The following is a 72,089-nucleotide window of genomic DNA, read 5'->3' on the forward strand; positions in this document are numbered from 1 at the left end:
AAAAAGAAAAAAAGAGAAAAAGAGAAAAAGAAAAAGAAAAATGAAAGAAGTAACTTCCCCCTCATCCCAGCAAATGAAGACAATCCTAATAGTTTATCACTATCTCTAAATACAACATAATCTCTCTTCGCCCTGTATCTCATCTATTGAATAAAAAAGGAAAAACAAAATCCAAATGCTTCATCAGTCATTCTTTATCAGCAAAAGTCCAGTAAGAGCAACCAGATGTAACTATTTTTCTCCTTTAGTTGTGGTCACATAAGCCAACCTTGTATTCCTTCCCTGAGTTTTTAAAAATATCCTTTAACCTCTTCAAAAAGAATCTCAGAGCTAGTTTTCTGTTCATCTATGTTTCAAGCCAAAAATCTTTCAGAAGTTTAGCAAATTTCTTTTGTATATCCCATAAGTAAAGTTTGTCCTTTTGTTTGTCACTTCTAATAAAGTCCTTCAGAACCTTAACAGAGCTCTTTTGTATATCCAGTAAAAAAAAAATATCCAAGTCAGTTTCCTGGTTCAATATTTGTATATCTTCTTTTGGGAATAAGTCATCCATCAGTTCCATTTCTGTGCCCATATCTTTCTCCATATCCTTCTCATTACTTGTTATTTAAGTCCCCCTTCAAAGTAATTTCAAAATCATCCATTGCAACTTGTTCTTATTCTGTAATTTCATAACAACATGTTCTGTCAATCTTGTCAAGAAATTCATCTATTTTGTCAAGAAGCTTGGGCAGACAAATATTCCCAAGTTTGTATTATAAGATTTCTGCTCCATTTTCTTTATCCTCTAGCCCCCTCTAGTGTCCAACCTTCAAAGTCCCCTTATGAAAAAACTCAAAACAATTTCCATTTTTTCCATGGGAAAATTTCTTATAGTTAGTTCAAAGCTCTTTGTGGGCATTCAAATGTATAATTCCAAGTCCATCTGAGCCCTTAGTCTGTTGCTAAACTTTATAAAGTCATATTCTGATCACCCTATCCAAAAAGTAATATTTTTCAAAAGGTTATAAAAATTGTATTTAAAAGTTCTTTCTCTAAGGAGAAGGCGAGTCACCTAGCAAATACAATATAACTTGTCATTCCAAAGGGTCTTAATCCTTTTAAAACAGCAGAAAAACCAAACAAAAAAAAATCCAAAGTGATTAAGAAGTGAGGCTTGGTCGAGCTTAATGTCCTTTAAAAAGGCTGTGTTAATGACTGTGAGCCAAAGTGGTTCCTCCTTCAATTCCCAGCCACTTGACCTTGGGCTATCTCAACTATCTCTCCTTAATCCAGAGAGCATTGTGGTAGCCAGGATCCTGCATCCTGTGCCAGTCTCCATCATAATGTTGTCCTGTTGCAAAAACGGATGTTTAGCTCACCATGGCGCTCAGCCGGAAGTCTCACTGTCACTTTTCCTAGTACACATGCTCATGTAGCAAAATTCTGCTGTTCTTCCCAGTGACAGTGAACATGAGTAGTGAGTTCCAACAGGACACAAGCCAAAATGGAGCCAGTGAAAAGCAAGAGCATAGTGGCAGCTCTCCTAGGGAAACTCCAGATTTTGCAGAAATACAAAACAAGGTGGAAGGATTTCCTTTTCAACCCTCTGAGTGTGTAGTCACTTATAGTGCTGTTTAGCTAAGCACTGTATTTAGAACCAGGAAGATGTCGTTTCTTCAAGCAGGGGTCTGTGGGATATTAGTTCTCATTTGGACTTGGGTACAGGCATAAGTCTCATTTGGCTGAGCCAATGGAAGCTCTTTCAGTGACATTTCTACCCTCTGTTTATCCATACCAGGAAAGAAACCTCAACTAAGGAACCCCACTACAAATTAGATATTCCTTCCCTGTCTGTTTTATTCCAAACCCATTTAACATTGATTCAGACTGCATTGGATTTCTATTCCTATACTGGTGCTATGGCCCTTATCCCAATTTAGAATAGTAAGCACTTAGTTATTCTCCAACTATCACAGGTACTTTTTAATTTTATTTTTATGATTTATATCTCACTTTTCTGCCCATAAAGAAGACAATCAAGTTCTGGTTAAAGCTGATTTAACAGATTTGACAACTAAAGAACGTAATTGTTCTAGTTTATTTTAATTCCATCCACCAACCAGAGTCACTTGTTGAGAGGGTTGGCCATCTAAATTGAATTAAATAAATAAATAAATAAATAAATAAATAAATAAATAAATCTCAGACTTATTTTCTTGGTCTTATAAATGCTCTCTTGCCCAAACTGAGACTCCTTATACTAGTCAGCATAACAATGGCTAGACTTATCTTTTGTGAAGCCATGATTTGGTTTAATAATGGATTGTTGAATAAATCACAATAAGAACTGACCCAAATCTAAAAGTCAACAATGTCTTAGGGGGATGTGCTAATATTTTTATTTTTTTTAAAAAAAATAACTTTTTAGTTGGGAGACAACTCTAATCAGAGATTTCACAATCAATGAAAAAATGATTATTTATTCAATTTACTCAGTGGATCATTTAAGGGCCCCAGCTCCATATTGTACTTTTAAGCACTGTGTCCTATAAGTTGCAGGCCATAACATATGTATGGCTTTATTATTTGTTGTTTGTCAAATTTAAATATGCTGTAATCCCCAACAATGTCCATGAGTTTACAACAAGAACATGGAACAGTAAATAATACTTCCAAAAACCCAACCTGCAAGGTAATGACATATGACAGAGCAAAATAATTCAATTCAGTTTAAAACAGAGCAAGAGAAATAAGCATACATAATAACTTCAGCCAGATTCATTCCAACTTAGTGTTAATCCTTTGAGATAGGCCAGGTCAAGAAACAGACTCCATGAGTTTAACTGAAGCTTTTATTGTATTGAAAGAAGCTATAATGACATATTTTTGAAAGCCTGATTGTGTTTTCCCTTTCCTACTTCTTATACTATAATGCAGTGTTCCTCAACCCTGGCAACTTGAAGGTGTCTAGACTTCAACTCCCAGAATTCCCCAGGCAATGAATTAGGGTGGAGCTACTCTGAGGTTCTTTCTCATGCTTTCTCTGTTTCCTGGGCTTAAAACATGCCTTTGTTTGTGTAACTGTTTCTCTGCATTTTTTTCAGAGTCATCTCTGCAGCTCTCTACACTTAGACCCCAAATGTCTACTAGAAGAGCTTTATCTTCACCAACAGGATACAAAGTAGGGGGCTAATGTAGGTTCTAGTAAGAGGCTGTCCCACAGGACAGGTGCCATTACAGAAAAATGTTGCTGGACTTCAAGCCCTCTTAGCCCACAAAAGTGGGGAACCATCAGCAATTTCTCCAGGAAGAAATGCACTGGATGGGTTGATTGTGACTGGACAAAGCAGTCCTGCAAGTGCATAGCCCCATGCCATAGTGGGCTTTATAGGTTAAAACAGCACCATGAATTGCACTCAAAAACCTACTGTCAAGTCATGACATACTCCCTCAGGACTAGTAGGACCTCTCAGGAAACAACACCAACATTGATAGAGAGCCATGGTAAATGAAAACCAACTCAATCTTGCTTGTGCTCAATGCTGGTTTGTTTTGTCCCAACCAGATACCAACAGCATCTACACCAAAACAAGTTCATTGTGGAAGCTATGAACTCCAAAGCCTTCTCACCCACAGTCCCCAGGGCATAGAGATTGAAGTTACCCAACACCATAGAGACAAATGGACACCAAGACCAGGAGTTTAGGCAGGGGCCCTGAGCTAAGGTTGACTGCATCAACTATGTCACTGGAACTGAAATAGTTAATTGGGGGCAAGGGCAGTAGCAAACTTTCATCACCTTGAACAGCAGCATTTTATATTGCTGGGGCATGCTTTGTGCACTTCTCCTTTTTCATATTCAGATACTGTATATCTGTCACTTGAAGGGCATTATTCAATTCATCATCTGCTACCTCCATCGCCTGAAAGATACTTTAGGCAAAGGGTGTCCTTTTCTGCTGCTCTATTTGTCGTAAGAGCTTCACTGCGTCTTCTATGCAAAATCCATTGCTCTTAGCATAGAAATGAACAGTACAAATAAAAAAAGATTTGATGGAACGAAGCAAGATGTTCAGATTTTATCAGGTGCATCAAAGGTAGCCTTTAGTCACACACGAACACGTGCGCACGCACACGCAAGCATTCTGAATTCCATTGGCTAAAATATTGCACGGCAGCCGCTTAAAACCTTGATATTGTCACACAGCATTAAGTGATGAATCACATACACTGAGCAAAAGTAATGTTGATCTTGCATGTTGATATGCAAAGTAACAGCTAAGTTTCCATTAGCCATTTTGTCTAGATTATTTGACTTGACTGTACCCTCCTGAATAGCAAAATCATTCTTTTGACATAAATTGTCTTGTCTGCTATAAATATTTCAGGTCAAAATGATAATCCTCACACAGAATACATGCCCTGGTTCTAATTCAAATTGCATAATCACAATGGAAAAGTATAGCTGACGCATATGGCAACCTACGTGCTATACTGGCCAATTCAATTAAATTCTGCTTCAGTTAAGAAATGTATCCTGTACAAAAAGCAGAGGCAACCTCCCGTCCCCAAGAATAAGTTCATTGTCAGGATTGGAGAAAAGGAATACACTACTCATTTCCTTCCCAAAGTGGCTTAGCCCAGTTGTCATTTATTCCAGCAAAGCAATTCAGATGCAAAACCCTACCAGGAAATATTATTTTCATCAAGAAACCTAGCCATGCAAGCTCATTTCTGATCAAGATCCCATGTCTGTCATCCTCAGTGCTTATTTAGTGGAAAGAGGGAATATATATTATATTAATAATGTGATTTGATTGTTCCATATTCATGTTCATGTTCACATCATTTTATTTATTTATTGGCAAAATTAGAGCTACTGTTCCTGGGCTGCAAGAATATACATGACCGCTAGATGGCAGTGAAGGGACAGAGAATACTTGCAGCCACCTGGTGGTTGTCCAGCTTTTTCCACCCTAAATATGGTAATTATAGCTAAGTTGTACATTGTGCTTTACAGTACTTATTTCAGATAATGTATTTTATTTTAACAGTACTTAGTTATTAAATCAATTCCTCCTTCAGTGGAACATATAATTAAGCACACACACATATGTACGTATGTACATACACATATAATTTTAAATATGCACAAGTACAACCAACGCCAATGTAATTTCATGGCCTCATTCTATTTTACTGAATTAGATTAAGGAATTTAATGCTTGAATGCACTGAAGCAGAGTTCAAGGGAGCAACCTATCAGTGAATTTGCACTCTTTTGTGTACATTTGATAATTATCTATTGTAAACCCTGTGCCATTTTAATATGTGCTTTCTTTATAAGGAGTCTAAATATATGAATCATGTTCTAATGGTACATCAGAACATGTAACAGATGATCAGCCTATCGGATTTACTTATTTGTTCAGTTTTGTCAATCTTCACTATACCTTATACTTTTCTACAAATGCCCAAGAATGAACTCCTAGATCTGACTACAGCGTTATCTTGACAAAGTTTTGACTGAAGCACCCCCTCAAAATTTCTCATGGAACAACACACACCCCATTTACTGTATTCTGCACTCCTGCAATCTCTTCTGACACTTGCAATATTCATTCTCACAGGTGTCCCTCAGAGCTGCCACAGATAATATATTTTATAAGTCCACACTATAGTGGCTTTGATCCATCTCAACAAGGTTCTTTTCATTGGAAAGGTGAAGTGGTTCTCCTTGTCAAGGCAGACAGTGCCTCATGGAAGAAAATGGGGAGGGGAAGAGAAAGCAGTCAAGAATTCTACCAGGAAAAGAGGTTGTTGTGGTAGCAACACAACAGTGTTGCAACACAACACAACAGAGATAGTGAAGTCAAATTTATATTTTGCTCGCAGAGGGTTAGCAAAGGAATACATAATTAGATTATTTTACCAAAGCAAGTTGTTTTGTCAGAGGTGGAGTTCTAGATGGTAACAGACACTTTTTACGGGGATGCTGTAACTTCTAATCATATTCTTACTATGGGTTACGAAAGCTTTAGAGATGTTTATGTTACGTACTGATTTGGGTCCTGGCAAATAGAAGGGGTAGAAATGGAAGCAGTAACAGACTTCATTTATTTGGGCTCCAAGATCACCGCAGACGGAGACTGCAGCCATGAAATTAAAAGACGCTTGCTCCTTGGGAGGAAAGCTATGGCAAGCCTAGATAGCATATTAAAAAGCAGAGACGTCACCTTGCCGACAAAGATCCGCATAGTCAAAGCTATGGTTTTTCCAGTAGTAATGTATGGCTGTGAGAGCTGGACCATAAAGAAGGCCGAGCGCCGAAGAATTGATGCCTTTGAACTGTGGTGCTGGAGAAGACTCTTGAGAGTCCCCTGGACTGCTAGGAGGTCAAACCAGTCAATCTTAAAGGAAATCAACCCTGATTGCTCATTGGAAGGATCGATAATGAAGCTCAAGCTCAGATATTTTGGCCACCTAATGCGAAGAGAGATCTCTTTGGAGAAGACCCTGATGCTGGGAAAGATTGAAGGCAAAAGGAGAAGAGGACGGCAGAGGATGAGATGGTTAGATAGCATCACTGAAGCAATGAGCATGAAACTGAGCAAACTCAGGGAGGCAGTGAAGGACAGGAAGGCCTGGCGCAATATGGTTCATGGGGTCACGAAGAGTCGGACACGACTTAACGACTAAACAACAACAACTGATTTGGGATCCGCTTCTTAGAATTCTTCTGTCATTTTCATTGTGGTTTATAATAAGTAAAGTGGGCAAAAGTTTCAATGAGAAGAATGGGGGGTGGAGGGAGTACAGTATGAAAATGTAATGAAAGAATAAGAAAAAAGAGAGAGAATTCTCACCGGTTTTTTTTTAAATTTCCAGGATAGAATCATATTATATAACTATTACCAACATAAGATACTTGAGGTTTTCCTTAATTTTAAATCTTCTCACTGGCCAGTAGTTTAATGGATTGACTATACATTGTGTACTAAGAAATTAATTATGCAAAAAGGGTTAGGTGGAATTGTTCCAATTCTTTTGCCCAAGCACTCATTGCTGGTGCAAAAGAGGAGGAAGGAGAGCACTTGTAAGCAAAGCAATGGTATTTGTACTGAATCTGCAATAAAAATTACTTTCTCCTAATTTATAGCTAATTTATAGCTGCCCATTTGACATACAATTCAGGAAGTTTAATCAGAGGCAATTCAACAACCCAAAAGAATCAGTTGGGACAGGTTCACAAAACCTCCTGCGCCAATGCCTGGAGGAAAAAAGGTCTTCAGATCTTTCCAAATGCAGGAGGGCTGGGTCCTTTGGATGCCTGGGGAAATACTGTACTATGAGGCAGATTCGGCAACACAGAAACCATATCTCCTGGGTCCCACCAATGACACTGCTTAAATAACAGGACATGAAGCATGCCAACCCTAACAGATCTCATTGGACAAACAGAAATAAACAAAGACTGGCAGTCCCAAAATTAAACAGGTCCTGTGCCATGAAGGGCTTTACATTGTGATAAGCAGCACCTTGAATTGTGCCTGGAAATCCAGTGATAGGAAATAGTGTTACATGGCATACTGAAATGCACTTATAACTACCTGCACCATTGCATTCTGGACCAGCTGTATCTTCCAAGTGGTCTTCATGTAGAGAGCATTGCAATAATCCAGACAAGATGAGACCAAGACATGAGTGACCATGAATAGAGTTTCCCTAGTCAGGAGTGGGCATAACTGGAACACAAGATAGATTTGTGCAAAGGTCTTTCAAACCATGGCTACAACCTGCTTTTCTAGTAAGAATTGTGAGTCCAGAAGGACCACAAATTGCTGAGGGCTAGCTCTGAAGAACATATCAGATCAAGTATTGATAGCGTATTGTTCTCAAGAAAAGTCCTAGTAAAGATTTGGGGGGGGGGGGGGGCGGATAGGATATAATAATTTTATTAAAGATTATAATGGAAAACATAAAAGACTGTCTTTTATGTTTTCCAGTATAATCTTTAATTTAAGAGTAAAAACAAAAATTAGAAAGTGAAGAAAAGAAAAATAGAAAGAAAAGTAGTATATGTATTAAACAAGCGTGTGTGTGTGTGTGTGTGCACATATGAATGTATAGCCCTAACCTTGATCAAATAAACCAACTTTATATTCCTTCCCTGTACTTTTAACAATCTTGGTTTTTAAACCCTTCAAATAATGTCCTAGAACTTGATTTCTTTTCATCTTTTCTTTATCCCTTCTCAGGAAACCCTTCAAAACTTTAACAGGTCTCTTTTGTAAATCCAGTATAAAAAAAGTTATCCAAATCACTGTACTGGTTTGTTATCTGAATGTGCCTTTTAATTATTAACATATCAACCACTTTCATTTGTATGTCCAGTATAACATCTTTTTCCATATCGTTCTTGTAACTTGTCATTTTTAAGTCCACATTCAAATCAATTTCAGTCTTGTCTGGCAGAGCTTGCTCCTCTTCTATAACATCATTTACATTCCATCTATGTATGATGACAGACATTCTTAAAATTAACTTCTGAGTTAATTGTTCACAAATATTCTTGAAAACGTCCAATGTTAAAGTATTTGCTCCACTCTGTATTAACAAGTTGACTTTCAGCATTCTTCTCCTTTAATTGTAATCTTTAGTTTATTCTAGCTCCCTCCAGTGTCCAACCTTCAAAGTCCCATCCTATCATTTTTTTCCCCTAAGGAATCCAAACAATAGCTATTTCCCATGGGAAGCATTCTTATAACTAATTTCAAAGTCTTATTTCAAATCCATCTGGACTCTTAGTCCATTTTTAACTTTCCAAAATCAATACTCTAAGCACCCTTTTGCTCTTTATTCCAAAAAGGTTTTTTTTCTAAATCCTTAAATTCATGCTTAAAACTTCTTTTGCTAAGGAGGAGGAGACTCACCCAATGAACGTGATTTGCCACTTCAAAGGTTCTTAATATCTGAAAAGCAGTAAAAAATTAATTCCAAAGGTGATTAAGAAATGAGGCTCATAAGTTGAGTCTTATGTCCATATAGGCTACGTTACAACTGTGAGCTTAAATGGAATCCTTCAACTCCCAGCTGCTCACATAAGCCAACTGCAGTTCCTCTGATCTACTCATGAGACCAGCTGTCTGGAGTACATGTGAGCAATCTCACAATCTCTTCTTTCTCCAGAGAGATTTCATGAGCCATGATCCAGCATCCAGCCACTGATCTCTGCCGTAAATGGTGTCCCACTCCTTCACTGATGTTTAGCTCACCATATCTTCACCAGAAGTCCCTAGTAGAGGTTTCTATAATTACTCTGATCTAGGAGTATTTGATAGTAAGGTTAGGTAGGAAGGAAACTTTGGATCCAGAGAATTTTCTTTCTTTCTTTCTTTCTTTCTTTCTTTCTTTCTTTCTTTCTTTCTTTCTTTCTTTCTTTCTTTCTTTCTTTCATCCCTAGAACATGCACCAACTTGTCCTTTTCATAACAGCTGTAAACAAAACCAGAAATGTTGCTACAATATATGGTCATACTGTGGAAAGCTTTAATCAAGAATTTGACACATTCATAAGGATAAGGCTTCTACCACAATGATGACACATTATCTCATGGGGCACTCCAAATCTTACTGAAAACCAGAATAAAACACATGCCAATGTTAATGAAGGAGTAATAGACCCTAGATAGGAACATTACCATTATTCATTGTGATGAGGTTGAAAACAGGGATGAAAGCAAGTAACTCGAGGCAGTCAGACTGAATGCTTGGATGATGGCAGATATGTCTAAGAATTTTGAATTGATCAGTTCCACAAATTAAGAGAGAGGTGATGTGATGTGATGTGATGTGATGTGATGTGATGTGATGTGATGTGATGTGATCTGATCTGATCTGATCTGATCTGATGTGATGTATGTGTGTCTCCTATCTAGACATGCAGTCAGTTTTTGTGGTCACTGATGGGGTCCACATACTGATATCACTATCAAGATCATATTTATTTTCTATGCAATTCTCATTTTAGAATTTCTTCCTATTGTTCACTCTTGAAGCATTTTCTTTCACTGGTGTTAATTGTAGCTTTTCATCTAAAAATAAGTCATTAAGGCTGAAACCATATTGAAAATGCAGCATCTTGGAGACCTGCCATTTAGAAGCTGTCATTTTCTCTGGATTAATTAGTTTTAGTGCCCATTTTGATTGTAACTTCATAATTAAAGAAGCATATATTTGTTGTTCATTATTAATTGGAACAATATTTTTGGTATTCATTACTGATAAGCTTTGGTATAAACCCCAAGACCTACTTTAAGAGTGCCCAAGAGACTTTTTTAAAGCTTCTTGCCCTCTGATCTCCCAAGTCGCGCACTGTTTCATAAGACTACTTTTACAGGTCTTCTCCATTTCAAAAGCAATTTACCAAGTTCCATCAGTATATGGGAGGATTTTATTTGAGAAGCATATCTGAATTATTTTCCATGATGCATCTCTGATTCAGCAAGCTGTTTAAAAAACTGCATTTTGTTTTGATTGAAGTTTCTTCATAAAAACAAGCTTGCTAGATCAGAAATGCCACCTAGTCCAACGTCTTGTCTCAATCAGCGGCCATTGATACAACAGAGATTGAAATTCACAAGCACTAAATGCCTTGGAGTCTCCAACACTGTACTGGAGATGAGGCCTAGAAGCTCCTGAAGGGCCCCTGCTTTGTAGTCAATACACCTAGCTTACCACTGCAACTTAACCTCACACAGAGAAATTCATGTCCAGCTACCTCAAAACAGTCCTTGTCACAGCCAAGATCTCATGCATGACCTCAGCAACTCTTTCTCATTCCTTTGGCATCAGGTTGCTATGGGACCTGAAACCCAAGGAGGTAGTTCTTAGAGAGGGTCCTTACTGCCCAAACAGGTCTCAGTAATATATAATAGGCTTAGAGAGCATAGGGCAAACCAGGTGACATATGTTGACTGTCCATATCTTTCCTCTCAATATCTGCTCTCTGAGGCCATCACAGACTCTACCCTATGGTAGAGCTGGCCAGTGCATTTATTTCTACCAAAGTAAAACTTTTCCAATATAATTTTTATGGAATATGTATTATCTGGATTTGGTCCATTTCTTCCCATAGACTGATGCTTCAATGAGAGAAGCTGTAGACAAGCACAGATTCAGCAGTAAAGGAGAATAGCAGTCAATGGAAGAAGAGACATCTCAATAGAAGAGACTATATGTAGCTCAGGGTTCAGCTGTGGAGTCTGTTGCACTGATGATGTTACCTAGTGGGTAGTGAAATGTCTGCAAGCAAACAACCAAGCTAGGAGAGCACCAAGGACTCCAAAGAACCATCTGCTACCAGAACAATATCCAATGCCACAGCAAAATACAGAGGGCAGCCAGTTGCATTCACCACCCAAGACCTCATCATCATGGACATCAGCAACCTTTACATTAAAAGCCATCTCTCACTGAGAAGCACAGTGGAGTGGTCCTTCAAAATACACTTAAAGAATTAAACATGGCTAGAATCTCATGACAGAAATCCCATTCTCATAGAATTTTGCCATTCTCTCTTGAAATCTTGCAAATAGCTCATGTAGGATTACTGTAAGCTTTAATGATTTTGCAAGATTTGGGGAGATGTACATACAGATACACAGAAGGATGTGTATGTATGCCATATAGCTGTATAGGGGCAACAAAGGTCCCACATGTGATACACAGGTGACTCTGTCTTACTGTGTTCAATGGGACTATAGTCTCTGTAGGATTACTTATGTGTTTGATTGTAGCCACAAGTGTAATTTCATCTGGAGTAATTTTTAGAATAGGAGGAAAAACTGATTTGATTAATTTATACAATGATAAGCTTGTTCAAATTATATATGTAAGTCCTTTATGATAATGCAAGTCCTTTTATAATGATACTATTTTAACAGGCCATCAAAAATCTGTATATCTAATTATTATTGAAAATCAAGTTTATGTATTTTCCATCTATTTTATATTGTCTTTGAAGAACAGCTTCATTCCTGTTTTTGCAGTCTAGAAAAACAATCCTCTTAAAGTCACACTATCTATACAGATTGGGAAGATACAATATCCAGGATAATTCAATATAATTATTTCAACCACATCTAGAATGTCTTTTGACAGCAATTTTAAAATATTGCAATACATTTTCTGAATTCCATATCCTCCCTTGCCTGAGTATTCCATATTATTTTATTTTATTTTTGGAAGTTACCATAATATAGTAACCAACACTACATTCTTATATACATTTGCTGAGAGGTAGGTCCGTTAGTGTGTAATAAGATGATTTAGAAGGTCTTGCCATTAACTAGGAAACCTCACGTTAACCATAAATGCACTTGGTTGCTTTAGGCAACCACTCTAAGTAGCAGCTGCCTCACATCTGTAAAATGGACAAAATACTAACCCAAGATAGCTGTAGATGTGTCAGACATAATATTTGGGAATTACTTTGAATAATAATTTAAAAGATATGATAAGTATTACTGTTGCATTGGTAGATGAAGTGCCTAAAACACCATTTTGTCAATGTGAAACTTGAAAATAAGACTTGTTTCTAAGGTTTCAGATCAAAATTAAGGCTGTATAAACAGATTAAGACTTTATTGAAAAATTTCATACTGCTGAATGCTATTCAGTTCTCATAAGCAGCAGCATTATTTAAAATGACCAAGAGCACAACAGCTAATAACTGTTCCCTGGGATTGCATGGAAATAATAGTTTAAAAAAGGCTATGAAGCAAATTAGAAAATTACTTTGTACCAATCCCTGAAAGAATAATTAGTAAGCTCTTTAAAAAATATGGGCAGCTGACTTACATTTCCCCAAAGGGATTTCCACTGAACAAGAGTGGTGATTAGATACCACTTAAGTGCTATATTTGTTAAATGTGACCTAATGAATGTATCATGACATAATATACACAAGAAGACTATAAAGAATATGTTCTTTTCTCTTGCACTTAAAGGTATAAAAGTGATTTCAAAATTTAAAAAAAAAAAATTGAGAAGAAATGTTCTTTGTAGTTTTATGGTTACATCCATTCTAATTGGATTTGCTTGCCATGATTAGAACTGAAGACTTTTCTTGCAGCCTGAAATTGTTCAGCTCTAGAACAATTAACAAAATTAAAGGAATTTGGCTGCTAAGAAAAACTATGAATATTTTCTCTTTCAACCCTATCTCTGCAAAAACTTTCCCTCAATATTCTCTGCTGTGTGAGTGAGTGGGGGGTGGGGTACACAAATGACCTCCATTCTCCCACACACACACACACACACAAATCTCCTGGAATAGCATCAGATCTGGGTTACAATAGGGAAAAACAAAAGATTGTTCGGGGGGGACAACACCTTATAAAACCTTAAGACAAAAACGAGGGTGTATATTGCTCTGTCCCCAGGCCTGCAGGTCTGGGTCACAGGTTCTTTTGGATTTGGAAGCAATGACCACAAGTATGAGTACTTAAGGCTTTATTACAAGTCAGTATAAGGGTAAAAAAAAACATAATAACATAACGAGATAGTAATCAAAGGATATTAATACTGCAGAATATAGCATAATCCAAGACAGCGTTGAAACGAAGAAGAAGAAGAAGAAGAAGAAGAAGAAGAAGAAGAAGAAGAAGAAGAAGAAGAAGAAGAAGAAGAAGAAGAAGAAGAAGGGGGAGGGGGAGGGGGACGGGGGACTTACCCCCCCTTCTTCCAGTTAGGGTACCACAGAGAGATGATGGCAAGCCCCTTCAAAGCCAGTAAGCATACCAAAGTCTTCCAGTTGGGTTTGCAGAGAAGTTCCATTTCATGGAGGTTTCTGCTAGCTTATATAGGTTCTGAACCATAATTAACCAAACCTGCTTGTCAATGGTCTCCTCTTCCTGGATTTTACCATGGACAAGGAAGACAAACATAGCTTATCTTGGAGTGCTTTGTGCTCCTGCCAAGAATTAGACCATCAAGGCTAAGGATTCTGCTTATACCAGCTAGTGATGAGACTATCCCAAAGTTAAGGAGTTTCTCAAGCTTAACTGGATTAAAGATAAGACAAATCATCCTACTTGCACATGTGTCTCACCAAGGACAAGGCAGCACCAAGTATAATCAAATATAACTAAAATAAATGCTTACTTAATTCTGAATTACACTACTGAACCATTATGTGAAAATATAAAATCATATATAGAGTTCTATATACCATGCACCTAAGGGAAAAAAGTCCATATCACTAATCAATTTGTCCCCATTCATCATCTGGTAAGATCACCAACACTATAAGGTGAGTAAATAAATCATGCCAGTTATGAGGACTGGCAAAAAGACCCCTGAGTCTCAACTGGAGAATTTCTTCTATACCAAAGAACATTTTGTGAAAATTTTAGAACTTTCCATTTCACTTTTGCAAATAGGGTGGACATTTTCTCCTCGTTCTAAGTAAAATATATAGACGCCATTGCAATTAGAGGCCCAATTAAGGGCCACCCCTGGTTCTTTTTAGAAATCAAGGGCAGAAGTAGAATATGTGGATCTTGTTAAGACAAAGTTTGGGATGCTTGTGTCTTCTGTGTGTTTCAAAACAAGCTCATTCAGTGCCTCTACAAATTGTTAAATTGCTCCTTAATCAGTATCATGCAGGAAATGTGTAAACAGATACATTGCACAAAAGGCATATTGTAGTGCAAGTCTAAAATAAACTTAAGAAAAATGGAAAGAAAAATCTCAGTCTGATCCCCACCACTAAAATGTTAGGATTAAATGTCCAGTATTAGGGAGAATTTAATGAATTCAGCCAGGAATGGGGCATGGAAAGGTGGGGTGACCAAAAAAAAAAAATCAAGATTCTGGAAGCAGCACACGTTAAAAGGGGTTGGAGTTTGGATTGTGCAGTTGTAGCACCATCTCGACATTTTTGGCCATTCCTGCAAGCACTCTTGAACTCAGCTCTTTTCACAAAAGTGAGTTCCCTAATGTTTCTGCACCAGCACTGCTCTATGAAGCCATTTGTGGGACTTCCTGTGAGCATCATGACGGGCTGATGTCCTGCTCATTAGCAGGACAGTTTTGTGAGGGGAATTGTGGCTGGATGCTGGATCCAGACTGGCAAAATTTCTCCAGAAGAAGGAGAAATTGTTAAGATTATCCACTTGACTCTGGACAGCCACTACTCCTGAGTAGACCATGGAAACTGCCATTTTGCAGTCAGCTTATGAGTGGAGAGGCTGGGAGTCAGGATTTCATCACGCTCACACTCACAAAGCAGCCTTTTACAGACATTAAGCTCGACTGAGCCTTATTGGACAGGGCCCAGGAGGAGACCCTTCTCTGCCATTGCCCAGCCCTTTGGAATATTCTCCCCCCAGAGATGTGGCAGGCCTCTACCCTGCCAGCTTTCTGGAAAGGATTAATGGCCTGGCTCTGCCAGCTCACACGAGGCAATAGTTCTAATTGTCCTCAGGGGTGGTTAGAACCCTGACAACGTTCCCTGAGTTATTTGCCAATTCTCCATCATTCTTGGAATTTATTTATTATTAAGAGTGTTTTTATATTGTATTTTAATTGATTTTATCTCTGCTGTAAACTGCCTAGAGTTGTTTCAATGAGATGGGCGGTAACAAATTATATATATATATATAAAGTGATTAATAAATTATATATATATATATATATATATATATATATATATATATATATATATATATATTTCTTAATCACTTTTTTGGATTTGAATTATTAATTTTTTGTTTGCTGGAGAGATTAAGACCCTTCTGACCAGCAAGGTTTTACTGTATTCATCAGGTGAGTTTCCTCCTCCTTAGAGGAAGATGGTATAAATTCGATTTTAAAAGTTTTGAAAATCTATGATTTCTTAGACTCTACAACAAAAGGGTACTTAGTATATGGATTTTGGAAAGTTAACTACAGATTAAGGGGCCAGAGGGATTTGGAATTGTAGCTTTAAATTAATTATTTTCTCATGAGAAAATGGCTACTGTTATGGCTTTTTTAAGATAAGAAGAATGTTCACAACAGATATAACAGTATACACCAAACTCTTGCTCTAAATTTACAATATAACTTCCATTATTTCTTTTAACCCATATTATTTCTAATCATCAAACCCATACAACATAATTTCATTTTTTTTCTATATCCCACAAAAAGTCCAAAAAAGATTTCCAATTAATACTAAAATTACACAATAGCTTATCTCGAGTCAAAGCCATCAGTTTCACCATCTCAGCCAACTCCATCAACCTCACCAACCATTCTTCCATCTTTCTTGCAGATAAGTTCTTATCTTTCCACCTCTATGCATATAAAAACCTTGCTGCTGTTATCATATATAAAAATAAAGTTATAGGTAATGTCATATCCTTCCACCTTTATACATAAAAAACCCTTACTACTGTTGATATATATAGGAACAGAAATTCCATAAATTTAATAACCAATGTATTTTAACCTTAGTTAATTTTATACCAAGATCCTTAAACATTGTCATTCAGTCCTGGTCACAAAAACAAATCCTATTAATAACTACCAAAAGCCTCAGCATATATGTTAACCATAGTCCAATAAATTCACTTTGTAAACCTTCTGTTTACTTTTAAAAAGCTTAAACTTTAATCCTTTCAAATAATGTCCCATAAGTTGATCTCCTTGTCTTCTCCCAGAAACATCTCTAGTAATTTCTCTTTGTTTCTTCCCAGGAACAGCATCAGTGATTCAATGCATTCTTTTTGCAAATCCAAGACAAACAATTTTTCCAAATCACTCTTCTCCATTATCTGTATGTCCCCTTTAAACATTGTAACATCAGTTGATTCCATTTGTAATTCCATTCTGGCATATTTTTCTATATCATCCTTTGGCCATGTTAAGTCCATGTTTGAATCCACAGTTTCTTTATTCATACCACCTTCATAGTCCAACATTTTTTTGAACTCCAATTCCACATTCAGTTCAGTCTCCACTCTTTTTCAGGTTAACAATTTTATCCACTCTTTCCTCTATCTTTTTTTCAAGGGGATTGATTTTAGCTCCTGGTTCATCAAACATTGACTGGAGTAAACTTAAAGGAGTTATTTTATCTTCTAATGGCTGTTCCAAAGAATCTCTTTTAGCCATTTTTTTCCCCTTTAGACAAGTAAAATGTATAGCCAGATATAATTAATTACAAGTGAAAGTAAACTGACAGTTCACACCCTCTAGTGTCTTTCAAGCTAGAATTGCAGGCACGCATCAAAGAAAAACATGCAGAGATCAAGTTACAATCTTCTGTTTTAAAAACCCAGCCAATCAACAGATACAAATCAAAAAATTTTCCCATGTAAAAAGCAAACCTCATCACTGCAAATGGAGTTTCATTAAAAAAAAATACCCTCTTCACTGTAAATAACTTTTAAGTCTCTTTTAAATTCCACTTCTCATCCAGTTTTTTGCAAATTAATCAGATTCAAATTAATACTCTATTTCTTCTTTTAAAAGCATAGTCCCAAAAATAAGGATAAGTCCCACGAGAATTACTTATCCTCGTGGGCCTTATCCTTAGAAAAAAAGTCTGTTGTTAAGGAAGGTCTCTCTTAAGTTACAAAATAGTTATATTCCACAGTGTTTAGAAATGACGTTCATTCATTGTCCTTAAGAAGTCTGTGCCACAGCTTCGAACAAACATAGGACCCCCACCTCCTGGCTGCTCGACTCAAAAGCCATTCGCAAAGCTTCTGTCTCCATGATTACCTTTCAAGGAACAGCCATCCAGAGACTGTATGATTTCCTCACCTCATCCTTGATCCAGAGCAAGTCAGGTGGCCAGCACTTACTGCCAGCCACCAATTCAGCTGTGGTGCCATCTCCCCTCTCACGGAGAGATTATTAAACCACCATTATCTCCACCATAAGTCTCAGCCTTAGGTTCTCTATATCCTCTGAAGTCCTTGGACCAGATCAACTTTCTCTAAAAGTTATCATTCAAATTTCAAATGTTAATCTGGTATAAGAACGAAAGTATTAAATGCATGACTGGAAAACTATCACATAGCTTTGATCTACAACTCCATTCTAAATGCAAAGGTTATACATATAATTCTTTTCTACCCAGAATATGTTTTTGAGGGGGGAAAAGCCCCTCCCTGTGCCACTTGAGATTCATTTTAAATAATTTTTGAGCGATAGCTTTCTATGTGTGTATACATTAGACTGTGCAGCAATCTGGTCTGAAAGGACAAGTTATGATTCAGAGCATACTTGGGGATGCTCAGAGCACTTGCTGGCAACATCTTAAACAAAACGCATCTTTTCCCAAAACCATGAGGTAGTTGTAGAAGGCAGATGCCTGAGTGCCCCCTTCAAAAAAAAAAAAAAAACAGCAGCTTAAGTGTATCCCAACAGGTGTGTCAGGTTAAGCCCAAGAACAACAATAAGACAATCCAATACAGTTCAGTTCCTTTATTAGCTGGCACCTAATAGACAGAATCTTGCCAGACTAAACCTATGCTGTAGCAGCTAGTGGATAAACCCCATGAGACTCTAGGGAGGGTCCAGCTTCATCGTCTTCCCACACTCTTGTTGCAGGCTGAGGAGGCACTTGCCCTGGAATATCTCTCCCCCCTCCTGACAACCTTGAAGTTCCATTCCAGAATCTTCCCTGCTCATGCCATCCATTACAAGGTACCACATGCATGTCCATTCACATTCCAAATGATATTGTGCAAGTTTGTGTATGCAACATTCATTTTTTGCATGTATTATTTATAGGGTTGATTGTTAACAATTTAGGGATTAATAATTTGTCGTAGTCAAAAGGTAAAGTATTACACCCATGCTAATAAAAAGGTAAAGTAGTGATTGGAATCCCAAACAGCAACTTCAGGTTCAAATTCAAAAGCTACATATTTCATTTCTCTACACAGAGTTTCAGATAGACATTTATGAATCCATGCTTATTGGAATCAAATGATCAAGGAATTAAGTATATCTGTTTCTGAATCTCAGCTGCCCTGGGACATTTGGAGGAACAATCAGAAACCTGGACAAACCTTTTATTGTTTCTCTCATACCACATAGAACAGGAAGAAGAAATTCTTGACTCCACCCAGATGCAACTTAGTTTCATCTATCCCCACAATCTTGGGCTTATGTGAAAGGACAGGCATTATTTCTGGTTTTAGCTAACAGCCAAGTCCATATTTATTTAAACAAGTTATGTGAATTTTATTTTAAGGTAGAATCTACAACTCTGTGGGGAAAAAAGAATTAATCTCCTTTTGGTTTTGTTGCATATCTTTGCAACTTTATATTATCAAAGCTTCATGTGGGTCCTTCTGACATATAAAGGACATCTGAGTGAATAAACTACATTATTTCATAAACAGGTCATCCAACTTGCAATATGTGCCACAAAGTAAAGCTCCCTTCTTCCAGTTCAATCAATTCAATTAGGGGAATAACTAAGGCTACCTGTGTGAGTACTTCATTAAACAATCAGGGCTGATTTGGGCCAGCCCTGCCCAATACAAGTTTCACAAATTTTAGCTTCGTTCAGCATAGTGAAATTCTCACCATACAGATTCAGTAGATACCTTTTGCCATTCAAAAGAAATTTCTGAAAACCTCCATAAAAGTCATTGATGCTTATCAGTCTGGAAAAGGTTACAAAAGCATTCTTAAAGGCCTGGGGCACCAGCAATCCCCAATCATAGACATAGTCTTGAAATAGAAAAGATTTGGAACAATAGCGAATCTTCCCAAGATTGGCCATTCTGTTAAAATCACCCCAAGAGTAGAGCATGAGTTATAAAGAACCCCAGAACAATAGCAAACATCTGCAGACCACTCATGTCTTGATTAAATTTAATGTTGATGACTCCACCATCAGAAAAGCACTGTATAAAAATGGGATTCATGAAACAGCAGCAAGGCAGAAGTCATTGTTCTTTTGTGTTCATCTCAAGTTTAACAAAAAGCATGTAATGACCCTCCAGATTTCTGGAGGAATGTTCTATACACAGAGGAGACAAAATATAAACTTTTCAGACTACATGGATACTGTTGTGTCTGATGGAAGTCAAACACTGCATTCAGTAATAAAGGCTTCATGTCAGATTAAAGCATTATGGTTCAGGGATACAGTGCGCTTCAAGACTATTAAAAACTTACCATCATGAAAGGAAGCATTGATTCTGATTTGGATCAGAGAATTCAACAGGAAAATATCCAATCATCAGTCTATTAGCTGAAGATGAAGTACAAGGAGTCATGTAGCAAAATAATGATCTCAAACATAAAATAAGCCTACAAAAGAATGCATAAAGAAATATTTTAGAATGGCAAAGTCAAAGTCCAAATCTAAACTGCATAGAAAAGTTGTGGCAACAGCTGAAAGCAAGAAAACCCTCAAATGTTGAAGTAGTTCTTCCTGGAGGAATGGGCCTAAATTCAAACACAGGATGTAAGAGACTGATCACCGATTGTAAGAAGTGTTTGCTGTTATTACAGCAAAAAGCAGTACAACTGGTTACCAAACTAAAGGGAGCTTACTTTTTCATATTGGCACATGGCATACTGGATGACTTTGTTTATTAAATAAGTGAAAAATACATCAAAGTTTGTTCACTCAGATTCCCTTTGTATACCAATAGGACCATGGAAGTTGTGATACCATTCAGTGACAAAGATATTAAAAAATGCAGAAAATGTAACAGACTGCAAATGTTTTTTTCATAGAACTGTACAACTTGGAGAATATTTTTCCCCAGGTCAACTTGGCCAACAACTATAGGCAAAGGCCTTCCTATGTAGCAAATAAATTAAGTCTGTGTGTGCATTTTCCTTCAAGTCAATCTTGACTGGATAAATCCCTGCAGATTTCTTGACAACATTTTTCAGAAGTGGTTTGCCATTGCCTCCTTTCTAGGGCTGATAGTGTGTGACTGGCTCAAGGCCCCCCAGCTGGCTTTGGGCCTAAGGTAGGACTACAACTCCCGGTTTCTAGCCTGATGTCTTAACAACTATACCAAACTGTCTCTTAATCATTATTCAATTTACATTTCACAAGTGAGTAAAATAATGCTCTGTGTTCAAAATGAAATTTAGATTGTAAACTCTTTGGAATAAAGACCTGTCAAGAATAAGAGTTTACAATCTAAATTTCATTTACAACATTGGGCATCATTTTACTAACTTGTGGAACATAAACTGAATGATAAAGCTATACTTTAGGGAAATTCATGTTGTTAAAATCACTATAATATTTTTAAAAGCTTTGCTTCAGAAGTTATTTCAAGAAATCTCTCAGTTTTGAGATCCTTCGACTTTTGCGTTTCATAATGGATGTATTAAATTAATCATATTTTCACACACATGGCTTAAATACTTCAGATGTCTCTCACTTTTTATATTAATGTATTCAGAGGATGAAATGACAAAGCAGAGTCATATATTGCATTTAAAAAGACCAGAGAAGATGCAATGGAAGTAGTAAAGTAACCTATTCACACACAGGCCCACTCACATTTAGATTGGGTTGTATTAAACCTTGGTTTATGATTGAAGAAACCAAATTGACTGAATTCACACATTCATACAATGTGCTTATAAAGCACAGTGTTAGGGTTCATGCAACACAATAAGCCAACACAAGCAAAACACACCATGTAGTATTTGAACTCAGCTGTGAGATTTGCCCCGTTCGACAGAGAAACTCTCGTGACACGTGTGGTTCACAAAGAAGGTTTACTCATGCGTAACGTAGTAGTCACAAGCAAAGCCAGGACTGGCTTGGTACAATTGCATCACTTGTTATATTCCCCCCTTCCCGCGCTTTTTTCCCGCCCTGCGATCACGTTGCTGCTGCGGATTATTGGCCCCCCAATAATCCCCCTTGATTGTCCATGATGGCAGGTTCGGTCAGGGTCCATTGTCCTTGATGGGCAGTCCCCCCCGGCTTGGGTTGGTCCCTCCCCGTTACGTGCAAGCCCGAGGGTTCTGTGCTGCGCGCGATCTTGTTTCGCTGCCTGCGGCCCCGTTCATTGTTGGCTCGCGCCGTTATCAGTCTATAGTTAAAGCTTCCGCTGCGGTTTTCCTGTTTGGCTGGGCGCAGGTGGCCCGTTAATTAGCGGCGCTTTCAGTTCCTCTTTTCCCCGCTAGCTGCCGCCGGTGGAGTTCGCTGGCTACGAGCTTCCCCGAAGCCCCGTGCTGACCGAACCTGACACTCAGCCACTTCGTGACAGTCCACACAATAGTTATTGAATACAAAGTAAAGGGGCCCTAGGTTTAACCTGAAAAAAAAAAAGCATATTTTCCAGGGGAGCTGGCTCCTTCCTTTTGCTATACCCAAGTTTTCCATAGTCCAGTTCCTGAATTCTATTTTGCCTCCAACCCTGTATCTGATATTGGAAATGAGGCAGTCGGGAACAGCTTGATGTAATTAACACATAGTAATGAAGGGTGCAGGAAAGCAAAATGTCAGCTACATTTTCTCCATTTTCTGAACTGGGCAGCAGAGAAAGACACAAACATAGATCTTCACATAATTCAGAGAATTTTCCATTCAGATGGTTTTTATTTTGATATTTCACACCCAGAGGATGCAAGACCTTCACATGAATTTCCTCTTTTTTGTAGATATTGTTATATAAATCTAGCCTAGCATTAAGCAATCACAGCAGAAATGCAGATGTCCCTAATGACAATCATGCAAAGTAAATTAAGAGTTCAGCTAAGCTTGAAAGTTTCTAATAGTCCTAACTAAGAAATAAACTTTATGAACACATTGGCCACCCTGAAATGCAGATGAGACAAGAACTAGCAACCTTTCTGTAGACAAATTGTTTTATTTTGTTGTGTATAAGGAGCTCATTGGGAATTCACTGTCAATTTTTTTTTTATCCCACCTTTATTATTTTTATAAATAACTCAAGGCAGCAAACATACCTAATACTCCTTCCTTCTCCTATTTTCCCCAGAACAACAATCCTTTAAGGCAGTGTTGTCCAAACTTGGTCACTTTAAGATGAGTGGACTTCAACTCCCAGAATTCCCCAGCCAGCAAGGTGAGTTGGGCTGAGAGAGAATGACTGGCCCAAAGTCACCCAGCTGGCTTTCTTTCTCTGGTTCTTTCACTAGGGAAAACAAAACCTTTTATATGTTGGCATTTCTTACAAGTACATATGCTTTTAAATGTCAATATTATTAATATATTAATCAGTGTTTTCAAGGTAATCAATGAAAAAGAAGCCTACTTTCCAATGCAAATGATTATTGGTTATTCTATGCAATTTTTCATCAACATCACCCAGTTGTAGTCTATAAAATCAAAAGCATCTGAAAATGAAGATGCATTAACCTAAATAAACTAATCTATTTTTATAAAGTGTGCAAAAGAGCTAATTTCACTTTCATGAGTTGAACCTATAAAACTTTATTGCCTATGGTATGGTATGCAGCAGATTCAAAAAGGACAATAACTATACGGGGGTATTAATCAACATTTAGTAGTGAACCATTTATTATTCATATACATTTCATCACTTTACATGCTAGCTAGAGATCAGATTGCAGAAGTTCATAGCCCAAGATAAGTTCTTCTTAGTAATTAATGTGGAAAAAACAGGAGGTGAATTCTATTATCAAGCCACATCATGCAAGCTCCTATCACACGTCACAGATGAATTTAAATTAATCCAGATTTGATTTCAATTCAATTCAGTATTAATTCATGGTAAAATACCCTTCAAACTATTTGGATGATGGCCCACAAGATATGTAGAAAAAAACAGATGCAAGTATTTGAGCTAAGTTTGGATGCTGAAACAAACCTTTGGCGTAGTAATCTTTTTTGGTCTAAGCTTGTTGGAACCTTGTTTCAATGTTATTTATTCTTCATTTATTTATACAAATGAATATATATGCCACCTGTCCAGATGCTTGGGGCAGCTTCCCAATACCTAGTAAACAATTCAAATGAAAAGAGATGGGTGTGTATGTGTATGTTGTATTCATACTGAAATATCCCCAACAATAAAATTGTCTCATCAATTCCTAAAATGAAATAATTGCCTTGGGGCTATTGTTTGAGCTGTCTACAGCTTCCTTAGCTTTTGTTCTTACATGAATATTTGAAAATAAATACATTTTCATGAAGGCATCATAGGAATGCAAATTCTTTCCTTTAAAAGAAACAAACTTTGCAACTCCTCACTATTAATGCTGTGGGCTACAATCATTCAGCACCTATTCATTCTACACCAGTTCTACTAATAAAGTGAACTCAATGATGAACTCAAGATGAAATTATTTTAAAACACTAGAATCAGAAATGCTCATGGCGTACTATAACAAGGCAAACACTCAGATGCTCAGTCTTATATTTCACTTTCTTCCCAAAAATCACAATTTTAGGAGGCAAGTTGGCTGAAGAATGATCTTTATACCCCAGACAAGTTTAAAATGCTAGTATATTGTCTTATACTATTCAACAAAATTTTAACTAATTTTATTGAATAATATAAGACAATAATTAATATTGTCTTATACTATTCAATAAAACTATAATTAAATTCTTCAAATTGTTTAATGGGAGGAGGCTGACTTTCAAAAAAATCTATTCTTTCATACAGAGTTATGGTGAAGAAAAGAATCAGCTTCTCAGAGCATAAAGAACAACCCTTCTTCACACCCATTCAAGAAGGTCTACAAAGTCTGTTTTAATTCAAATTCTAAACATGGGAACAAACAACCCTGCTAAGCTGTGCTATTTCCTTTAATCCAAGTCTTGTATTAAAGAAAGGCAAAAATAAAAGTCAGCCCTTTACCCTTCTAGATTTTAGGTTTTTCATTTTCATTTTATTTTTAGAGAACAGCATACTGTAAGGTCGACATAAAACTGAGAATTTAAGCGGAGCAAATGAAAGTTAAAGAGAAAGAACATTGTTACTTTCTGATTTCAGGACAATTGTTCTAATGTGGTGTTCCTTTCTGTTTTTTTAAAAAAAATATTATATTAGAATATAAAATACAATAAAAGTATAAAAATGAAAAAAAGAAGAAAAAGAATAGGAAAAAGAAAAAAGAAAAGCGGAAAAAAGAAAACATAGAAAGAAAACATACCTCCGCCCTTCTTTCTATTGAGTAATTGCCAATTTACTCAATCCCATCCCTCTTTAGCCCTTTTTAATCCCTGAATCCATAAATCATGAGTCCAGTCTTTTCTTCTTTCAGCAAAAAGTCCATATAAGGCTTCCAGTTTTTTTTTAAAAAGTATATTGTTTTTCCCCTGACCATACTGGCGTCCTTTCAAAGCAATATCTTTAACATTGGGCTGGCTTTGCCAAATACACTTCTGATGAGGTTGTTATCTTGGCCCTTTTGGGATACCCTCATATTCGATCATTAGATGCCTGAAAATGAAGAGTGAAAGTTGAACTGCTCATTTTTGTGTGCATGTATCTAAAACTAGTTCATTCAGTGGAACAACTCATGTACTGTTGGCCACCCCAGAAGATGCAATTTTTAATTTGCTTGTTTGCTTGAAGTATTTTCACCCCAGGCCTCAGCTGAAATCTCTCTCTGTGGAGTTTATGGACCATCAGTAACAAGCAATCTAATTATAAGATACCCGCTCACTTTACAAAACCTCTAAAAAGAATAATTCATAATGGCAGTGTGAAATTGGAGGTTCTGTGCAACAACCAGCAACACATAGTTTGCATCCCAATGAATAATTTGTATTATTTCCAGCGACTTCTTTCCTGGGTAAATTAGAGTTCATTAAATACTCATGCACACAAACAGCTGACAGGTGGTAAAACTATTCATGGATTGTGCCATATACCAATTTGGAGAGAAATCCACTCATACAAACCAGTACATTGTGAAGACCAGGCTATATTTCTCACTGACATCTAGTTATTTCTTTCCTTCTCTCAAGAGTTATTTTTATTTGGATGAGCTTTCAAACTTGTAAACATTGCATTCTGGAGTAGTTCAGGCATTAACTGATTGCAGGAATTAGACTTTAGAAGAATGAAAAATAAATCAGCTCCACCTTCTTTAGAAGGAACTAACTTTAGAAGGAACTAGCAGGTCTAATGATTTGGTTCATTCTAGACAGTTTTGTTTCAAAAGGCATAAAAGCCCACAAATAAAAATTAGCTCCATTTTGTCTTTGCATGGCCACTTTTCTTACTTAAAAAGCCATCAGTATTCCAAAATAGCATCTTAAATAAGTATGGTTACATGTAGGGTCTGCATCTTCTAGTTACCTCCTCATTTTCCATGTAATTATCAGCCATCTAGGCTCCATGACTCCATTTTAAAAATTAGCCTGGCCCTGATATCTGAGTGGCTGCACTCAGTGCCATCTTTTCAAATTCTTGGAAAATAGGTGCTTCCTGAAGCATGGCTCTATTTATTGGAGCATCACACTGAGATAAAAGGGAGAAAATGAAATGAGTGAGAATCTATTGGATTTTTCCAGGGGATTAACACAAAGAAGTAAGGGAACAGGGTTGAATAAAGTCCATATGATGAAGTTCCCTATCGTCTTCATGTTTTTCTCTTTCATGAACTTCTGTAATATTCAATGGTTGCCAATTTCTAGCAGGATAAACCAATCCTTGAATCAAAATCAAATTTATTTATGAATCATTGTATAAAATAAAACTGGCAAGTTGCTATCAACATTTAAAGAAGGCACCTTGCACCTAAAGATGGAAATATAAAGAATGAATTTGTGAGCATTGTCTGTTGATCATTCAGCTGATTTATGGTAAAGCATATGAACATCAGAACTATATGTAATTTGCTACAAAAGCTAACTATAAGGAGACAATTGAAAAGTATCAACATCTCTGCCATGCACTTTCTATACTGGGCATAGAAATGTCACACTGTAGACATTTTTTAAAGAATAGGTTTTTACCTTTGACCTTTGAAACCTCTGAGTTTTGTTTAAGATCAAGAGGTTAAGATCAGGGAGCATCTGCCACGTTCTTAGCATTTACTGGAGAATCATCAGAATGTACAGAAGCAATGTCCGGAGTTCATGATTGCAATCTAAGCTTTTACCAGCAGTCTGATAGATTCTAATGTTCAGAGGAAAACCTACATTTTTCACAGTTCCTGCCCTTCTCCTTAAAAAGTATCTGACTTCTGCATTAGCGTGGCCTCCATATACTGATGCACTTCAAATCTTAAGAGAAATACTATTAACTCCTGCCCTGGAACAGCCTTTGAAAAAATTAAATGGCACCTCCCAAATCTAGTCAATGGTACTGCCACCCATCATTAGATATGCTGGGAAGCCTCACTGACAGTGGTGGAGGTCCACTAGAAAATACTTTACCAAAGAACAAAAATAAAAATTAGAAGGCCAAACTGGGTCTGCATTTCCTTCTTCCCCTGTATCTCATTATTAATCTATGTTTTCTTTGGCTTTATGCTGCAAGAAAAATCTCCATCCTTTGAAACGTGACGGAGAATCCCTACTTTCTTTTCAATTCTATTTGTCAGAATTAGGCAACCAGTAGATGTTTAGATTATAGATCCCACAGGCCCTTAACATTGGCTTTACTCGTTAATCAAAATTGAAGCCCAAATAATCTGAAAATCAGATTGCTATATCTACTGTAGTAGATAAAATTGGTATGAAGATGAAGAGTGGGTCTTTTTGTTTTATGCCATTATTTAATGAAGGAGATCCACTCACTGGATCATTTTTTAGCATTTGCTTGCCCTTAAGCCAAACCATCCAATTTCTTTTTAAAGGACTTTACACCATCTTGTTATCTGGTACTTGCTATGGGAGGGCCATAAATGTTTTGAGATTTAAATGGTTCTGATGTCATAATTTTATCATGTCATTTTAGATGATTAGAGATATTTAGAGATGATTTAGAGATATGACAATGTGACTTTCCATCTTCATTTGGTCAGATTCATCATTTTATTTCATTTTTCACTTAAGAAGGTAAACAATAAATTAAAATGGAAGTGCCCAACCAGCTACATAGTTTCTAATGACTTTGCTCAGGACTTTGAAGAAGGCAAATAAGCAGTGTGTTTACAAGTGCAGTCTACTATAATAAGTTCTAAGTACATCACGATTTATGAACTCTATCTCTTGTCATAAATAATATTTCTCACCATCTTCAGTTAGCTTTCTGCATTAACAGGATTTTAAAAACCTGAACACTTTGCATAACTTGAAAAAAAAAACCCTTATACATTCAAAACATCAAGTTCTATCCAAACCATGCTACCATGTACTGCTTATTAATATTAAAACAGAGTGATCAGCCTATTTCTGGCCCATGCCAAGTTTTGCAGGTGTTCAGTGATATTTATCTCTGAGATAAAACAACATAAATAGATAAAAGTCCCCTTGAATTTATATCTTTAAGTAATTTTAAATAAACTGATGGAAGACATTAAGATGGAAGTGTAATTACCCTTACATGATAAAATTACACTATAGAACTATTCCAGGTTGAAACCTGTAGATAGATAGATAGATAGATAGATAGATAGATAGATAGATAGATAGATAGATAGATAGATAGATAGATAGATAGATAGATAGATAGACAGACAGACAGACAGACAGACAGACAGACAGACAAATAGGGGTATTAATACTTTAGCTCAGCTTATTGCCCATCAAGGTTTTAAGCAGTATGAATGACTTCAAGAGGAATTTGGATTGCCTATAACTGGAAAATGGCAGTATATTCCATTAAACTATCTCCTAATTTCACAGTGTGATCCAGACGCATTAGCAGTATCTAAAATTCCCCAATTATTGTCGGTATTGGAATACGTTTTGGGTAACTTTAAATCTACAGTATCTTTTATGAACAATTAAAATGATCACTGCAGCAGATATTAGTTATTTGCCAGAACTATAGAATAGTTTAAAAATTCCATATTCATTCACAAATTAGTGGCTAAGAGTCTTAAAATATATCAGATATATTTCTTATTATCTTGATCTTATGAAATTAATTCAACAAAAGATTTTCCTTCACATTTATTGGACATGACAGAATACTTTAATGGGTTGGCCATCTAGTATGCTGAAAGTGTAAAATGGGAGTTGGGACACTTATTCATTGAATAGGAGCTTGTACCTCTTCAGTTTATTTTGGATTAATAGCCAGAAATTTGTTAATATGGTATCAGAAAGATGAAGGCAATTTAAAGATGTGAATGTACTTTTCAGCTATATGGCAACAAACTATTGCTATATGAAGAATTATGGATTTATATAACATGGGGTGCAGCAAAAAAAGTACTGTTCTTCATTGCTGGAAAATAAGCATGACTCCAGATTTACAATGGTGAAATAAAGAATATGGGTTTGCTTTCTAATAATGGACTGGCTGTCTGAACCAATGAAAAGACTGATCAATGTTATTATAATAACATACATACACACAAATGTTCACATACACAAAAAAAACTATATATGTTTTTTTTGTTTAAAACAAAAACAAGAAAAAGTTTGTAAATTGAGATTTGATGGCAAACTGTTTCATTTTAAGCCACTCTGACATTCAATTGGAAAAAAGATTTGTCCATAGGCTATTTTAAGGGGCATTAAAATGCCTACAAAGGTTTATTTTTTAGACGGATGGGTTGAAAACAGCATAAAGGGTGAACCCTCTAGGGAACATAATCTGTAAAGTTTCAGGCAGCTACTTTCAAATGTTTCATCCCAATAAAGTGATGAATTACTCTTCCTTTTAAGGTATATATAGCAGGGATAAAGAATAGATAGCACAGCATTTTGCAAATTGTCCAGAAAAAAATCTATAGATAACTTGTTTCAAACCAATGAAAAAGCATAATCTACCCCAGCTTTAAAACTTTCAAAAATGTTTTAAGATTAAATTCATTTCCACTTTTTTTCCCCCCCTGGAATATCAGGCTTGGCATGACACTGAAAAATACCAATTCACTTATGAGGTGGTGTAAGCTTTCCTGTATCTGATCACAAGGTTTTGTGGGTGCTGGGAGGGTTAGTGTGATGGGTGGCAATTTTGGCCTCTCCTGGAAAAGACACCCTCATCACTAGCTTAGATGGGGGTGTGACACTCTGGACAGGAAACATTGTGCCTCCTTGGGGGCAGTACTTAGCTGTGTTGAGATGGTGGCTTGTTGGCAAAACTTTACATTAGTTGATTAGTAACAGAAGAAATACACAGGCTGAAAGAAAGTGTGGCACAGAGAGAGATTTTCAGCTTTGCCAGATGCATAACAATTCTTAAAAGCAGCAAAGCCTGCTTTCCAACAGCTTTCCTGTGAAAGTTGGCATGCACCAAGGCTTGGCATTATCGCCACTGCTGTTATACTCATTATGGATACCATCACGTGAGACCTGCATCACAGTGCCCCCGGGCCTTGCTCTACATTGACAATGTCCTGCTTGCAGCTACCGCCAGGGAAGAACTGCAGCGCTGTGTCCAGACATGGAACAACCATCTTAGCCAATTTGGTTTGCACCTCAATATCAAGAATACTGAGTATCTAGAGACTAGCCCAAGCACCTCCACCATCCAGGTCAGCAGCAAAGATCTAATGAAGACAAATTCCTTCCATTATTTAGGATCCCATCTGCAAAGTGATGGCAGCATTAATGAAGAAGTACGCGCGTGGGTGAATGCAACATGGCTGTGGTGCAAGGAGTTCACTGCAAGGCTCTACAATAATGCCAGTTCACTTAAAATTGAAAGTGTATAGAATGATGGTCTACCCAGTAGCACTGTATGACACTGAGTGCTAGCCAACCACCAAAAGTGCTGAATGGCCTCTACTTGCCATGGAGATGCATATGCTCCATCGATCATTAGTTGTCTCCCTTCTCAACCACTTCAGCAGTGATACAGTCCAGCAGCAGATGGGCGTTGCACCAATAACAGAAAAAATGTGGCAAAAATGCCTACAATGATATGGCCACGTTCTACAAGCAGCACCCCACACCATTGCCCGTACTGCCTATCACTTTAACACCGATGGCAAACACCAACACGGAAGACCAAAGCAAAGATGGCAAGACACAATTAATGAGGACATGAAAATCATCCAGTTGGACCTGGTTGCTGTGTTCAATCACGTGAAATGGCATTCCTTGATCCAAAAAGTGGAACTGCACCTGTGGGAAAACACCAGGATGAAAAAGAAGTAAAATATGTCCCATTCTTAAAATCTGTTCATTAAAATATAGAAGCAAGGATTTACCCAAGAGTGGTAAATCCTACTGGATAAGTCCATATGCAGAATGCTAAGAGCCAAGTTGAATTCCCAGTTGTGCTGGCACAAGAGAAAGCAACATTACAGTTTGTGGCCGGCTGAAAGCTGACAGAGTGAATGAAACTCAAAGCAGTGTCAGCCTTGCCCTAACCCTACCCTAACCCTTTTCCAGGACTATACATTTTCTGCTGTTTGTGGGAAAAAATTACTTATTATGCATGCTTGCAACTATTATATACATAACACCGTGTACACATAAATGACCCCTTAAAAAGCCAATTGCATTTTTGCGATTGGGGTTAAGAGTCTAACCTGATGGTAATTGGAGAAGCAGCCTTAAATGATCAGGCAGTTGGTTGAAAATATTATAGTCATGTCTGAGAGGAAGAGAAGAAGGCAAAGGCAACAAATAATGCCAAGGTGACCTGCAATTAAGCCAATTGGGAATAGCAATGGTTATTCGTATGTACTTTATTAAGGAGATAACTTTTGCTACATGTTTTAAAGTTAACTGTAAATAATAATTTCAAGACTATAGGGGAAAGAAGATAAGCCACAAGGGATGGGGTCAAGAACAATTATTGTACCAAAGAAATAAAAATCATCACTGTGAAGGGACCTTTTTGAACTGTAATATATGCTTTACTATAACTGCTGGAATATATTAAAGAGCGGAACCCGTGCACTTTCCACTAGTCTCAGTACATCAGCAGAATTCTGGATCCTGGAACTCTCTGAGAGGAAACAACTGGAAAACAGAAGATGTAGATCTGAAGGTGGGGGAAAGAAGTTCAGATTGGAGCAGCTCTTTTTCCTTTAAAGAGTGAGTGTTAGAGAGCAGACTGGTTACAGCTAAATGTTATAGCTGTTCCAGCTATTACAAATGTACTGTCCAGATTGTCAACAATTGTGGTAGAGCTCCTGTGCTGTAAATCCTTTGAGCATCACTAAACAGATGTGCTCCTCCTCCCAGCTGAAATTATGACCAAGATGGGAAATTTTAAATTACACTTGAGCCTGGATCTCTTCTGGTGAACTCCAATTATTACTACTTGTAGAAGCGATTACTACTTGCTGCTTGGAGTCTATATTCCAGTGCACCCATGAAGTCTATCTTCCTAATGCACCTAGATGCTCCTCATTGCTGGAATAGGCTCCATTGTGATATATCCAATATATCTGCATCTCCAGGGATCATGAGAGACTTCTATTCATTTACTGCCTGCTCCAATTAACTGTAATTCCAAACAATATAAACTTCCTTTGACATACCTGACCTTGGAGGGGCGTTTGGGACTTAGGCGTATCTTTAAGATTTTACTTTCATTGCTCATCTTTTGGTGCAATGTTGTTAACCTATATACGTGTTGGGAGCGGATAGATTACTGTCTTAATATCCAAGTTGGGTCCCATTTGTTTTGGATAGTAGCAGAACTAAGATTTTAATATAAAGCAGGAGAATAGCTGTTCAAGAATTATAATAATCTCAAGCATGCACACGCACTCTCATATTCCATGTCAAGAATCATTGTTTCAAATTATTTCAAATATCTAAGGTAGCCTGCAGGAAGGCAAATGCATCCACAGAAACAAAAAGATATATTTTTGCATATTGCCAATCGTGTTGCTCTCGATTTAAAAGGGAAATGGCTTTGCCTCTTGACTTTTCTTCCCCATACTGTACTTCTAATCTACCTTGGAATTTGAAGGGATGGAACAGAATCATCTATTGTTCTGCAGAATACCAAGGGGAGGGGAAGGATGGAGATGAGACATTCATATATGAAACACAGTAGCTCAAATGTACCCAGAGCTTATTATGTCTAATTGTACAGTTTTTTTCTGAATTGGTGAATTTATAATTTATCATAGCCACCTTCTATGCAGAAGACTATGCACAAACTAATCAAGCCTTCTTGCACAGTGTTAGATTTTAGAGAGGTTTTTTTTTTTAATCTCCATGGTACCAATCAATTTTCCAAGTTAATGCTGTAGACAGTTTCACATTGAAATGCAAGCAGCAAAGTCAGTTCTTAAAGAAAACCAACTCATTAAAAGCTAGGTGGAAAGCTTGGTCTTGGGCTTTATGAAATCCAGCTAGCATAGCACCCAAAAGAAATGCCATTTTCCCCTTTTCTTGGAAGCTTAGAGCTTCACTTGGACTGTCAGTCCGAGAGCAGACTCACATGCCAGTGCTTCTTGTCCCTGCAACTATCTTATAATTTATATATATAATTTTTAAAAATTATATATAAAATATATACAATTTATATAGCTGCCCAGAGTCACTGGTCTGACATGGGTGGCTTTATAAATTGAATGAATGATGAATGAATGAATGAATGAATGAATGAATGAATGAATGAATGAATGAATGAATGAATGATGGTTTCCTCACTTGCTATTTCCTTTACTATGAGCTCCAATAGTTAAAGCTTTGTGGCACTCATCAACAGCAGGGAAAGTCCGAGTGCAGTAAGTGTACACGCCTTCAGTGGTTACTCCCAGGGCTGGCTCTAGGCATTTTGGTACCCTAGGCAAAGTCATATTCTGTTGTCCCCACGAGTTGGCTCATCTTCTAATTTTGTTACCAATGTCAAAAAGGTATCTTCTTATTTCCTTTTTCCTTCTAGTTTTTTTAGCTTTACGCTTACGATTTTCAACCCTGGACAATTTTTTTTTCTTTTCTCTGAGATTTTCACCCTATTTATCTTCACCCAATTTTGTTTAACCCTCGAGCGGGTGCACTGGGACACAGAGTGCACCATTACCGCGTTTCCAGGTATAACTTTGATAAGCTGGTAGTCATGCAATTCACTTGCTCAGGACCTTCCTATCAGACCTTTGTCTTGCTTTAGTAATATTATCAGCTTCCTGAGGTCCATAGCTGTAATAATAATTTCTTTTCATGACTTGCAACATCTGGTTAGTATGCTGTTCACTACCACTCAACTGACTTTGTGGATAAGTGCTTTCAAAAAGCATATAAGTTCTAAAGCAATGAGGAAAGATAATCAGATTTAATACTCATTTTGTGTATTTTGGAAGTCTTTTCAATTTTGGTGTGCCCTAAAATTTGGTGCCCTAGGCTAGGACCAGCCCTATTACTCTTCCAATATTATTTTTCGTACTGGGAATAAAAACAACAGGGAGGATTTTCAAAGAAATCCTTCCTGCAGGCCATATTATCCATTGAAACTGAATCCTTGAGGCCTCCTTTATATTTAAATCAAAAAGGAATTGTGGAATCTTGATGGTCATCAGTATCCTACAGGGAAGGTAATTTTTGACTAAACCAAATGAATGTAGAAATGATGTGGGAAGAAATTAATATATAGGCAAATTTGATCAGCTAGATTGTACTTGTAGAAGCATATAGAATTCCTTCCTTCCTTCCTTCCTTCCTTCCTTCCTTCCTTCCTTCCTTCCTTCCTTCCTTCCTTCCTTCCTTTATTCATATATCAAATTTGTCATTGCCCATCTCGTTAAAAAGCGACTCTGGGCAGATAGATAAAATCAATTAAAATACAATATAAAACAATCTTAAATAATTAATAAATAAATTCCAAGGGATGATTAAATTGGTGAACAGCTCGGGAAGTGTCATCAGGGCGCCAGTCACCCCCAGGATTGATTACCACTCTCGTTGCCCCATGCAAGCTGACAGAGCCTTTGATCTAGCATCCTGCTTTCTGCAATACACCAAACACAGAAGAAAATAATGTGACCAAAAAAGCTTGGGATGGGGGGAGGAAGAAACCAGTTTTCCATAATTAGACTAAAAATAAAAATGAAAACATTTTGTTATTTGCTCCTCTCTCTTCTAGAGCTTCTATTTTTTTTTCCTTTAGATCTTTAGGGAATGTTAGCCCTTTCAGCAGAAATTTTTCTACATACTGAAGCTATCTCTTCAAAGACAGAAGGAAGATCACTGGTGAATCTTTATGTACATGGAGTGAGGCAGTCTATTTGAACCCAAGCAATGGGCTCAGGATTTTAGAAAGCATTATCCAGAAAGAGCGGAGCTGAAAAGGCAGTCTTTCTCCAACATCACTGATGAGCTTCACCACCAACAAAGAAATTTTATGTTTTGTGAGCCACATGCATTCAGGGAGATTTCTCTTAAGAATTAAGAAAATTGTTACTTAAAATAATCACCCTTATAAAATGATTCAGTCACCAGCATAGTTAGGACAACAGATGAAAAGAAACTTAAGCACTTTTTTTTAATCCTTTGTTATTTATGGCATGCATAATAGAAATAATTAATGGGGGGCCAAATCACATGTTATGCTCAATATGTCACTGGGAATTATTATTATTGTTGATGTTTAGACTGGAACTGGCATTTTTGTCCTTCTGTCGAGTCCTTCCCAAGGACCTGGGATAGACAGATGTTGTTGTTTAATGGTGTTAAAGGTATCGTCGCAAGATGTAAGCTGTTCCAAGTAAAGCTGCCTTTTGCATTTGTCAGTGCCGATGGTCCTCAAGTGGTGCTCCAGATGTTTTGGGATTGCACCCAGGGCACCTATTACTACTGGTACTATCTTTGCTTTTTTTTGCCATAGTTGTTCTACTTCTATATGCAGGTCTTTATATTTTGTGATTTTCTTCAGTTCTTTCTCTTCTGTTCTGCTGTCTCCAGGTATCGCGAGGTCAGCTATCCAGACTTTTTTGTCTTCTTATCAACAATTATTAAGTCTGGGGTGTTATGTGGCAGGTGCTTGTCTGTTTGAATTCTAAAGTCCCGAGCACTTTAGTTTCTTCATTTTCTATTACTTTGTCTGTTTTGTGGTGCCACCAGATCTTGCTTGCAGGCAAATGGTATTTCTTGCAGATATTCCAATGCACTGTTGTTGCTACTTTGTCATGCCGTTGTTTGTAGTCAGTCTGTGCGTTCTTCTTACAGCAGCTAACTAGGTGGTCCACTGTTTCTTCAGCTTCTTTGCAGAGGTGGCATTTGCTGCCTGTTGCTGTCTTCTCCATTCTGGCTTTGTATGCATTTGTTCTTAAGGCTTGGTCTTGTGCAGCCAGAATTAGCCCCTCCGTCTCTTTCTTAGCCATTGCCAGGTCTTGTTATCTGCTTTGCCTGCTAGTGTGTGTGTGCACTGGCCATGTAATACTTTGCCTTGCCATGTCTCTTTTCTATTCTTTATTTGGTCTTTCTTGTAGGCCAGTTTGGTCTCATCAATATTCAACAAGCCTTCATGGTATACTAGCTTCAGTACATCTTCTTCACTGTCCTTCAGATATTATTCTAATGCCCTTTTTTCTACTTCAACTGTCTGGTGTACTTGCAATATTCCATGCCCACCTATGCTCCTTTGTAAGGAGAGTCTGTCAACATCACTGCATGGATGAAGACCATGATTCACTGCATTATTTTTCTGGTCTTCCTATCCAGGGCTTCTAGTTCTGCTTGAGTCCAGTCCACTATTCCAGTTGTATGTCTAATGATTGGAATTGCCCAGATGCTAATTGCCTTGAGGGTATTTCCTCCACTGAGTTTGACTTTAAGATCTTCTTCACTTTCATGATGTATTCACTACTAACCTTCTTCTTGACTTCAATGTGCTTGATGTCAGCTTGAAGGATCCCAAGGTTTTTGTAGTGATCTTCTTCATCCAGACCCTTGATGTTATTTCCATTGGGCATCTTGATTCCTTCAGTGTTCACCGTTGTTCCCCTGTTGATGGCAAGGGTGGTGCATTTGTCCAGTCCAAACTCCATTGCAATATCTTGGCTGTATATCTGGACAGTGTTGAGCAGCGATTCTATTTCAGATGGTGTTTTTCCATACAGCTTCAAATCATCCATGTAAAGGAGGTGGGATAGCTTGGCAGATGTTTTTGATGTTTGATAGCCATGGTCTGACTTGTTCAGTAATTATTATTATTGTTCAGTAATTGTTGTTGTTGTTTGGTATGTATGTATATATTATTATTATTATTATTATTATTATTATTATTATTATTATTTCTACTCCTATCACCAGGGAGATATATATGTTATTGAGCTTATAGCTGGTAAGGAGAGGTTCCAGTTGCAGGTCCAATGCACTCACATAAGGATATACTCAACTATTAGTCCTTATAAAAGGACATCCATTGGTGTCAGTAGATTCTTCTTTTTCAGTGAGTAGAAATAGAGAGGAAAGAATTCCCACATACTTCAATCTCATTAATTTTTTTTTCAAGTCTAATATAGATATGTAGCCCATTAGGTTGCCATATCTATCTATCTATTCAACCATCCAGATATGGTAGTAAGATATGACATTTCTCAATTATGTGTTTTTGTGTTTCACCTTATACCCAGAGCTCCATATGTACAGTATGTACATTTGTTGATTTATGCATGCATACCTTGATATTAAATTGACAAGGTTCCCCATGCAATTTATCAGTTAATAATAACAGAAAAGCCTGTCCTCAGACATACTATCTGAGTATGTCTGAGTAAAATACAATATAAGGAGGAAAAGAAAGGAGGAAGGGAAAGGAAAAATAGTTTTTGTCTCCCATATTTCTGTTCTTTATGCATTAAGGGCATTAGAAGGTGCAGGTTGTTAGGGGAATGATTCTAAGGCAATCAGAAGAATGATGAGAGCCAATACTGTATCCCCAATCCAACACTCCAAATGAAACAGAAAGTGAGCTCCAGAATTCTCTACATAAACAGACATAGAAGGACTACCAGGAATTCTGGAAAGGGATCCAAGAAGGAAAAGAATGGGAATGGCAGCAAATAAACTCAACTTCTAATCAACCCTGGAAGTAATCCCCATGTACCCACTAACCATTTCCATTAGTTGCAAGCCCTCCTCCCCCTCCCCCTCCCCCTCCCCTCCCATTCCTCCTCCCCCTCCCCCTGTCTGCTGCACAACTGCAATCGTGTTAGCTTTTACAGCCTGCAAGGCTATCACAAGGCTCTTGTACTAGTTTCAGCATCCTTGCAGAAGCTGTTACCCTAGTGATCTCCTGGGGGCTCAGCCAATATTCCCACAGTGTTCACAAAGCACCTGAGATCTTTAATCATTAGAAGAGGACAGGCTTTCACTTTATTTACCTTTTATTGCTCTCTCACAAGAAAATGTATTATTTATGAACTGTCAACATGCCCCACATTCTTGCCCAGCTTCTGTCATGCAGCTAGCCCAAAGGAGTTGGGGTTCAATACTAACTGTGTCCATATATTGAATCACCAAAGGCCCATTGACTCGTAAAAGATGAATGACCTGATAAGAAAGAGCTGGGATCTATTAACTTCAATTGGCCATTCATTCTTCAAGAAATGCTGTTAGCAAAACCATTATTGGAATTATAAGTGACTTGGGTTTTAAATTAGCTTTTTAATTTTTTGTCTAATAATCTGCTTTGCCTGTGGTGTTCTTATTTATGCTCTGTATTAGCCAACAGCAGCTCATCTACTGTGCCCCTTAAATATAATTAATATCATTCAGTTGCTGTAGGAGTTTGGCTCATTGCAATATTTTATGTTATTTTATACTTAGACTTTCAAATATGTAGGAAAGACATTATCATAATTAGGATTTTCCCAAATGCTTCAGTTCATTATGAAATAATGCTAGATAATAAATATCACTTGATTTGTATCAGGAAATGTCTCCCATTTCTAGTATCTAGCTCTAAAAATCTGTAACTAAAATATTATAGTAGCAAAAGTTTAAATCTTCAGAATGCAATGATTTTATTGTAAGCCACAAGTACACATTTTGCTACCAGAAATAGTTTGATCTGGACATTCATATGATAAGCAGACTCAGAGAAATCAACAGGACATCAGTCATGAATAACTTTTCCTATTTATTTGAAGGGTCTGATCTTACTCTGAATCCATTCCAACTTTTTTTGACAATACATTATTGACTTTATTTGTTTGTCTGTTTGATAACAGGCCTGATTCACATATCACCCTAAGATATATCATGGGTTGGTTGATTCTGAATTACTCTGTAATATTTATCTAGCCACAGCATTTTTTAAATTCATGGCTTAATCTGTGATATCAAAAAAGCCAATTATATTTAATTCAGCCAACTATCATTCAAGAAAATATGGTTTACTATAAGAATCAAGTCTTTAACATACTTACATAATGGAGCCAATTAAACTACTTTATAAAAAAAAATCAGAAAGAATATTGGCTCATAAAATAACAGGGAAAAAAACCCTTCATTGTCCCATTATACACATATTTCTCCTCAGATTTAGACAGAGGCAGACCTTTCATTCCATCCACACAGTCAGTTCTTCTGTGCTGGGAATGGTCTAAGGAATGCTACAATTTCTTCCACTCTACTGTACTTTGCTGTATATTGTCCCTTGCCAATGTATGCCCCTTCCAGTATTTTCATCTGATGCATCCTCTAATTACTGTTGATCTCTGCAGTAATTCCATCGTAGCCTGTCAAATCACTACAACAAAATTTGTCTGCAGTTCCCTGCAGTTCTTTTAGCTTCAACTGAAGTGAAATGCTGTAAATGACAACATTTTGCCCTTGAATGGTTTTGTGATGAATACCACTATCACATGCAGATACTCCCAATGTGAAAATTGCATAGCTCAGGTTAAACTCCACAGGGACACTACAAAGTAGTACCTACTTTTGCCTAGAAGAAGAGCAGAATCTACAGAATATTTTGTATTCAAGTGCCAATAATTTCAGACCTTACTCATAATATGTTTGCTCATACAGTGCAGTAGCTAGAAGCTTATATTTAGCTTTGGAAAAATCAAGATTTGAATTCCTTCTGATTTATGAAGCTGATTAGCTACCACTGAGAAGTCAGTCTGTCTCAAATTAATATATTAGACTAAGAATTAAATGCCATTCTAAGCTTTTTGAAACACAGGCAACACAGACGTGTAACAAATAATAATTTTGAACTGAATTCAATGCTACTCTTCTACTAAGGGAAAACATCTACTTTGAGAAGGACTGTTTTTTACCTCAAAGAATGATTTAGCTACAGAAAGTGACCCCAAAATGTTCCTCTGTTTTTCAAAAAATTGTTATGCAAAAGAGTTCCTGGGAGATAAACAGTAAAGAAGGTGGTCATCCTTCTCTCCTGTCTGTGAGTTTCCTTTAATTAGTACAACCTGACATTGAATGCTAGACGAGAAAACCTTTGAACTCATCCAATTGGGCTCTTGTTATATCTGTATTACTTTTATGATACATAGAACTTACTATATTTATGGAGATTACACCATAGTTATTATTCTCTACTCTATTTGATTTTTTTTCTTTTGCCCTTAATAATGCCTTTATTTCTTTTTTCTCATTAAATATCTTTTAACAGAAGAAGCTGAAAGGTTAGTGGTTCATTCTATTATACTTTTAAGTGGCAAGGATTTATTTTTTAAAAAAGAAAAAATAGACCTCCATTCTACAGTGTATATAATAATTAGCAACAGTTCAAAGTGCAGGATTGCCACATCTATTATTCTGTAGAGAGTTTTTCCTATCAGCTTCTCAATTCTCAGTCACAGAACTCCAAATTAATTTTCTACAAGCTTAGAAGGAAGGCCAGAAACTTCCATTATTCAATCGCGTCTATTTTTAAAGTTTCATTTTCAGTAACAATACAACTTCAACACCCCTACACATTTACACACCCACACTCCCATGGTTCTATAAAGATGTCCCAGGCCATAAGATTGATTAGGTTTTCCTTGATCTTAGAAAAGGAAATATAGCATAGAAACATACCTTCTTGTTGACAACTCCCTTGATTTTGTAGCTCTTCAATAATGTTGAGGCAGGTAAATCAATGGATGTGCTGGAATAAACATTGGATCCAAGGACTTCCTAGGATTTTAAGCCAGCCCTCTCACAAGAAGGGAGAAAAGGTTCTTCTGCTCTCTTGGGTGTACATTGGCAGAGCTTTAGATTTCTCAGTGTTGCAACCTCATCTGGAATATTGTGTGCATTTCTGGCCACCATACTTCAAAAAGGATATAGTGGAGCTTGAGAAGGCTTAGAGGAAGACAGCTAAGATGATCAAGGGACTGGAGCAACTTCTCTATGAGCAAAAGGTTGCAACACCTGGGGCTTTTTAGTCTAGAAAGGAGGCAAAAGAGAGGGGACATGATTGAAGTGTACATTATGCATGGTGTAGATAAGGTGGACAAGGATAAGCCATTTTCCTCTTCCCAAAATACTAGAACCAGAGGTCACTCAATGAAACTGAATACTGGAAGACTCAGGACAGAAAAAAGGAAATATTATTTACACAACATGTAATTGAACTTTGGAATTTACTACCATGAGATGTGGTGCTGGCTACCAACTTGGCTGGCTTCAAAAAAGGACTGGAGTGATTCATGGAAGTTACAGGGATCAATAGCGATTAGCCCTAATGGCAGCATGACTGGCTCTGAAGACCATCTCCTGGGAGACAAGTAGGCTTCCTTGTGCAGTTGGAAAGAAAACTTTTCCAATGATACAAGACTTGAATAACCAAAATTGAGGACTATGCAGTAATGACAAAACTGACAGTACATATATATCCATGATAGAAGTCTAACCAAATATAAGGAGGAATGGCTCCCTTATATACTACACAACACAGCAAGGCAAATGTAGACACTTGGAATATAGTTTCTAGGAAAAGAATTATGAGACCAATAAAAAATAACAGATGAAATTATTCAGATACTAGCATGTATCTGATACTAGATACTTCAATGTTCAATGTAAAGTACAAATATTTAGGTTAGTGGCTGGGGAAACAAGTGGAAGGAAAGGGGAGAATGCATTACTACAAAGGCTTCCTGTAGTGTACAGTTTAAGAATGAGTTCCGTTCCCAAGGTCTGTCCTTAAGTCAAATTTGTATGTAAGCCGGAACAGTATTATTGTATGATACTGCATAAGTAGTATTGTGACATTAACTCAATCCATTGTGTATTTAACTTGAATCATTGTGTACTTAACTTGAATTTTGCTACCATAGGCTTCGTTATTAACTATGGGTTGTCTGTAACATGGACATTCATAACCCACAGACTATCTGTATTCATCCATGCTCTATTAATAGTTAGGTTTTTTTTCTCACTTAGTGTTTTATATCTTTAACTTTCTAAAAATCTACTAAAAGCTTAATTTTAGTAGTATTGTGACATTAACTCAATCCATTGTGTATTTAACTTGAATCATTGTGTACTTAACTTGAATTTTGCTACCATAGGCTTCGTTATTAACTATGGGTTGTCTGTAACATGGACATTCATAACCCACAGACTATCTGTATTCATCCATGCTCTATTAATAGTTAGGGGTTTTTTCTCACTTAGTGTTTTATATCTTTAACTTTCTAAAAATCTACTAAAAGCTTAATTTTTAAAAAAGCTTTAAAAAAATTCCAACCAATGGTTCTCTAATATCACCATTAAGCGTTCCTTACAGATTTATCCATCACCACCCCAAGTCTATTTTGTCAGGTTCGGTCAGCACGGGGCTTCAGGGAAGCTCGCAGCCAGACCACGCGGAATCCACCGGCGGTAGCTAGCGGGGAAAAGGGGAACTGAAAGCGCTGCTAATTAACGGGCCACCTGCGCCCAGCCAAACCGGAAAACCGCAGCGGAAGCTTTTAACTATAAACTGATAACGGCGCAAGCCAGCAATGAACGGGGCCGCAGGCAGCGAAACAAGATCGCAACGCAGCACAGAACCCGCGGGCTTGCACGTAACGGGGAGGAACCAACCCAGCCGGAGGGGGACTGGCAATCAAGGACAATAGACCCTGACCGATCCTGCCATCATGAACAATCAAGGGGGATTATTGGGGGCCCATAATCCGCAGCTGCAACGTGATCGTGGGGCGGGAAAAAAGTGCGGGAAGGGGGGAATATAACAAGTGATGCAATTGTACCAAGCCAGTCCTGGCTTTGCTTGTGACTACTACGTTACGCATGAGTAAACCTTCTTTGTGAACCACACGTGTCACGAGAGTTTCTCTGTCGAACGGGGCAAACCTTACATAAAACCAGGACTCACCGTTAGCGCTACCCGGTACCACCGAGGAGCGTTTCCTTTTCCAATACAGGCATGACCAGCGACGAGGAATCCGTGGGTCAGCTGGAGCACGAGGAACCCAGGCTCGAGGAGGGACGGTCGGAGCCACCCGGGAGCGACAGGACAGCGGCCAGGACCGGGCGCCCTCCAGCCGAGCGGTGGTCGATGGGCGTGAACCAAGGGCCAGAAGGTTCAGGCGTCACGATGACCCGAGGTTCAGGGTCCCGGAACCGCGAGTGGGACGAGAAGTTCGCCCGACTAGAGGAGAGAGTCGAGCGGCGCCTAGACGCCATGGAGGCGATGCTCCAGACCCTGCTACAGAGAGTGGGACCACCTGCGGTGAGCGAGGGGGCGAGCAACAGGGGTGGCAGTCCGGCACCTCAGCCGGCAACACCCACGATGCCCCGGTCGGTGGACCGACGGGCGGCAGACGCCCTGAGACTTCGAGGTATCACTGGGAAGTTCTCAGGGGACCCTGAACAGCTGCCGCACTTTTTGACGCACGTTAGGGGGTTCATGCAGAGGGGTGGTCACCTATTCGCTAGGGACGAGGATAGAGTATCCTACGTGGCCGAGCTGCTAGATGGTCAAGCAGCTAGCTGGGTGATCGGACTATACGATGCCAACGCGGCGGAACTACGGAGTTTCCCGGACTTCATGCAGGCGCTCCGGGACAGATTCGAGGACACAGTGAGCGCCAAGCGGGCGGAGGACGACATCCTGCAGTTCAGACAGCGGGGCAAGTCGGTATCTGAGTACGCCCTGGAGTTCCGGAGATTGGCAGAGAAGCTCACGGACTGGCCGGAGTCCCTGAGGGTGAAGTATTTTAAGAGGGGGCTCAATCCAGAGATCCTGGAGCGGGCACTGGGGCGGGACGACCCGTCCACAGTGAAAGATTGGATCTGGCTGGCCGGAACGGCGGAATCGGCGTGGCGGCAGATCCAACAGAGCGCGAGGCGACGGGACCAGACGAGGGACCAGCTGAGGGAGAGAAACCCCGAGGAAAGGCGGAGCAGTCGGCGGCAGTCCACCGGGGTGCGAGAGGCGACCAGAGCCCCGAACCTGTGCTTCCGGTGCGGAGGCAGAGGCCACCGAGCGGCGCAGTGCCCGACGGAGCGGGAAGGAGCCTCACCACGGCCTGAAGTCAAGCCCCCGCGTGCGACCGGGAAAAGGGCCGGCGACCGACCGCGGAAGGGGGCAGTGGCGGCGGTGACCGAGAAAGGACGCGGGGGGTGGTCGACCCCGGAGACAGCGTCCTCCGGAGAGGACTCGGAGCCGACGGGAAACGAGGCGCGCTCGCACTGAACGGCGTCCCAGTGCAAGCAGAGGAGTCGAGGCGCGCGGACCCAATAGGAGATGAGGACTGCCCTCCGTTCCGGGTGAGAATACACATCCGGGGGGTGAGATCCGGAGGGGAGGCACAGCTGCGGGCGCTACTGGATTCAGGCTGCACCCACTGCTTGATGCACCCAGCTGTGGTCTCGGGGCTCGGACTACAGCTGAGGCGCCTCCGGGAGCCCATTGCATTCAGCCAGCTAGACGGCACGCTGGCAGGGGGGTGGCCAGCTCAGTATTACACCGAGCCAGTCCAGATGACGATCAGGAATCACCGGGAAGAACTGAGATTTGTGGTGGTCCCGGTGGCCGACTACGCGGTGGTACTCGGCTTGGCGTGGCTACGACGACGGAACCCACGGGTCGACTGGACGGCGGAGGCAGTGCGGTTCGGGGTCGACAGGCCGGCGAAGTGCGGGAGCCGAGGGGACCGAGCCGTGGAGACGGGTGCGGCCGCAACCACAGACGGGCAAGTGGAGGGTCCGGGACACCGGGAGACGGGGCGAGAGCAGACGGAGCCTGAGACCCGGCCGGCAGCAGCAGCAGCAGCAGCGCCGGGACCCCGGAGACCCGCAACGATCCCGAGGCGTGGGGAGGCAGCGGCGACTGGCGAGACAACCGCAAAGAGAGAGGCCGGGCCCGGGGAACCCACGACGGGCGGCGGAATCCCGAGGCAGTATCGAGACCTGGCGGCAGCGTTCGGGGAGAAGGAGTCCGACCAGCTCCCACCACACTGGCCCAGTGATTGCGCCATCGAGTTAGAGCCAGGGGCGACCCTGCCTAAGCCGAAAATGTACTCCCTGTCAAGGAGAGAAATGGGGGCTCTGCGGGAGTTCATAGACAAGAACCTGGCGCGGGGGTTCATCCAACCCGCGAAGTCGCCATTAGCGGCCCCGGTACTATTCCGGGAGAAGAAGGATGGCTCGCTTTGAATGTGCGTGGACTACCGGGGGCTGAATGCAATCAGCACGGAGTACAAATACCCCCTCCCCCTGATGAAGGACTTGATGTCGCATCTGTCTAAGGGGAGGGTGTTCACAAAACTGGACTTGCGCGAAGCTTACTTCAGAGTCAGGATCCGCGCAAAAGATGAGTGGAAGACGGCGTTCAACACGCCGCTCGGAAGCTACCAGTTTTCCGTGATGCCGTTCGGATTAAAAGGGGCCCCGGGGGTATTTATGCAGCTAATAAATGAGGTGCTGCACGACCTACTCTATCGGGGCATCCTGGTCTACCTGGACGACATCCTCATCTACACCGAAACCCTGGCGGAGCACGTGAGCCTGGTGCGCACGGTGCTCCAGAGACTGCTGAAGGTACAGCTGTACGCGAAGCTATCGAAATGCGAGTTCCATCGAGAGCAACTAGACTACCTCGGCTACCGAATATCCAGCCGGGGAATTGAGATGGACCCGGCAAAAGTGAAGGATGTCCTGGGCTGGGAAGCGCCGCGAACCCGGAGGCAACTCCAAAGCTTCCTAGGGTTTGCGAACTTCTATAGACAGTTTATCCCGAACTTCGCCCAAATCGCCCTTCCCCTAACCGACCTGCTGAAGACCAAGGGCACTGGGAACCCCCCCAAGCCCAGCATGGCACTTGCGTGGACTGCAGAATGCCAGGGGGCGTTTGAGGAGCTAAAACAGCGGTTCACAGCGGAGCCGATCCTGTGCCATCCTGACCCAGATCGGCGGTTTATAATCCAAGTAGATGCGTCAGACGTGGCAACGGGGGCAGTCCTGCTCCAGCCCAGCCCGGAGGGGGCCATCCACCCATGCGCCTACGCCTCCCGCAAATTCACCGAGACGGAGAGAAGGTGGATGGTGTGGAAGAAAGAGGCGTACGCAGTCAAGTGGGCACTGGCCACGTGGAGGCATCTACTGGAGGGGGCAGCTGAACCGTTCGAGGTGTGGACGGACCATAAGAACCTCGAGGCCCTGAAGACCCCGCGTAAGCTATCCCCCAAACAGGCGCGGTGGTCCCAGTACTTCGGGAGGTTCAGGTTCACACTAAAACACATCCCCGGGAAGCGCAACTTCCTAGCAGATGGACTGTCTCGCATGCCCCAGCACGCCAGCCTATGGGAGGAGATCGTGGACTCCATCATCCCTGCCAGCAGACTGGCTGCAAAGGCGGTGACCCGAAGCCAGACCAAGGGGGAGCGACGGGACGCGGCGCCTGAAGTAAGGCAAGGGTTCGCGGAGGCGGCGGAGCGGGACGCTTGGCTCAAGCAGAACCGAGAGGCGCTAACCAGCCAAGAGGGGTTGTGGTGGCACGAAGGAAAGCTGTACGTGCCCGAGGGTTGCCGACGGGAGGTCATGGAAAGAGCCCACGACAGCCGGAGCGCGGGGCATTACGGCTTCGTAAAGACGCTCCACTTAATCCGGCGGCAATTTTGGTGGCCCACGCTCCGTAAGGACGTGGAAGCGTACTCGGGGGGTTGCCCGGTGTGCGCGACGGCGAAAGGGGCCAAAGGCAAACCTAGAGGGCTACTCCAGTCGGTAGCGGAACCCGACGGCCCATGGCAAGAGGTCGCCATGGACTTCATAGTAGAGCTCCCGGAGAGTAAGGGGAAGACCGCCATTTGGGTGGTTACGGACTTATTCTCTAAACAAGCGCACTTTGTAGTGTGCCGGCGAGTCCCCACAGCAGAGAGGTTGGCAAGACTGTTCGTGCAACATGTTTACCGGCTCCACGGCGCGCCCCGACGGGTCGTCAGCGATCGGGGCGGCAACTTCATCGCGCGGTTCTGGAGGGAGTTCCTGAAGCGGGTGGGGACGAAACAAGCCCTTTCTTCCGCGGCGCATCCGCAGACGGATGGAGCCACGGAACGCCTGAATGGGGGGCTCGAACAGTACCTGCGCTGCTACGTGGGGCACCAACAGGACGATTGGGCAGAGCTACTACCATTCGCGGAAGTGGCATACAACAACGCCGTCCACAAGAGTACCGGGTTCTCTCCGTTCAAAGTAGCCACCGGGAGAGACTTCGTCCCCATGCCGGAGCTGCCTCAGCCGGAATCCTAGATCAACTCCCTGGACGCCTGGTTCGCCCAAATCGACGCGACCCAGCGAGCGGCACACGCGGCATTGCAAAGAGCCAAGGCCGACTACAAGAAACACGCGGACCACAAGAGGCTCCCCGAGGAGCCGTGGAAAGTGGGGGACCAGGTGTATCTGTCAACCAAAAACCTAAAGACGCACCAGGCATCGAAAAAACTCAGCCCGAGGTTTGTGGGGCCGTTCCCCATTGCAGAGGTCATCAATCCAGTAACCGTCAGGCTGACGCTCCCGAAAAGCCTCGGAAGGATCCACCCGGTGTTTCATTGCAGCCTGCTAAAGCTGCACCAGCCGGGGAACGCCTGGCACAAGACAGAGGGAGTCTGTCCTTCCAGTTACATATTCAGACAAAACATTCCATCATTCAAGCATATTCATATTAGCATACCCTTTCGTTCAGTGTTCAAGCACACTTGCAGTCTTCGTACATGTTAAACAAGTTGCACAACCACTCCATAAGCATTTCTTTCAACTTCACTTTGGCATACTATATCCCTATCATTCCTATACAAATATCCACAATTCTCCTTCCAGCATCCTCTCACTTGAAAGTGATCCCAGATCATTTCGTTACTTTTTTTTATTCTATTCACACTCTTGGAGCTTCTTTGTTTAGTTCTCTTATCCACTTCAAAAACAATGGTTTGTTTCTATCAATATCACTCTTTGTTTTCTTATTATTCCCAAAGCATTCTTTTTCAGTCTTTCTGTTCATGTAACTCTATAAGTTTCTCTGAACTTTATAACACATTTCTTTTCACTGTTCCAAGCAGCTCCCGCATCCTCTTTTCTTCCATCCATTTTCCATTCATTCTGTTGGAACATTAATCTTTCAGATAGAACTCATACTTTCCCTTCCTGAAGTTCTATTACTTTCACTCTCATTTCTTTCACTTCTTTCCTTTTGTTTCATATCCATCTTTTTCCCCAAGACCCATTCTTGACATCACCAAAAGAACACTCTATCTCACATTCAGAATCTCTCATTACCCTTTTATCCTTCACTAGTTCTCTCAAATTTGTGTCATCTCATATATTTATAAATATTTCTTGCACTGGTATGAATTCTTGGGAGGTGACTTCAGTGGCACTGACTCTTAGCACCTCACAATCTACTCACCCTAAGGGGCAGTGGAATATAGTAGAGGAATGGGCATTTTCTCTGGCTCTCCTCTTTGTCTTTCAGTCTGCCCATTAATCTCAGAATCTTCGCAGATAAAAAAGTGAAGAAAAGAAGCTCTTCAGTAACAATAGCAAAAAGGTTAACAGGTAACAAAGAAAAGGTGGGACTCTTATTCTGGCTCAGTCATTTCTAACAAGAGGATATTAATTCGTCCAATTATCACTGAGGAGGAAATTTTAGCAGAAAGAAAGTCAGAGAATTCATTTATTCTGAATGAGACCAATCTTCTGGGCCACATAATTTACATTCTAGAATTCTGGAGGAACTTGCTGATGGTCCAGCCAAACTAGAAGAGATTTGGATGAGAATAGGCACATCGTTCCAGGGCGAGACTGAGGAAACTGTAAATAAGTACAGGTAGTCCCCAGTTTAAGGGCTGTCTTTAAGTCAATTTTGTATGTAAGCCAGAGCAGTATTATTGTATAATACTGTATAAGTAGTATTGTGTAATTAACTCGAATGATTGTGTATTTAATTCAAATCATTGTGTATTTAACGCGAATTTTGCTTCAATAGGCTCTGTTCTTAACTATGGGTCGTAAACTGGGCATTCTTAAACTGGGGACTACCTGTAAGTAAGTAAGGAACTTTACTTAATTACATCTGTCACAAAGTTAGGAGGGCTGAAAAGAATCTGCTGATTATGCCTTCAGAAGAGTATGATATATGGGAAGAGTAGCTTTTTCATTGGTACTCTTTAGGTATCAAGAGGAACAAGAAGAAACTGGACAAACAGCATCCATTGATCAACAAATGTTGGTATTCGGTATTCAACTCAGAAGCAGACATGATCTAGCCACCACTTTAAAAGAAGGATTTTAGGAGCAGGATTTATAGGTGTGCAGAGTTTCATGAGGAGAAAATACGACTTAAAAAGTGCTTTGGGGAGAAATGAACACTGTCCCCAAATGTAGAGCAATGCTTCCCCCTAGTGGACAAGGAGGTTTACAAACAATTATATATTAAGATACCTTTAATTTATATAAATGTCAATGCATAAATCTCATTGGGTAAGTCAAGGATGTGTGGCTCAATCTAAATTAGATATATTTTTTTACATATTAACTCATTCCATCCATGTGTTTTTCATTTAAAAGTGCCGGACTCTGCATTCTTTGTTCTCAAATTTCCCTAATATATGGATTAGGATCCTAAGACCGTTATTTTAACACGGGCACTGCGAGAAATGTTTTTTTCTTTAGTATGCAACAGCCCTGAGTATGTGACTTTTATTCATATTTCTCTAATGTATGCTTTGTCAAAGTGAATGCAAAGTAAAGAACCTATTCTTTAGTCCTCTCCTAAGGCAGTGATAGATTCCATTTTGGCAAACTATTCCATTTTGGGGAAATGTTTAAGGAAATAATGGTTGAAATCCTTAGTTCATTCCTTGGGTTCAAATAATAGCTGAATATATATATATGTGAGTAGAAACAAGCCCATTAAGAGGACCTAGATGCATATACTCCATGGCTCAGAGCCTAAATTCCTATAGGACTACTTTCCTCCAATTGTCTCTGTCCAGGAAGATTGGGCTGGGTCACTATCACTTAAGCAGTACCATCACGTGGGACCTCAGAGACAGGCCTTCTCTGTGGTTGCCCCTGCCCTCTGGAGCATCTCCCCAAAGTCAATATAGCCCTGATCCTTCTGTTATTTAGGAAAATCCTCAAGACATCACTTCTTCATCACCTTGGGCCAGAAAGATTCCCATGATGGTTTGAATATTTCAATCAGAGATTAATTTAATTCTCAACTCAGTTAAAGAAATCAATTTAAATATAGAATTTGAAATAATAATCATAATACATATGGAAAGACATTAAATCTTAATGGTCAATAATCTGAGGCTGTAGGATTCAAATGTTTATCTGAGAGTATGGGTTTATCAGGAATTTTTCTCCTCTATATATCAGAGGAATAAATATAAGAGGAAATTGGTTTAAAGCAATGGTTGGTTGATAATTATTCATGTCACAATAAGCAGCATTAATTAAAATTAATTATAATTTCTAATTAGAATTCATTAGAATTTAAAATGCTTGAAAACAGATTTTTTTTGTATATGACATTCATTAAGATTAAAAAAACTTAAAGAACATTGGATTGTACTACAATATTTGAAATATATTCTCACCAAACATTCAAAAACTGCAATAACAATGCAGTAACATAGCATGGCCATCAAAGAATCTGTTTGCTCATATAATCAAGATCCTACTGGTCTGCCAGCAAATCAAAGCCAATTATAAGCAGAGACAGAACCAGGCCAAGATTCATGCACAAATTTCAGACAAGGGATAAGGCATTAAACAAACCCAAAGACAGATTTCCAGAGACAAAGAAACCAGAGTTTCCACAAGATGCAAAGAAAAATCCCAATCAGTTAACTAAAGTTCTTCCAGAACTCCTGCTAGGATCTGCAGACATAAAGCCAGAGCTTCTGGAAACCCAGCCATCAATTATCAATTCATAGAGGAAGAATTTCTTTTTGCAACTCTAATTCTATGTCTTCATTCACAATGGTTTGTTTCTCAGATGGGCACTCTGCCTTTGGGCCTTAATCTTCAATAAACTGTATTTCCAGGAGCTTGGTGACACATTAGACTCTTTCCTTTTCTCTCTCTGATCCATGCAAAGGGTCATTAAATTTTGTGACAATCTGAATCTGGGATCATACTTGTGGAGTACAGATGAAAACCAGGGCATACATTTTATGTTTAAAAAATACTGGACAATCCATTGCAGGATGTACAAAGATGATGGTATGCCATCAAGTCGATATCAGCTCTTAGTGAACACATACATAGATTTTCTCCAGAAGGATCTGTTCCCAACCTGGTCCTTCAGTCCTTCCAATGGTGCACCATCACTGCTGTAACTGAGTCCATCCACCTTGCTGCTGGTCATCCCCTTCTGCTCTTTCCTTCCAACTTTCCCAACATTATAGACTTCTCCAAAGAACTAGGTCTTCACATAATGTGTCCAAAGGATGATCATTTGAACCTGTGTCAAGTTAAAAAGGATTGACAACACTTCAATTATCACCCCCCAAAAGGTAGATATTAAGAAGAGATCTACCTTTTGGGGTGATTATTAAGGAACAACATTTTTTTTTTTATCTGCACTCAGTCATTACTGACCCTGCAGTGACTGCTTGGATGAGTCCTTGCAGTTTTCAAGGCAAGTGTTTCGGAAGCAGTTTGCCAGAGCCTCCTTCCTAGAGCAGAGCCCAGCTGGCGAGCGCAGGAGGCGGGGTTTCCATTGCTTCGCGCCCTTTTCGGGCGAGCACGGTTTCACGTTTTACTGGCAACTGCTCCCAACTCCTTTTGCAAGGCGCCGCCAGCATTTTTCCTGCCACTGGAGTGAGAGTACCCATTTATCTACTCACGTGAGTTTTCGACCTGTTGGGTTGACAGGAACTGGGGAGGAAACAGGAGCTCACCCTGTTTAACGCGAAGGCTGGACTCGAACCGCCATTTCTGGCCGGCAACTTTCAGCATCATTAAGCTGCTGCGCCACCGCGTCCCCTCTCAAGGAACAACATATCCTGTGGGAAAGCCATAGAGCTGACAATTCAGGTACAGAAGCTTTTGTGTGAGGTTCACTTTTGCCTGCATCTATTTCTTAGCAATATGGGGTAGCTAAGACCCATACATAGTCATGAGACTAAATTCATGAAAGAACAGTTGTAGTTTTTATTTCCTATTAAATGAAAACTTGACAGTAAGAATCATGAGCGCTCCAAGAAAGTAAAATAATGAAAGAATGCATAGTATAGCTTGTAGCAAGCCTTGATCCCACATACCTTTTAATAGATTCTAAGCCTTAAATACTAAGTTAATTCCACACCAACAAAATAATAACTTACCCACATTAGAGCACAACTGGGAGAAGAAATGTCATAGATGTTACATGCTCTCTTTTCTGTGACCTCCCTTCCCTCTTTCTTATGATTGTTGCAAAGGAGTTTCTGCTCTCCCTGCAAGATCTATCAGCAGAGATAACTAGGACAAGCATCTTCAAAGTGTTTTGCTGGAAGAGCCACTAATGCTCCTGGCTAGGTTTTCCAAGTAAGTCCACACACCCTAGTGACTTCTGCCTGGGTTGCTGCTAGACTTCACGACTAAGTCAGCGTGCTGTGTTTTCATGCCTTTCTTATTAGGGAGCATTACAGGAGTGTACCTGATTTCCATGAAACCCAACCACTCAACCTAGCTGGTGCTCTAGAAAATGGCTGAGGAGTTGTCTTATTGTGAAATATACTGACACCTGGTCATTTGTACTTTGAGTGAAAACTCTGGGTTAATTTGTTTGTTTTCTTGGCTAATGTACATCATTAGAGTCTGTTAATATGGGCCAAAATCAAGAGCATGTTTTCTGCTGATGTCAGTAGGACCTTGAAAACTGCCAGATCCATCCTCTGAATTCTTCCCTGAAGACTGGGGAGGGGGCATTTGTGCAATGCTTTGCCTGAACAAACATAAGTAATTTTATCTGGAAAGAGTGATGCAAACTGATCACAGATGTCACAAAGCTTTCCTGAAACTCTTAAGGGCCCTGACATGGCAAGTTAATGTGCGGATATACAAATGACAGAAAATCTGTCCTTGCTCATATAAAGTAGTAGTTTAGTATTGGTCTTGGACTGGGGAGGGCCAGAATCAGTCCCCACTCCTGTCACTCTCTCTAAACTCATCTCAGGAGGTTATGGTATGGGTAAACTCAGGGGAGACTCACATGTAGACCGCTTTGCACTCTCCAAAAAAGGCAGTAAATAAAATAAAGAGATATAAAATAATTTTGCCACTTCTAAGTAAATTTGCCACCTCTACCAAAAATGTACTTTTCCTCTACTGTCACTCTAGTTGTCTCCAGCCTGTTTGATTACCAGAAAGACTCTTGAAAACCTGACAGGAGCCTTAATTGTATAGCCAGAGAAAGAAAATTCAGGAGCTTTTAAGTTATCATGCAATCAGTTCACCCAAGCAGAAGCAGCTGATTAAGTTCCAATTCCAGTTTAATATCAGCCTGACTAATCAAAGACTGATATGCCTGGAACAGTAATCATTATTTAATAAAGCGCATACTGGAACTTAAAATGGGTGTTGTTTTAAAAATTCAAGACAAACCTGTTAATACCAAGATATTTTGTTCTTTTGAACCACCTGAACCTTTCATTTTTAGTTAAATCCTTCTGACCTTGTAGAATATCCTTGCAGAATAAGCTTTAATTTGTCTTTATTTAAAAATGTTGCAGTGATACATACAAACTAGCCTATAGCACATTTTATACATGAAGATCATATTAAAAATAATATATTTTTAATGTTCTGTACTCTTTTGGAATCTAAAAACATTTTATAACAGAAAAAGGGATGAAATTGCTTCCTCTCTCTTGTATGGAAGATACCTGGTACAGTATTTGTTTAAAAAAAATAATGTGTCAAACTGTATTTCAGTCAGCAGAGGGAACCATGCATACATTGTGAATACATTCCTACTTGTGTTGTTTAAAATGATATCTAACTTGTACCCAACACAGCTGAAATAGGAAGGCCAAGATGCTCTCAGGACAAATGTTTTGTCTTCAAGGATCTAATAATCCCTTACAATTAAATAGGAAATGTTTTCTCTCAGAGAGAAGAAATATGTTAATCCCCCTCCCCTCTTATCTTTACTCATCTCTGCACTGGCTTGCAAACTCTTGAATGTTATCATCAAGAGACAGAAAAGATTTGGCTGAAGAAAACAAGATTCTCCCGACTCCTGCCAGCTGAGGATCTACTAGGGTATGGCTCGAGATAATGTCTTTCTATTCCTGCTCACCACCCTGACCCCCCCCCCCCCGATATGTCCTCCCCTTACATTGTTGAATCTTCTGTGGATCACTGCAACAAGTCTTGAGGGAACTCTTGTTATTTGAAAAGAAATATAAAAGAGTGGCATTATAAGTTTCCAATTTCTACAGTGGCTTTCTCTGAGGTCTTTTTATTGCTGTGTGCATAAGAGTGCATAAGAGGCCTCTGAAAAGAAATGTTCATACTGCAAATAAATACATGCATACATAAATAAATAAATAAAAGTAGAAGAGAGGAATGTCATGACCCCAAAAAGAACTGGGAGGGAGGTTCAGAATACCTTGACCTACCACAAGGCAAAACAATAGCTGTGGTTCAGGCCTTTCCTTTCAAAGCTGTGGTTAATGAGAGGTCCTATTACCTGTAAGGTTTGTTGTTTTGTTCTGACTGAAACTCTAAATTCCTAATTTGAGTCAGGGGTAGGAAAAAGCAACAAAGCAAAAGAAAAGGAAAAGCCATTCACGTTAGTTCAAAGTAAATGGATGAGCCCACCCAGCCAGATAAAGACTCCAAGGACAGAAAATACCTTCCAAGCCATCCTTGACTTTCTCATTGTCATGATCAATCTAGCATCCTTTTAGCAAGTTCCACTGACATTTTCATGTTAAATCCAGCAGTAAGCTTAAGGCTATACCCATGTAGCTATATAACGTATATGTGTGTTATATATCTGCATTTATTCACCCATCATTTTGTCAAAGATATTAGCATTTGGGAAATTGATTCTTCCATGTCCATCTACTGATCTGATGCACTCTTTCCAAATGGTACAATCTGTGCCCCAAACTACATGCAGCCTACCCAAAGCTTTTCTCTGTGGCCTCACAGCCCTTCCAAGTATTAAAGCCCAAATGCTACTTTTTAACATGGAAAAATGGGGAGATTGTTATATAAACAGGGTGTATATCTTTAATTTGATTTAAATAAATTATTTAGATCAATTCTAGACTTAGTTCTGGCCCCAGTCACTTTATAGCATCTCAGCCTGGAAGATATTGCATGCCCTTCACAATGAAATGGGGAAAGGAAAAAAAAATGCCTGCATTATGCCCATGCTGTAGCAAGAGAGAAGTTATTACATATAATCCAAAGAATGACCTCCAAAGTTGCCTTGAAGGGTTGCCTTGAAGAAACTTGCTCCTATTTGAGGAGAAAGATGGATCGATCAGCCTGTTTCTAATCAATGTTAGCTTTGTATATATTCATTCATAAGACCATTCTAGCCTGTTTGTTGTTCTTCTAAATGGGTAGATGAATGCCAAAGAAAAATCTACATTTTTCAGGCTTATCCCAAAACAAGCATTTCTGTATGCATTCTAACACATATCCTGAGGGTATGTCAGTCCACATATACCTCCTAGCTGGTAGGCCACAGCATATTGGCTTGCAAGGGTATCTCTAGATTAGTGATCCCAGCTTGCATAGGACAGAGGGAGCGTGCTTGGGGTAAAACTGACTTCAGGTGTGTTTATGGCTTAATGGTCAGGAAAAAAATCTGTCTGTCAATTTATGTATGCCAAACTTGTTTTCAGGGATTGGTGCATATAGAACAGGTATACCTAAGGCTGGTAACCTTCTTCATCTTACCACGAAAATCCAGGAAATGTTGTCCCTTCTTTAAAGAGATGTCAACAGGGTGAGGCATGTATCCATACTATTATCAAAATATATTTTCAGGTTCAGATCTCAACCGTTGTGCATCCTTGCAGTTAAGATTAAAATATTTTTTTAAAAAGAACTGATTTGGAAATGAATGAAAGGGGCCAGTCAAAGGGCTTCCAGCAAAGTGCCTGGAATTAAAAATAAAAATGATGAGTAAGGGAAACTGGAAGGCATGCTTTAGAGATCTGCATAGAAATGAGAGAGGCGTTATCAATACATGCAGTTAAAATAAATGTTTATAGACGTTAATGCCAAAGAAAAAATGGATGAAAAGAAGTGATAAATGCTGTGAGGGTACTGAAAAATGGTAAGGCATAAATGGAAAAATATTAAAATATGGATTATTTTATAATCCTGTATAATTTGTTTAATGTTATCTGTGAAGATTACAACTATGCCTATACTATTATGGCACTCCTAAGACAAACAAAAATGTAATCAGAGGGAATGTAAAAAAAATAATAAAGTTTAAGTGTGCTTTGGCAAAATTCTCATTGAAATAGTATAAAAAATGTCAGAGAGCAAAAATTGGGTAGGGCATTGTGGTTTTATATTAAGCAAGATGTGTGCATTCCAGATTTCTGCTGTAGCATATACCTGAAAATATATGAGTGGAGAAAGAAAGTCTACTGTTATGCTTGCTGATTTAGAGAAAGCATATGGTAAAGTGAATAGGCTTGAACAATGGAGTGCTCTACGTGATTATGAAGGTGAAGGTTAGTTGCTGAATTTGATAAGAGTGGTATATGATGGAAATATAGCATACATGAGAATAAATGGAATGTTTAGCAAATGGTTCTACACTGAGCAGAAAAGCAAGTGTAATTATTTCTTTATTATTATTTATTTATGGATAATTGTATAAGGAATGTTTGGGATCATATTAGAGCTGAGATAGCTGGGATCATTATTATGTCTGCAGATGAGGTTCTATTGTTGGCTGAGAGCCCAAAGGATTTGCAGTGAGTGCAATGAATATTAGCTATATTAAGCAATGTAATAAGGATATGGATCTGAAAATTAATATAGCAGAGGTAGGAAAAAGAACTACTGCAAGAACTACTGAAAAAGAACAATTGACTAAAAGCTAGACAAACGGGTGAATTTGTGTATGCTAGTAGAACTTTTACTAAAGATACACTGCATGTACTAATATATTAGCTGGGATTTTATTTTGATTCTGGAACTAAAGTTAGACATTCAAGCCACAAAAAAAGGAAAGTATATATAATAATTCAATATCACTATGCAGAATTCTTACTGGATGTAGACGTTACATGGCATGAACATTGCAGAATATATAAGGTATATCTATTAGTCAAAAGTTATATGGGCATCTGTACAGTATCTCTTTACCCTTTGATGGCAATTTAAAGGACTTCCACCCAAGAAATCAATGCATGGTTCTTGCTTTCTCTTTGAAGGTTTCCTTGTTTGATGCACCTGTCAACAATTATCAGGGCATTATTGTTTGTTGGTTCTGGTGGAACAGAATATTCCCCCACCTGGTATCCACCAGATGTGCTAAGACAACTTCCAAAATTTTCAGTGACCATCCCAGCACATTGGAGGAGGTTGTTTGAAATTTCCAATGCCGTGTCATAAATAACTTTGCTGTTATATACTATTTTTAGACTATTATCAAGTAATATTGATACTCTGTGTAATATGTTCCAAAAATCTGCTGCATAATGATTACAAAATTACCTTTCTTAAAATAAAACTTTGGATGGAGTTTTAGAATTAGATTGTCATTCTGGAGCAAATGTTTATATTATATTATTGTTGCTGGGAGTTGTTATTATTCATCTTATTTTAATTTTATACTGCCAAATTGTGTAATACATTTTATAAAGAGATAAAGGCTAAATTTAGGCCTAATTTATATATTTAGGACAGACAAGCAGTAAAGTTGTTTTCTGAACAAGGAGTCTTAACTAAACTTGTCTTCTTCTTTTTTAATTAAGAGAAATGCAGGAGAAAATACTGAATTTGCAATGTGTGGGAAGGAGAAGATTAGCCTTCCCATCTGAACCACAATTTTGTTCAACAACACTCCTTTACACACACCAGTGCAACGCTAAATTTTAAGGAACAATTTAAGGTTGGGAGTTATTTTTCTCACAATTGTAGTTGAATCTCCACTACCTACATGTAATGTCTAGTTTGAAGCTAAAAGCAGAATTATATCCTAAACATGACCATAGAATCATGGGGTGTAATTATTTTTGGACTGTACTGCTTGTAACTGAGATGGTTACAAATGGCTGGTGTGGGTCTTCCGGGCTGTGTGGCCGTGTTCTGGAAGTTTTGTTTCCTAACGTTTCGCCAGCACCTGTGACCGGCATCTTCAGAGTGCAGGAGCACTGTGCTCCTGCACTCTGAAGATGCCGGTCACAAGTGCTGGCGAAACGTTAGGAAACAAAACTTCCAGAACACGGCCACACAGCCCGGAAGACCCACACCAGCCATCGTATGCCGGCCATGAAAGCCTTCGACATGGTTACAAATCTTTATGTTTCTCTCTCATTTTTTATGTCTGTTTCCAAGTGTGCTAGAGAGAGGGAAAGAGACTGAGTCTATAGGTATACACATACACATCCAAAAGTTTAATATATAATCATATATATAAGTATATAATCATTTTTGCAAATTAAACATGTCAAATAGAATGTCACACAGAACCCCCCTAAAGTCCATATAGCAATTCTATCTATGTGTGCTTCTGTTGACCCAATTGGTCTTAGGTGAAATTTAAGCAGCCTACCTATACTCAGGTTGCTGATTTGATATTCAATTAGTAGAATATAAAAGTGTTTTGTCTGTGACTCAGAGTAGAAGCTGATCAGTACTTGAACAGAAGACTATTTAAAATGCCTAAAACCGTACTATGAAAGTCCAAAAATGCCTTAAAAAGAGACCAAGTTGAAAAAACATGGTGGAAGAAGGCAATGACAAATCAGTTCCATCTCATTGCCAAGATAACTACATAACCATATCCACAAAGTCACCAGCAGCTAAGCTTGACTAGAAGAGGTCTGTACTACTGTTTCTAGCTTTTTGAAATATGAACACAATAGATCTCTTTTCAAAATAACATCCCTGTTTGAAATGTTTCTTACAATTGTTTTTTAAAAGTTATTCAGCCTGCATCCAGAGATCCTATGCCTGAACCTGATGTGCTCCCACTGATGGAGAAGGGGATTTTCACTGATGCCCCTTTCCTCCTATGGTGCCTCCCACAAACCTGCACAGAATAGCTGAGGAAACTTCTGAAAGTAAGGGTGCTGGAGTGGTGTGCCTCAAGGTGAATAAATGAAGACTGTTGCACTTCTTATGATAGAGATCTTTTTCTAGAATATAAGCCTTTTCTATGTAACAGTATGAGAACTATCATTAGCCCATCCCTAGTAGTAGCTGGCACAAACAAATTCACATACTAGAATGAGAGCAAGTTCCTGGTGGAACGTGCCTATCAACAAGACCAGATTCTGTCACCAGAAATGCAGATACATCTATCTACAATCCTCTGAAATGCCCATTTTCTTCCCTTTCATTTTTGCTGATGCTTTGAAGTAAATACAAGGCAGCAAATTATGTATTTCAGCAAGACTGAAATATTTTTGACATACCTTGAGCAGAGAATAAGGCAAAGGGTGTTTTTTTTTTTAACCCCTCATCAGGGCTCAAGTTTTGTTTCATCTCAAATGCACAAATGACAAAAGTGTTGAAAGATGATTGGACAGTGAGCCCAAATTCCCTATAGAAGATGTAGACAAAAACACCACTGGGAGGTGCTTCCTTTTTAGGTCCTCACAGTTAGCTTGACAAATAAATTTAACTATTCCCTTGCTGAAGACAAAGACAAGTAAGGATATGATTCCATAATTCAATCTTTTCATAAGCTATCTTTAGCAAGAGACTTGATGAGTAAAATGAAACATCTAATCCATTCCAATTCAGTTGATTTCAACCACGCTTCTGACACAGCATAAGAGCTTTACAGATTCACAGCCTACAGTGAGAACCACCTGCTCAATTATTGCCTTTATATGTTGACTACAAAAAAAGGAAAGAAGTAAGCACATAATAAAGAAGTAATGGAAAAAGAAAATAAATTCTTTCAGAAAAGAAATTTATAGTATGATGTTAACTTATGTAAACTTCAAAAATCTGTAGACTAAATCCTAGATCCTATAGGCAAAATTCTGGATCACTTGACTTTTGAATGACACAAATCGGAGCAGCTGCATGAAACATTCTGTTTTTAGTGTTCCTCTCCATCATGACAAATGCAGCATAATTCCTCATGTACAATTATTCTGACAAAGGAAAACACTGGGAACATTTATTCATACATCCAAAGAATCTAAAGTAGATTACAATAGCTGATCATGGCTTGCAATATAAAAAACTGCACACATTGAAATCTAAAAGCCAACAACCCTTCAGAGCATGATAACTTTTCTTTAAGTGTGTACTCTGCTTTCTACCATAACATAAGGAGTTTTTTCTCCTGCCAGTCAAATTATACCCAAAATGCTTGAATGCTTGCTGTTGGTGTCTCTTTCGAAGTTACTCAAAAGATGACCACAGTGAGATAGATTTACCTTCAGTAAGCACTTTTTCTTAAAGAAGGCCCCATGGAATGGATTGATCTTCCTTGTCCAGCATTAGAAGGGTTCAGTAGGTACAGAGAAAACAACTTGAACAGAACCATCTCAAGTCCTTTAATTACATTAACAAAGACCTCTTGGATCTTTCAGGAGCCTCTTAAGTGCATTTCCTACAGGCACAATGGGATGAGAAGATGCTTCTTTAAAAAGCATCTTCCAAATGCTTTTTTAAACTGGCAAATATTAAAAGTGATGGAAGGAAGGAAGGAAGGAAGGAAGGAAGGAAGGAAGGAAGGAAGGAAGGAAGGAAGGAAGGAAGGAAGGAAGGAAGGAAGGAAGGAAGGAAGATTGGTTCATGGAAGGAAGTTAAGAATCAGAGATGTTAATGGGCTGTTAAACTGTATCTACAAAATTTGGAATCTTCTAATTTATTAAGAACTCCAAATCTATTGTGCTTGGAATATTACAAAACAGGTGATTATGTATTCCCAAAAATATGTTTATATATTATATTCTAAAATTTTCTTAATGAAATTTGTCAGCTCTCAGCCTTTGAAATGCCTTTGTATTCATAGAAGAGGCAAGATGATACACTATGATTCGATATGGTCTAAGTTTGATTCTCTGTTTGAAATTTGAATGTTAACAATGTATATTAATATAAAATTAAGAGTTTGAAAATATAGAATAGTAATGAAAGTCTGAAATTTGATTAGTGTGATATTTTGATTGATAGGTTTTAATTTTTTTCTGGTTTTGTTCTCTTGTTTTATTTGGATTTCATTCATTTGTTTTTATTTTCTTATAGTTTAGTTTTGATATTTTTACTTTTAAACAGTTTATTATATAGTAGTGTTATATTCTAGCTATACATTTATTATTAACTATTATTAATATGTGATGTCTTTCAATAAAATTTAACTGTAATGTATATCTCTAAATACTGAAGGCATCTTAAGAAGAATTATAGTACAGCATGTGTAAAGCAGTGATAGGCATTCTGTAATTTCCCAAATGTTACTATAACTCTTAGCATCCCTCACCACTAGCCATAGTTTCTGGGGCTGATGGAGGTAGAAGTTCACCAACAACTCTAAACCAAACTTGCCCATTTCCACTCAGAATGGATAATAAAGAAATAAAGTTTCCTCCTGCGTGATTCTTCCCAGATAATTAGGAAAATTCCTCTTTGTTCTATTTCTTCCAAGGCATGGTTAGCAGAGCTCATGAGGGCAGCCAGTTTCTGGAAGTTTCCTCATTCAGAAACATTTAGATCCCTTCTGTGGTGGGATGTTGCCATTCCTCTTGGCATTTAATGTCTAATGTTTTTGGAATTCCTCTTCATATGTCAGTCTGTCTCTTACCAAGCTGGCAATTTATTATATCTTATTTTTAAAGTTAGCCAACTGAAAATTTTCTGTTTTTGAACTGGAAAGTTAAAAATAAATTAAAAAAAAATCTGTGAATGAATCTATAAATGAATGAATGAATCTGCCTCTTTTCCTTTGGTTCTAGACATTCTATAGAAATTAGTTATTATGCATTCACCCTTCATTCCTGTAAGTATGCATGTAAATGCCAACTAAGGTGGTCATTTCGCCAACATCCCTGAACTGAAATTGCTTCTTTGTGAGGTCAATCTTCCCAACACTGGATACCTTCACATTTTTGATCTACAATTCCTATTTGTGCCAACCACCATGGCTCATAATTGATGGGAATAGTAGGTTAAAAAAAATGGGAATTAAAGTTGGTAAAGGACTCTCTAGACTATCACTAGGTCTGATAGCATAGCACTCTAATGTTTTATTTTTATTTTTTTATGACTAGGAAGACTTTAAAAACTAGCTATACCCTTACGGCTCTAATACAGAGCTGTAATGACAACTTCACTCCAGAGATTCAGCACCAATCTTACATTTGTCTATTAAGAAATAATCCCTAATGTACCCCAGAGAGGTGAGCATGACAGCAGCTTCTGTTGCATTTATTCTTACCAAGCAACTCTAATTCAAAGATAGTGCAGAGGGCAGCAATGATTTTCCAATATTCACTCTTTGCAAGGAATCTAAGTTCAAGCTGATATAAACCTGAGAGTTTAGTCAACAGGTTTGTAGATTCATATATACTTTCTTAAGCTTAGCTGCAAGAACTTGCATTCTCATTCACATTACACCAGTGTCAATGTGATTTGTACTTTTCTTCTGTCCTCCCACAGCCACAGCTGACCTTTGACTTGAAGTCCTTTGTTGTTTATCTAAAAACTTTTTTGAAACACAGAAGATGAGGTGAGCACAGTTACTCAAGAGATTATTCAGAGACTAAATGGACATTAGAGAAATTCAAGGATTTATCATGACTTTGTCTTAAGAGACTTGTAGAATGATCAAAGATGAAGACTCTATTTTGCCCTTCAGAAACCTTGGAAGCTTATGGTTAAGCTTAGCTGGCAGCTGTTTCAGAGGAACAAAATTCACCTGTTGGTGGAAACAAATTACCAAACTGATGAAATTACAAAGTCCTTAACTATGAAAACCTCCACTGACAGTTCTAAGTCTTCCACAAATCCATATCTATTACTTTGCACAGGACAAGCCAGCTTACAAGGTGGTCCAAAAGTTAAAAGTTACTTTGCAGCTTAGCTTTTGGGAAATTCCCTTGTATGGAAATGGACATTTGTTGGGGACAGAGACAAAAATGCTAGGAAATTACATCAACAGTTTGCAAAGTTCTATTCTTCAGGTTGATTACACTCCAAAGAACACCTGTGCATCTGGATGCCACTGTACCTCATAGTCCTGTGCAAAGGCAGACATTCATCTTAAGTGCACACAGTGCAATTTTGACAGATAAAGCCATGTCCACAATGTTTAAGAATGTATAAATGGACTTGAAAGAAATGTTTGTATGCTGAAATGCTGTAGAATTCAGTGTTCCAGCCAAGTCCTCCATGTTCTCTGTCATACATTCTATTCCACTTCTTTAACATTCTATTTCAGGCATTGCATCAATTGCTTGTAACTGGGTAGTTTGAGATTTCTTGCTCTCTCTAGGGTTTCTTTTTCTCTAAAGATTGTTTGTACTTATGTAATATATTTAAAAAATGTGTTCAAGTCTGCTGACATCTCCTCTTTTAGTGCCTTTGGAATACAAAAGGACCCAGACTTATCTTGAACTTTGGAATTAAAGAGAATTATCCCGGCCAACCATCATCCTCAGATGACGTAGTTCAGTGTCAACCAAGCTGAGCCAAATTTATAATATGTCTAACAGACATGGTGGCTTGGGAGTTAAATTCACAATATCTACAGAGCATCAGATTTGATAATGTCCTGTTCAAAGCTGTATGTCTTTGGTGGACTGATGGACATGAAGAATTGACTGATGGACATGAAGAATTGACTACAGTTTATAATAAGTCCAGAACCAAATTTGAGAGCTTACACATAGAGCAGATGAAATAAGGAACTAAAGGAAACTTAGGAAGTGAAGGGAGCAATTCCAACAACTGAAGAATCCAGACAATATGACAAGAATTGGGACAGATTGGGAATGTTTTGTCCAGTAATCGACTATGGCTAGACAGAAGATTTATCATCACAATTCCTCCATTCCAGTTGTTTTTCAAATAAGAGAAAACATTCAGGTATTTCAAGAAATCTGCTACTTTTTAACTGTCAGTTGAAGATGGGGACCATGGTGGTGTAGAGGCTAGTGTTCTCAGAGACTTGAGAAAGTTCCAGGCTCCTCCTCAAACTCAGATGCAGGTTAGATTGAGTTGGTACATTTTTCTGTATCTCAGCTAGTCTCCACTTATCTCATATATAATCATACCTCCGGAGCAGCCTTCTCCCCTTTGAAGAGGAGTCCACCAATAGTTCCATGACAGGAGAACGATAACACTACATCCTTAATCCCATTCACAGCTACAAACTCTGAATGTAGATAATATAACTATCTCCTCATGAGCCCAGGTGAATGAAATTTCTTTCCTTGACCACTGTGTCCTGATTATGGCTTTTCCTTGCTCTTTCCACTCATGCCTCCTAGTTAGTTGCAGGACTGCAACTCCTTTTTGCCTCTTATCTTTTCCACCATCACAGTTAAGTCCAGCCTCCTGTACACATCACATACCAATTCCATACAACTTGCAACACTCAGCTCAAGCAAAATCATCCACCAATAGTCTACACAGAAAATGTGAGCCAGAGTCCAAAATGGCTACCCTTCTGTAATACAGAACTGCCTTTATTCTGAAGTCCTTCTGAATTTTTTTCTTGAATATAATAAATAAAACGTGCACACAGTGTTGCATCAGTTTGATATTCCCCTTCCAGGAAAAGTGTGTCTGCTCCAAAGTCCAACCAGCCTGGAAGTGTGTGGCAGTGATGAGCAAACCCCTTAAATAGGGAGAATTTCAGGAATGGGAAAATAATATAAGGCATATTTTCTTTTCTCCCCTCCAGTGAACCCTTTGAGGTAGACCAGACGTGAACACCAAAGCCATGAATACTAATACTACTTTTATTATAGGGTTCCATTAACAGAATCATGCAACTCTGAATGTGCCTCCCCCCGACCTTTATCCTAAAGAGAACTAGGGAGGTTCAAGTCTGAGATGCTTTCTCAAATTCCATTCCTGCTTTGGGCTCAGATTTCTGTAATCTGACCATTGCCTTGGCTACGGCTCTTCCTCCTCTTCCTCAAGGTTATTGTCACAGCCCTTAATTTTCCAATTTGGGCAACTTTGGAATATACATATATAGCACCTTTGGTTGGATGGACAGTATGAGGATCTAAATACAACAGAACTTTAATATCTTTGGGGAAATTATGTCAATCAGAAAGCTATGGAATGTAATGTCTAATAAAAAAAAGATTCAATCCTTTTTCCCATGCTAATTTGACTCTATGGGGAAACCCAACATTAAAAATTGGGAAAAAGATGGTGATATTGAAAAGCTGGATGGAAGCAGGGATGTTGACTCTGGACCAATTGATAGATGATGAAGATGAATTTTTAACATGTGCATTATTAAAAGATAAATATCACCTATCGGATGTATCCCAATGGCAATATATGTAGCTATACAACATTTGTTGACAACATTGTTTGGACCAGCAGCATTTTCAGCTTCTGAGACACCTGAGATACTAGAACACTTCTTAAATCCTTTAGAACTAAAAACCTATTATTACCTTTTATAGATATTTGTTTTTACAATGTGCTATACTTACCAAGTTTTGGGAGAAAGCAATGGACTATATAAATATGACTGTGTGACAAATTTTCAGAGGAGAATATTCTTTTGAACTGTATACCTAGTACATGGAATCTGACATCTGGACAACGTAAATGGATTCTCTGTGCCCTTACTATGGCCAAAAGACTGATAGTGCAGCATTGGAAAGATAAATGTATGGCCCCATTCACTCAATGGATTGAAGACCTGATTGCACTTGCCACTTATGAGCAGATTGCCTATAGACATAGACTTTGTATGGACAAGTATAAATATGGGACTCATTTATACAAAATACAGTAGGTAAAAAAAAATGATAGTCACATAAATGTACTGGAAATATTAAAAAAAAAATCCCCTCTCACCTCTATGGGTGGTATGTGTCTTCCTCAATCTCGGGTCCTCTACCAGAGGCCTGAGAGTCTGAGGGTTCTGCACAGTATCTGAGCTGTTCCTAGCACCTCACTCTTCTGGACAGAGAGCTCTGATGTTGTTCCTGGGATCTGTTGGAGCCACTCTCCCAGCTTAGGAGTCACAGCCCCAAGTGCTCCTACCACTACTGGGACCACTTTGGCCTTTACTTTCCACATCCTCTCTAGTTTCTCCTTCAGGCCGTGGTACTTCTCCAGCTTCTCATGCTCCTCCTTCCCGATGATGCTGTCACTTGGCACTGCTACATCTATCACTACCACTGTCTTCTGGACTTTGTCTACTACCACAGTGTCTGGTTGATTGGCCAGTACCTGCCTGTCCATCTGAATCTGGAAGTCCCACAGGATCTTAGCTCTTTTATTCTCCATGACCTCCCATCTGGACTTGGGGGTACCTAGCCCATACACTGTGCCGATATTTCTGTACACAATGCCAGCTATTTGGTTGTGCAGTTCAGTATATGCTGTTCCTGCCTGCATCTTACACCCTGCCACTATGTGTTGGACTGTCTCTGAGGCCTCTTTGCACAATCTGCACCTTAGGTCCTGTCTAGTGTGGTAGACCCCTGCTTCTATGGTGCTTAGTGCCTGTTCTTGTACTGCTATGATCAGTGCCTCAGTGCTGTCTTTTAGTCCAGCCCTTTTCAGCCACTGATAGGATTTCCCAATGTCAGCCACCTCAGCTATCTGTCGATGGTACATCCCATGCAGGGGCTTGTCTTGCCATGGTATTTCCTCCACTTGAACTTCCTCCCATGTCTGCTGCTGCCTGAGGCATTCTCTCAGCAGCTTATCTTTGGGTGCCATCTTAGTGATATACTCGTCGATGCTCCAGGTTTCATCCAGGACAGTGGCTTTGACACTCATCAGACCCCTCCTGCCCTCTTTGCGGCTGGTGTACAATCTCTGGGTGTTGGACTTTGGGTGGAAACCTCCGTACATTGTGAGGAGCTTCCGGGTCTTCACATCGGCAGCTCCTGCCCCCTCTCATTAGGTCTGCTACAACAGCAGACCTAATGAGAGGGATATATATATATATATATATATATATATATATATCTGCATCTGAATAATATTTACATTAGATAAATATATATAGATTTGTAACTATTTACTGTTATAATTATATACTATGCTATGTTTTTTATTTTGCTGTATTTTTGTCACTTTTTTGTAATAGTACTTTTTAATGTCTTTTTTCTTCTTGATAGTGTTTTATTATTTTGTGGGGGGGGGGTTGCTATTAATTAAAAAGCAACAAAAATTTTATATATAAAAAAGGTTATTCTCACAGTCCATTACACCTCTCTAAGCCTTCTCCTCACATACTATATATAGTGTTATTGGACCGAAAACTGATTGTTTTATTGCAAAATTGTGGCCTGTAAGACTACACAAAGTCTGCCAGGACCTCTTTTGTGGCTCTTGGATGTACTCCTTAAGATCTGGGCCAACATTTTAGAGACTTTTTGTATTTTCTGGAAGTTCTAAGAGGCCAAATTCCAGAGGCAATCTCTCCAAATGTGCCCTGGGCTAACCACTTTGGGAGTATGGTCCTCAGTATGCTGGACCAAGCCTGATTCAGCCCTCAGGTTGATGGCTGTTGTACACTGCTGTTGTACTCCATCAAGGAGTAGCCATTTTAGAAAGGATTCCTACCAGTGTCTGTATAATGTCACATGGGTAAACAGGGGCATTTTTAAAGGGGCTGCCATGATTCATTTCCTATTTTAGGTGTCTTAAGTCTATTCACAGGCTTAAGAGATTTTTGTTCCATTTTTTGCTGGAGAATGGTAACAACTCTCACCCAGTTTGGATTATTTCTACCAAATGCTTTTAAATCTGCAAAAAAAAAAAAAAAGAAGTTTGGGGACCAAATGTGGCCCAAGGGAAATAGTTTAACCCTTTCTCACTCTTCCTCCTTATAAGCTCAACTGGTATCATCTTTCTGTAACTCGTTGGTTCTGATAGGCCATTTTGGATTTTCAACAAAATCAAAATACTTTCCAAAGAATGTGTAAATAATACCTTCTTTTTGAGGGTGGCTTCATTCTATTTCCAAATTTGCATGTGCTCAACTACCTTGTCCTACTTTTGAGAGAAAAAGTAAAAGTAAAACACAGCAGACCAGAATAAACGTGGGCTAAGTTTCATTGAAAACAGAATCCCTGAAGTCAAACAAGATTTTCTGGAAATTTAAAAAGAAGCTCATTGTATGCCTATTATATATTTTTTCCTGGACACCTGAATGGTGAACAATGCACTGCTTATCAGTGGAACAAAAAATGACTTCATTGGCCAAAGGCTGGGGAAAATGACAGTTGCAAAGTCAATATGTATATGGAAAAGCAGCTTGCTAAAAACCATATTGAGGCTAAAGTTAATATCTAATTATCTAATTCAAACATGTAATTCAAACCTCTCCTGAAAACATAAATCTATTGGAAATCCTAAAATATTATGAATATGCCTTCAAATATACTCTATATCAACTTAGACAGTATCTCCTTTTAATACTCATCTTTTTTCTAATTCTTACAGTACTTGAATTTAGGAAAAATAACCTACACCCAAAATGACACCATTTTTTTTATTTCCACATGGAAATGTTTTCACATATTAATTTGCTCACTGATAAGGCTTATACATTGTATTAAAACATGGTTTATTGAGTAAGCCACTTCTGAGTTTTCATAACACAAATAAATATGGCTTGCATATCACAATGGCTGAGTTCACTCGGCAACCAAATCAGAACTGAACAAACATGAATCGGTATGTAAACTCAGGCTTTGAATATTTGCTGCATTAGAAAAATAGGAAGGAGAACATTGTATTGACAGGAAAAAGAACAGTAAGTATCCATGCTAGATATGAAGGGCTTACTATTTTAAAATTGGAATATTGGGCAGATAGAAACTATTATAAAAAGTAATAACTGGATTGTCCATATGCTGGCCAGTGTGACACATTACTGGCTAGACCAGTGTTTCTCAACCTTGGGAGCATTAAGATATGTGGACTTCAACTCCCAGAATTGCCCAGCCAGCATGACTGGCTATGGAATTCTGGGAGTTGAAGTCCACACATCTTAAAGTTCCCAGGGTTGAGGAACATTGGGCTAGGCTATGGAGCACTGTTGGTGCATCATGATCTCTCCTATGTAATCACTGTATAGTTGGATCAAAGAAAGTATTGTCTGATGCTGCCCAATTGGCCTTTAGTAGGATTGGTTGACATTTTTAAGGTCAAAGGGGTTTTCTGCAGAATCAATAACAACTACTCTTGGTTTGTTTATATTATACAGTATTTTGAGACTATCTTGAAGAAAAAAATGTATGAGTGCTTTTTCTTGCTTGACTTTCATTCCAAGAACTCACTCATTTCTCCTGAAGGCCTGGTTTTTTTATCAACTGAGTTACCCTCAGGAACCCAAAGAAGCTTGCACTGCTATTTTATATCCATATCAGGTCTCAAAAAGCATAAGAAGGGACTCCCTTTAGAGGCAGATCAAATATCCTTATCCTTGCTTAGCCATTTAACAGTTGGCTCTTAAATTTGGATTTCTAAGAGGCTTTGAAGGGGAAAAAAAGGGTCACCAATGGCACATGAATAAACGTAGCAATCTTCTTATGATTGGCAACTAGTGAAACATTTGAAACAGAGGCTAAGAATAAACAAAGAGTTCCCTATATGGAAGAGATTGATTTTTAATTCGTTCATAAACTATCTAGAATCAATGATGAACACTGAAGTGACCAAACTGGAAATGATATTCATTATTCAGTATGATGAAAATCCCAGCAGGCTCCAAAATATTTATCTTTGGACCTGATACAACAGAATGGCAAACACATTTTTTAAAAAGGGTATCATAGACTTGAAAAAGCTGAGTTAGCACAACCTTCTAAATGTTAAGTAAACACTCTCTTCTTATAACATATTATGCCCAAGCAAATAAATCACATTATGGCTCAATATGATAGCTGGGTTTATACAATATGCTAGGTTCCCATAACATGCTGAACTCCAAAATACCCTATCCCAATTTAGCTTAATCTAACATGTTGTATAAACTTAGCCATACAGAATAGAAAAAAAATAAATGTGATTGGGGAATTGGAATGATTAAAATATTTAGCATCAGCATTTTGTTATTTCTCATTAAAAATTGTTACTATTGGTAGAGTTAATGTTCTAATGGTTTATAATGTGGAAAAAATTAATAGCGTATTATAATGTCTTAAAACAGAAGTTTATACCACTCCACTGAAAAAAAATTATAGACATCATTTTGCTACACAGATTAATTCTTTCCCAGACACCAACATTTTGCAGTTGGCATGTTGTTTGCTGTCTATATTTTTGGTCAACATATGAAGGGTCTTACATGCATGCTGATGAGTAGCAGTTGAGCTTCAGTAAGGTTAGACAACCATCCAAATGCTGGGCATTTACTAGCATACTGAGATATGTTTCTAGAGCATTTTTGTAAATAATCCAAATACATGGATGACAAATGATGCATCACTCTTAGGTCTTCTTACATGTTCTTTCAACATCTGGTGGGAATGGGCTGAACATTAATAGAAAATAATGCTTCCAGTAGAATGTCCCAGAAGAGACTGAAGCTACCCAATTATGTGTTGAAATCACCTAACCTTGCAATCAACCACTGATGCCTTTGTTTGACCACTAGTCACATGTGGGTCCCTTTTGGAGATTCAGTGACAATATTGAGATTGCTGGGAAGGAAGAAGTCCCATTTTTCCAATGAAGTCTTTGCAGCTTTTTCCATCAAAAATTCTCAAAGCTGAAATCAGGCCCCAAATGACCATCTTAAAAGCAATAGGTGGCTTGAGAAGAGCCACCAGGCTCTGTGTGAGCTCCCAGGCTAAGATGGGAATATTGGACCTCCCCAAGTAGACCACGCCAGCACCCTTTTTCTTTTTACATTTTATGGTCGTGCACTTATTGTTCAGATGCATGGAAACTATTTTCACTTCAAATATATCTTATTCACATCTGGAACAAAAATGCATTTATTCCAAACTAAATGTAGTTAGCATCAAGTATGGGAGCAGATTCCATACTTCTCCTTTATTACAAATGCATAATGACTTAACAATTACCCATGTTCAGACTATAACTTTTCAAATCAGTTTCACATATGTTGCTTTCTTTTTGTTGTGGTGGTTTTGTTTTATACTACCATGAATCTTGAAACATTTATGAAATGTAGAATTGCAGTGAAAAAGAGAAAAATAAAGTTTACTGTACTTTACCACTAATGCAACATAGATAACTGTTTAAAAACCTTCCTCCATTCATTCCAGAGTCTAAAACTATTTAGCAGAACTGATAAATTCTGCCAGCATTTACCAGCCTTTAAAAAA

Source organism: Python bivittatus, unplaced genomic scaffold, assembly GCF_059951505.1.
Source record: "Python bivittatus isolate LINGU-HERP-01145 unplaced genomic scaffold, Pbiv_v1 ctg000070_np1212, whole genome shotgun sequence".
Classification (NCBI taxonomy): Eukaryota; Metazoa; Chordata; class Lepidosauria; order Squamata; family Pythonidae; genus Python; species Python bivittatus.